The sequence below is a fragment of the Oncorhynchus mykiss genome, chromosome 9 (genome assembly GCF_057628025.1).
Source record: "Oncorhynchus mykiss isolate SJ-2025 chromosome 9, ASM5762802v1, whole genome shotgun sequence".
NCBI classification, from domain to species: Eukaryota; Metazoa; Chordata; class Actinopteri; order Salmoniformes; family Salmonidae; genus Oncorhynchus; species Oncorhynchus mykiss.
In genome coordinates, this window is record NC_143030.1 from 47,458,537 (window position 1) to 47,530,625 (window position 72,089).

At 42.7% G+C, this 72,089-nt stretch overlaps 1 protein-coding gene, 1 long non-coding RNA gene and 1 pseudogene across 15 annotated transcripts in view; 2 read left to right on the forward strand and 1 right to left on the reverse strand.

The window, feature by feature from the left end:
- Nucleotides 1-1,082: 1,082 nt before the first annotated feature.
- Nucleotides 1,083-37,017, reverse strand: myt1a (myelin transcription factor 1a). 13 transcript variants are annotated; one of them, XM_021615769.3, is made up of 23 exons: nt 36,918-37,017; nt 28,074-28,168; nt 27,454-27,508; nt 27,300-27,330; nt 26,979-27,044; nt 26,544-26,791; nt 25,317-26,369; nt 25,096-25,215; nt 24,858-24,948; nt 24,556-24,681; nt 24,145-24,359; nt 16,726-16,934; nt 15,719-15,943; nt 14,285-14,439; nt 14,011-14,073; nt 13,576-13,644; nt 13,029-13,091; nt 12,823-12,906; nt 12,424-12,648; nt 6,464-6,555; nt 2,820-2,923; nt 2,500-2,643; nt 1,083-2,317 (listed from the first exon to the last, which is right to left on the reverse strand). In XM_021615769.3, the coding sequence occupies exons 1-23, from the start codon at nt 36,940-36,942 to the stop codon at nt 2,174-2,176; spliced, it is 3,702 nt and encodes a 1,233-aa protein (XP_021471444.3). In that variant the 5' UTR covers nt 36,943-37,017; the 3' UTR covers nt 1,083-2,173. The 13 variants fall into 13 exon arrangements, with proteins under 13 accessions (XP_021471444.3, XP_090040478.1, XP_021471443.3 ...); XM_090184352.1 differs by having other exon boundaries at nt 26,979-27,041; nt 36,918-37,016; XM_021615768.3 differs by lacking the exon at nt 36,918-37,017 and adding an exon at nt 33,642-33,743 and having other exon boundaries at nt 1,083-2,314.
- On the forward strand, nt 35,337-44,212 carry LOC149981233 (uncharacterized). The gene is made up of 3 exons (XR_016483285.1): nt 35,337-35,476; nt 43,568-43,672; nt 44,091-44,212. It is a non-coding gene; the product is annotated as an uncharacterized LOC149981233 (long non-coding RNA).
- A 12,077-nt stretch (nt 44,213-56,289) lies between these two features.
- The window catches only part of LOC110533013 (protein-serine O-palmitoleoyltransferase porcupine-like), an 18,376-nt pseudogene continuing 2,576 nt past the window's right edge, over nt 56,290-72,089 (forward strand). The window contains exons 1-10 of the transcript XR_016483555.1: nt 56,290-56,370; nt 57,240-57,535; nt 57,637-57,680; nt 57,928-58,109; nt 58,350-58,480; nt 58,805-58,930; nt 59,139-59,238; nt 70,510-70,586; nt 70,786-70,849; nt 70,938-71,023. The product of XR_016483555.1 is annotated as a protein-serine O-palmitoleoyltransferase porcupine-like (transcript). The remainder of the gene's footprint in view (nt 56,371-57,239; nt 57,536-57,636; nt 57,681-57,927; nt 58,110-58,349; nt 58,481-58,804; nt 58,931-59,138; nt 59,239-70,509; nt 70,587-70,785; nt 70,850-70,937; nt 71,024-72,089) is intronic.

Here is a 72,089-nt window from a genome sequence, read left to right on the forward strand (position 1 = left end):
CTGATTAAACAACATAATCATTACACAGTTGCATCTTGTGCCGGGGACAATAAAAGGCCACTATAAAATATGCAGTTTTGTCAGACAACACAATGCCACAGCTCTGGTTGCAAGAATGTCCACCAGAGCTGTTGCCAGAGAATTGAATGTGCATTTCTCTACCATAAGCTGCCTCCAACGTCGTTTTAGAGAATTTGGCAGTATGTCCAATTGACCTCACAACCACAGACCACGTATAACCATGCCAGCCCAGGACCTCTCCATCCGGCTTCTTCACCTGCGGGATCGTCTGAGACCAGCCACCCAGACAGCTGATAAAACAACCAAAGAATTTCTGCAGAAACTGTCTCAGGGAAGCTCATCTGCGTGCTTGTCGACCTCACCAGGGTCTTGACCGGACTGCAGTTTCAACTGTACCGGGATGGCGTGGTGTGGGCAAGCGGTTTGCTAATGTCAACATTGTCAACAGAGTGCCCCATGGTGGTGGTGGGGTTATGGTATGGGCAGGCATAAGCTACAGACAATGAACACAATGACAGTTTTCCGATGACAATTTGAATGCACAGAGATACCTTGACGAGATCCTGAGGCCCATTGTAGTGCCATTCGTCCACTGCCATCACTTCATGTTTCAGCATGATAATGCACGGCCCCATGTCATAAGGATCTGTACACAATTCCTGGAGGCTGAAAATGTCCCAGTTCTTCAATGGCATTCATACTCACCAGACATGTCACCCATTGAGTATGTTTGGGATACTCTGGACCGACTGCATGTTTCAGTTCCCATCAATATCCAGAAACTTCGAACACTGATTGGGAGTTGGACAACATTCACAGGATTTATTTCAGTTGACTTTTTTCCTTATATGAACTGGAACTCAGTAAAATCTTTGAAATTGTTGCATGTTGGGTTTATATTTTTGTTCAGCGTAGTATACCTGGCTCAGTCCTCATCCTTTCAATTGTTGTATCCCACAACCATTCCACAAAATATCTGTAGCCATAAACAATATTCATATACACTTTTACAATCATTACTCACAATCATAATTAATTGTGACATATTCCATGATGCTTAGTTAAATTAGCACAGGTTTTCTTTATTTCAATATCAACATATGGGCAAAGACTAATCCATACACAGCCATCATCACTAACACATAGACAATACAAAATAAATATACACCAACATCTCCATTCACTTTGTTCTTCATTATCAAATAAATATTAAATACATACACATTTCTCCCAGTTCATTGCAAGGTGTCTCAAAATACTTTATGGAATAAAATAAATAATATAAACAAAAGAAAAATCTTTAAAAAATTATCAAAACTTGTCGGTTATAAAATATTTGCACTTAAAAAAGATCCCAGTATTTCAAATAAATAATAAGATATATAAAACAATTTATAGTTGATATTTTAAAATATTTCCTATTTTTCAACAGTGCAGAGGAAAACTCCTCTCAATCGCTGTTTAAAAATGTCTTCAGTATAATTTTGTTTTGTAAAAATAAATAAATAGGCCAATAAATAAATGCTGAATAAATAAGCTAAATTAACACAACATGAATAAATAATACATTAAACAGACATTTTTAAGACTCAAATTCATACACAACAATAGTAATGAAACTAAAAACTATCCCCTGGAAGTGCAACATCTACGCTCATAAATACTATCAACATTACTCAATGGGGTTGGAATACATGTACACTATTTAGGAGAATATTGTATGATGGGGTATTGGAGCCAGTATACTGCATTCTTAGTCCGTTCTGAACCATTAAAGTGGCTTTTTTATTATACCCCTCAAAACGTTCCTAAACACCCACACCAACACAGTTTTACTCCAATGCACTCAAGAACACTCAAGACATAATTGAAACTTCCGTACTCATCCATACACAAGGGTGTCCATTGATCTTGATAACCTTCATGCAAGCAGGGAGGGGGAGCAATGTGAAATGGACACATTTTCTCCAAAACAAATACAAGAAAAATCAGGTCTACAGTATATTCCAAAAGCAATGGATTTATTTATAGTTGTTAGGTTTTGTATAGTTGTTGGGTTTTGTATACCCACACACCATGTCACCCTGCTCTCGTTCCTCTTTTCCCTCTCTTTCATATATTCCATTTAGCCTCTTCATCTCCCTTTGAGAGACTATACTTCGATGCCTTTTACTGCTTGGTTGATGGACTCCAACAGAGCACGGTTTTCCGGGTTTTGGTAGCAATCTTTATTGGAGAACATATGGGTCAAGGTGTCCACGTAGGTATCGAAGTTCTGCTCCGACATAGGCTCCTGCTGAAGTAAACACAAGTAACACGTTAGATAAAGTGTGTGTAATTAGAAAATGTGTGTTTTATGCATGTAGATGTGTAAAACTGAGGTTATGTCAACATTTTCTCTCTAAGAGAAAGTGTTTGTTTATGTGTGTGCGTGCGTGTGTGCATGCTCTGAGTGATCCATCCCTGGGTGTAACTCACAATGTGTGGCAGCCGGATGTTGGACAAGCTGCGGATCAGAGCTTGGCTCAGGCCAGACAGCTCCATGTACAGGGCATCGTTTCTCTCCTCGATCTGCTTGTTCTCCTCCTCCATACTCTTCAGGTTATTCTCCATGGATGAGATCTGGAGCAGAGAACCACAAACCAATCAACTACGGTTCTTCAGTTAGCCACAAACAAGTCAATAACAGCTTATCAGTCCACCACAAACTCTCTATACAATCATTGTTTTTATTTCTAATTGAATTAGGAACGTCAAGACAGTATTTAGTGGTTATTGTTAAGAAGTGGCAGACCAACCTGTGTGTGCAGGTTCATCATGTCATCCTCCATCTCTGAATTGGACTCGCTGAGTTCCCTGATCTCATTGTTCAGTTGCTTGATATCTTCATCATTATCCAGAACTGAATAATTAATAGCAAACCAGTTAGAAACAATAAAACAACTAGCAACAGTCAAACATAATTGAAGATCATCCAGTTTTACTGGACAAGACTTGACCCACTTTTCATGTTGGGACAAATGCTAACTTCTACTTAAGTGGAATTTTCACTTAGTCTCCAATTGACATCAATGGAAATGTTACTTAAATGGAAATTAGGATTTGTGCCGATATGCACAAACTGTCAGAAATTATTATTATTTAAAACACTACATATAATGTATACCAGAGTAAAATCAAATGTGTATGTATGTACACAACATGACCAAAAGTATGTGGACACCGGCTCGTCGAACATCTCATTCCAAAAGCATGGGCATTAATATGGAGTTGGTCCCCCCTTTGCTGCTATAACATACTCCACTCTTCTGGCAAGGCTTTCTACTAGATCTTGGAACATTGCTGTGGGGACTTGCTTCCATTCAGCCATAAGAGCACTAGCTCGCAGTCGGAGTTCCAATTCATCCCAAAGGTGTTCGATGGAGTTGAGGTCAGGATCTTGCTTTGTGCATGGGGACATTGTCATGCTGAAACAGGAAAGGGCCTTCCCCAAACTTTTGCCAAAAAGTTGGGAAGCACAGAATTGTTTGAATGTTATTGTATGCTGTAGCGTTAAGATTTCCTTTCACTGGAACTAAGGGGCCTAGCCCGAACCATGAAAAACAGCCCCAGACCATTATTCCTCCTCTACAAAACTTTACAGTTGGCACTATGCATTGGGGCAGGTAGCGTTCTCCTGGTATCCGCCAAACCCAGATTCGTTGATCAGACTGCCAGATGGTGAAGCGTGATACATCACTCCAGAGAACGTGTTTCCACTGTTCCAGAGTCCAATGGAATAGATCTTTACACCACTCCAACCGACGCTTGCCACTACGCATGGTGATCTTTGTTCTTGTGTGGGGCTGCTCGGCCATGGAAACCCATTTCATGAAGCTCCCGACTAACAGTTTTTATACTGACGTTGCTTCCAGAGGCAGTTTGGAACTCATTAGTGAGTGTTGCAACCGAGGACAGATGATTTTTACGCACTTCAGGACTCGGCGATCCCGTTCTGTGAACTTGTATTGCCTATCACTTCACAGCTGAGCCATTGTTGCTCCTAGACGTTTCCACTTCACAATAACGCACTTACACTTCACCGTTGCAGTGTAAGTGCTTAAGAAGGAAAGAAATTCCACAATTTAACTTTTAACAAGGCACACCTGTTAATTGAAATACATTCCAGGTGACTACCTCAATGAAGCTGGTTGAGAGAATGCCAAGAGTGTGCAAAGCTGTCATCAAAGCAAAGGGTGGCAAATTCAAATATAAAATAAGTTTTGATTTGTTTACCACTTTTTTGGTTCCTACGTGATTCCATATGTGTTATTTTATAGTTTTGATGTCTTCATTATTATTCTACAATGTATAAAATAGTAAAATTTTTAAAAAAACTTTATTTTTTACAATTATTTTATTTAACTAGGCAAGTCAGTTAAGAACAAATTCTTATTTACAATGATGGCCTAGGAACAGTGGGTTAACTGCCTTGTTCAGGGGCAGACCGACAGATTTTTACCTTGTCAGGACAGTGCTTCGATCCACCATCCTTTCGGTTACTGGCCCAACGCTCTAACCACTAGGCTATCTGCCTTCCCCTGAATGAGCAGGTGTCCAATATGATGTGTATATATATATATATATATATATATATATATGTGTGTGTGTATATACATACATACATACATACATAAATACATACACAACATTCACCTGACAAAGATATACAGTTGAAGTCGGAAGTTTACATACACCGTAGCCAAATACATTTAAACTCAGTTTTTCACAATTCCTGACATTTAATCAGAGTAAAAATTCCCTGTCTTAGGTCAGTTAGGATCACAACTTTATTTTAAGAATGTGAAATGTCAGAATAATAGTAAAGAGAATGATTTATTTCAGCTGTTATTTCTTTAATCACATTCCCAGTGCGTCAGAAGTTTACACATACCCAATTAGTATTTGGTAGCATTGCCTTTAAATTGGTTAACTTGGGTCAAACGTTTCAGGTAGCCTTCCATAAGCTTCCCACACAATAAGTTGGGTGAATTTTGGCCCATTCCTCCTGACAGAGCTGGTGTAACTGAGTCAGGTTTTTAGGCCTCCTTGCTCGCACAAGCTTTTTCAGTTCTGCCCACAAATTTTCAATAGGATTGAGGTCAGGGCTTTGTGATGACCACTCCAATACCTTGACTTTGTTGTCCTTAAGCCATTTTACCACAACTTTGGAAGTATGCTTGGGGTCATTGTCCATTTGGAAGACCCATTTGCGACCAAGCTTTAACTTGTCTTGAGATGTTGCTTCAATATATCCACATAATTTTCCTCCCTCATGATGCCATCTATTTTGTGAAGTGCACCAGTCCCTCCTGCAGCAAAGCACCCCCACAACATGATGCTGCCACCCCCGTGCTTCAAGGTTGGCATGGTGTTCTTCGGCTTGCAAGCATCCCCCTTTTTCCTCCAAACATAACAATGGTCATTATGGCCAAACAGTTCTATTTTTGTTTCATCAGACCAGAGGACATTTCTACAAAGAATACGATCTTTGTCCTCGTGTGCAGTTACAAACCGTAGTCAGGCCTTTTTATGGCGGTTTAAGAGCAGTGGCTTCTTCCTTGCTGAGTGGCCTTTCAGGTTATGTCGATATAGGACTAGTTTTACTGTGGATATAGATACTTTTGTACCTGTTTCATCCTGCATCTTCACAAGGTCCTTTGCTGTTGTCCTGGGATTGATTTGCACTTTTTGCACCAAAGTACGTTCATCTCTAGGAGACAGAACGCGTCTCCTTCCTGAGCGGTATTACGGCTGCGTGGTCCCACGGTGTTTTTCTTGCGTACTATTGTTTGAACAGATGAACGTGGTACCTTCAGGCGTTTGGAAATTGCTCACAAGGATGACCCAGACTTGGCTGATTTCTTTTGATTTTCCCATGATGTCAAGCAAAAAGTGGCACTGTGTTTGAAGGTAGGCCTTAAAATACATCCACAGGTACACCTCCAATTGACTCAAATGATGTCAATTAGCCTATCAGAAGCTGGAATTTTCCAGGCTGTTTAAAGGCACAGTCAACTTAGTGTATGTAAACTTCTGACCCCCTGGAATTGTGATACAGTGAGTTGTAAGTGAAATAATCTCTGTAAACAATTGTTGGAAAAATGACTTGCCAAAACTATAGTTTGTTAATTGCTTAAAAGACGAGTTTTAATGACTCCAACCTAAGTGTATGTAAACTTCAGACTTCAACTGTATATCTTTCTATAAATATCTTTGTCAGGTAAATGCTTTGTTAGGTGAATGCTGTATATAAAAGTATGTAGTATGTAAAATGTAATATCTAAAATGTATATGTAACTAAAAAAAGCAATATTTGTCCTCTGAAGACAATGGGTTGATTTTTTTTATATATTTTTTTTTTTACTGTCAGATGAAGCTTTGAAGTTATGTCCAGACTTACCATCACTGGCCCTGAACTTTGCTGTAATGTACTCGTCTCCAGGAAACCTGCTTCTCTTCTTATTAGCAGAGGCTCTGGGACAACCAGAGAGACTAGGAGCAACAGAAGAGGAAAAGAGAAGTGAGGCTCGTGATGCGAGCGCTGCTAGAATAGGGCCAATGTGACTAACTACTAGTTAGTTTATTTTATTTGAATATGCTATCAGTTCTCTTTACACAATATGTTTTGCCATGCTTTAAAAACCTGTCGAGATGTTAAACTCGGCCTAGAGCTGTCCGTCTGATCAAACTGAGCACCCGGGCAAGAAGGACCTTAGTCAGGGAGGTGACCAAGAACCCAGTGACCACTCTGACATAACTTCAGAGTCCCTTGGCTGAGATGGGAGAACCTGCCAGAAGGACAACAGTCTCTACAGCACTTTACCAGTCTGGGCTTTATGGGAAAGTGGCCAAACGGAGAAAAATGCTCATGACCACATGCCTGGAGTTTGCAAAAAGACACGTGAAAGACTGAAAGCATAAGGATAAATATGATGTAATAGAACTCTTTGGCCTGAATGCAAAGCACTGGAAGAAAAAAACAGGCACAGCTCATCACCCGTCTAACACCATCCCTACTGGTGGTGATATCATACTATGGGGATGCTTTTCATTGGCAGGGAGTTGGAGACAGGTAAGGATAAAGGAAAAAATGAATGGAGCCAAATACATGCAAATCCTTGATGAGAACCTGCTTCAGAGTGCAAATGATTTTCTGGGGGCAAAGATTTACATTCCAACAGGACAATGACCCCAAGTATACAGCCAAAGCAACGCTGGAATGGCTTCAGAACAAGAATGTGTAAGTTCTTGAATGGCCCAGCCAAAGCCCAGACTTGAATCTCATTGAAAATCAGTGGAAAGACTTGAAGATTGCTGTTCACCACCTCTCCCCATACATTTTAACAGAGGTTGAGAAAATTTGCAAGGAAGAGTGGGAGAAAATCCCCAAATCCAGATGTGCAAAGCTGATACAGACAAGTCAAGGGGTATGAATACTTGAAGGCACTGTAGATTACTAATATTTAATGTTTAGGCCCAGCTGTTTGTATTGTGTATGTAAGTGTCACGACTTCCGCCGAAGTCGGCTCCTCTCCTTGTTCGGGCAGCGTTCGGAGATCGACGTCACCGGCTTTCTAGCCATTGCCACTCCATTTGTCATATTTCCATTTGTTTTGTCTTGTTCCATGCACACCTGGTTTTCATTCCCTAATCACACTGCATGTATTAGTCCTCTGTTCCCCTCCATGTCTTTGTGTGAATTTGTATTTATGTTATGTGGGTATTGTTACGCGCCATACCTTTTGTCTATTGTTCCGTGTTTGGGCACATTTATGTACTTTTGTGCTTTCGTTGGATTGGAATAAAAATTGCGCCTGTTCACTGCACTCTGCTCTCCTGCACCTGACTTCGCCTCCAATATACACCCATAACAGAATTTCACACCACCATGGAGACAGCAGGTACCCCGGTTAGAAGAGTTAAGGAGCGCGTCCAGGAACACTCTGCAATGTTACATCATCTTGGTGCCATGACGGATTGCGTTGTTCAGACCATGGACCGCTGGGAGAGACAGGAAGTCTCTCCAGTGCCTCGACCAGCGCAACCGGAGTTACCTCTACCTGTCCCGTCCGGAGCCATTCCCAGTGGGATGCGTCTCTCCCTTCCCAGGGAGTATGATGGGACGGCAGCACAGTGCCAGACCTCTACATGGCCACCGTTCACCCAGCTCCCTCGGAAAGGGAGAGAGTGTCCGCCCTTGTCTCACGCCTCTCGGGGAGAGCTCTGGAGTGGTCAAACGCTGTGTAGGGGGAAGGAGACCACTTCGAGGAGTTCACCCGAACGGCTCTTCCATTTGAGGCAGGGGACGAGGAGTGCCCAGGAGTTCACCCTGGAATTCCAGATCTTGGCAGCCGGAGCGGGCTGGAACAACAGGGCCCTCATCTACCACTACCGATGCAGCCTGCGCGAGAACGTCCGACGTGAGCTGGCCTGCAGGGATGCCACCATCCCCTTTGACCAACTGGTGGATTTGTGCATCCGGTTGGATAACCAGCTGGTCTGGTCACCAGCGGATGTCCAGAGGGGGCTCTGTCGGTTCCATCTTCCAGCACCCCCGCTCCGGTGCCCATGGAGTTGGGAGGGGCTGCACGTAGGAAGGCTGGAGGAGGGGCCATCACGTGCACCATCTGTGGCCGCAGAGGGCACACTTCCAGTCGGTGCCGTGTCGGTCCCTCTGAGAGTCGAGGCAGCAGGCAGGGCACTCTGGCGTCACCCCAGGTGAGTTTGCACCACACTCAACCAGAGTCCTCTGTTGACCACCTGTTTGTACCTGTTTATTTCCCTGAGTTTCCCCCACATTCCCAGCATAAGGGGCTCGTCAATTCAGGCGCAGCTGGGAATTTTATCGATAGAGCGTTAGCCATTAGTTTAGGGATCCACATTATTCCTGTAGTTAGACCTTTCCCGGTACATGCTCTGGATAGTCGACCATTAGGGTCCGGGTTAATCAGGGAGGCCACCATCTCCCTGGCAATGGAGACGCAGGGGGGTCACGAGGAGAAAATCAGTCTCTTCCTCATTGACTGTCCTGCGTTTCCCGTGGTACTAGGCCTTCCCTGGTTGGCTCATCATAACCCCACCATTTCCTGGCAACAGAGGGCTCTCACAGGGTGGTCGCGAGAGTACTCGGGGAGGTGTGTAGGGGTTTCCATTGGTGCTACCACGGTGGAAAGTCCAGACCAGGTCTCTACCGTGTGCATCCCCCCAGAATATGCCGATTTGGCTCTCGCCTTCTGTAAAAAGAAGGTGACTCAATTACTACCTCATCGACAGGGGGATTGTGCGATAAATCTCCTGGCAGACGCTGCGCTTTCCAGGAGTCACGTGTATCCCCTGTTGCAAGTGGCTATGGAGACATATGTCTCTGAATTCCTGCGTCAGGGGTACATTCGGTCCTCCACTTCACCTGCCTCCTCGAGTTTCTTTTTAGTGAAGAAGAAGGATGGAGGTCTGCGCCCGTGCATTGACTATCGAGGTCTCAATCAAATCATGGTGAGGTACAGTTACCCGCTACCTCTTATCGCCACGGCGATTGAGTCAATGCATGGGGTGTGCTTCTTCACTAAACTGGATCTCAGGAGTGCGTATAACCTGGTGTGTATCCGGGAGGGAGACGAGTGGAAGACAGCGTTTAGTACCACCTCAGGGCATTATGAGTACCTCGTTATGCCGTACGGGTTGATGAATGCTCCATCAGTTTTCCAATCCTTTGTAGACAAGATTTTCAGGGGCCTGCACAGGCAGGGTGTAGTGGTGTACATCAATGACATTCTGATATACTCCGTTACACACGCCGAGCATGTGTCCTTGGTGCGCAGGGTACTTGGACGACTGTTGGAGCATGACCTGTAAGTCAAGGCCGAGAAATGCCTGTTCTTTCAGCAGGCCGTCTCCATCCTAGGGTATCACATTTCCACATCAGGGGTGGAGATGGAGAGTGACCGCATTGCAGCCATGTGTAATTGGCCGACTCCCACCACGGTAAAGGAGGTGCAGCGATTTTTAGGGTTTGCCAATTACTACCGGAGATTTTGGCCAGGTGGCTGCTCCCATTACCTTTACTGCTGAAGGGGGGTCCTGTATGGTTGCAGTGGTCGGCTGAGGCGGACAGGGCTTTTGGGCACCTGAGAGCTCTGTTTACCTCGGCTCCCGTGCTGGCCCATCCGGATCCCTCTTTGGCTTTCATAGTGGAGGTGGACGCGCCCGAGGCTGTTATAGGAGCCATGCTCTCACAGCGCTCGGGTACGCCACCAAAACTCCGCCCCTGTGCTTTCTTCTCGAAGAGCCTCAGCCCGGCGGAGAGTAACTATGATGTGGGGGACCGGGAGCTGTTGGCTGTGGGTAAAGCGTTGAAGGCGTGGAGACATTGGCTTGAGGGGGCTAAACACCCTTTCCTCATCTGGACTGACCACCGCAACCTGGAGTACATCCGGGCAGCGAGGAGACTGAATCCTTGTCAGGCAAGGTGGGCCATGTTCTTTACCCGTTTTGAGTTTACCCTATCCTACAGACCAGGTTCCCAGAATATGAAGGCAGATGCACTGTCCCGGCTCTATGACACAGAGGAGCGGCCCATGGATCCCACTCCCATACTCCCGGCCTCCTGCCTGGTAGCGCCGGTCATGTGGGAGCTAGACGCGGACATTGAGCAGGCGTTACGTACAGAGCCCGCTCCCCTCCAGTGTCCCGTCGGGCGTATGTACGTTCCGTCTGCTGTCTGTGACCAGTTAATCTATTGGGCCCACACGTCACCCTCCTCTGGTCATCCGGGGATCGGTCGGACTGTGCGCTGTCTGACTGGGAAGTACTGGTGGCCCACCTTGGCAAAGGACGTGAGGGTTTATGTTTCCTCCTGCTCGGTGTGCGCCCAGTGTAAGGCTCCGAGACACCTGCCCAGAGGTAAGCTACATCCCTTACCCATTCCACAACGACCTTGGTCACACCTGTCAGTGGATTTTCTAACCGATCTTCCTCTTTCACAGGGAAACACTACGATCCTGGTCGTTGTGGATCGTTTCTCTAAGTCCTGTCGTCTCCTCCCTCTGCCCGGTCTTCCTATGGCCCTACAGACTGTGGAAGTCTGGCACAACGGGGTGCCTGAGGATATAGTGTCTGATCGGGGTCCCCAGTTCACGTCGAGAGTCTGAAAGACGTTCATGGAACGTCTGGGGGTCTCGATCAGCCTCACCTCGGATTTTCACCCCGAGAGTAACGAGCAGGTAGAGAGAGTCAACCAGGATGTCGGCAGGTTTCTGCAGTCCTATTGCCAGGACCAGCCGGGGGAGTGGGCGGCGTTTGTGCCCTGGGCCGAGATGGCGCAGAACTCGCTTCGCCACTCCTCCACTAACCTCTCCCCTTTTCAGTGCATATTGGGGTACCAGCCGGTTCTGGCGCCATGGCATCAGGGTCAGACCGAGGCTCCTGCGGTGGACGACTGGTTCAGGCGCGCGGATGAGACAAGGGAGGCCACCCATGTTCACCTCCAGCGAGCCGTGAAATTACTAGCGTGGAACATCACCGCAGTGAGGCCCCGGTGTTCGCACCCGAAACCTGCCCCTCCGCCTGCCCTGCCGGAAGCTGGGTCCGCGGTTTGTGGGGCCATTCAAAGTCCTGAGGAGGGTGAACGAGGTGTGTCACAGGTTACAGCTTCCCTCCGATTACCTTATTAACCCCTCGTTCCATGTGTCTCTCCTCAGGCCGGTGGTGGCTGGTCCTCTCCAGGAATCTGAGGTGCGAGAGGTTCCTCTGCCCCCTCTGGACATCGAGGGGGTCCCGGCGTACTCCGTTCGTTCCATCCTGGATTCGAGGCGTCGGGTGGGGGGCCTTCAGTACCTTGTGGAGTGGGAGTAGTACGGTCCCGAGGAAAGGTGCTGGGTCCCGATTGCGGATGTTTTGGACCCCGAACTGCTGCGAGAGTTTCACCGCTGGAGCCGCGCGTCAAGGGGGGGTACTGTCACGACTTCCGCCGAAGTCGGCTCCTCTCCTTGTTCGGGCGGCATTCAGCGATCGACGTCACCGGCTTTCTAGCCATCGCCGCTCCATTTTTGATATTTCCAATGGTTTTGTCTTGTTCCATACACACCTGGTTTTCATTCCCTAATCACACTGCATGTATTAGTCCTCTGTTCCCCTCCATGTCTTTGTGTGAAATTGTATTTATGTTATATGGGTATTATTACGCGCCATACTTTTTGTCTATTGTTCCGTGTTTGGGCACATTTATGTACTTTTGTGCTTTCGTTGGACCGGAATAAAAAGTGTGCCTGTTCACTACACTCTGCTGACTTCGCCTCCCGTACAAACCCTTAACAGTAAGAACACAAACAAAAACCTTTATTTGAATTTGATTGAGTGTAATACCTGCGGTGTGTGAGGAAGCTGCCATTGGCGTGTCCTGATCCGTCACAGCCGGGGGTGGGACAGGTGGGTCCCTCAGTCTTAAAGGCCTTCCAGGAGAAAGGAGAGCCGTTGAGGAGCCCCTCCTTCTGACGCCGCGCTGCCAGGGGGCACCCATAGGCACTGCGGTGGGTGGCATACTTCCCACTGATGTGGCCCAGGCTGTCACAGCCGGGCACCGGGCATCTACTAATGGAGGGGGGGAAGCCAGGGTCGACAGTGAAGGAGAGGAGAAAGAAGAGCGAGAGAGAGAGAGAGAGGAAAGCAATCAACATTTCGTTTGAGAGCTAGAGGGCCAAATAAAGGGCAATCCATTGTGTGGATCGTAAAGAAAAGAAAACAAATGGTTTGTCGTGGACTAACCTTAAAAGCTCAGAGTCTTCCTTGTCGTCCTTGGTGGGTGTTGTCTTGACAGCACCTTTCTTTGCACGAGGGCATCCAGACAAACTGACAGAGACATAGAGAGAAAAATAAGGATTAAAATACAGTCCTTTTTAGGCTATCTTGCAGTAGGATTGTCTAGGATGAAATAAAAATAGAAACAAAAACAATAAACTATCTGTGTGTACCTTCTATGGGAGGCATAGTTTCCAGTGATGTGACCTGATCCATCGCATCCAGGGGTCGGACACCTGGGGGTCAACCAGACAGAGGTCAGCACAAGTCATGTGAGCATAGCATAGCAAATGTAAAGAACATACGAAAGCATTTCTCATAAAAGTAGCTAACACACTTTCTCTATAGGATAGCAATTTGTTTGATACAGGAGATCGCAACAGAGGAAGACACATCCCTGCACATTGTCGTGACAATACAAAGATCAGTAGGGTTCAGTCATGTCAGCATAAAGTAGAGTTAGAACAGGGATAGGGATCTCTGGTCCAGGAGGGCCAAAGCGTGTGCAGACTTTTATTTCAGCCCAGCACTAACACCTAATTCAAATCCTTGACTAACCATGATCTTCAAGTCAGACAACAGTTAGGTTTGCAGATGTGTTGGAGCTGAACTGCAACCAATACACGCACACACATGCAACACTCCATGAGCAGAGTTACCCCTGGGTTGGAAGGAAGGAAGGAAGGAAGGACGGAAGGGGGAATACAAGCACAGACATACTTAAGTTCAGCAGAGTGGGCCGCCATGAGGGTCCGAAGAGACTTATCAGCAAGAGGACAGCCTGACAGACTGGAAGATATGGAAAATATAGAGAGAGAGAAGGAGGGGGAGCGAGAGAGAGAGGGAAGGAGAGCGATGGAGAGGATATTGTGAAGTCATTTAATAAGGGGCAGAACAAAGGAAAGGGCTCGATCCCAATCATAACAATGAATATTGTTTACAGGATTCATTGTAGCACAGGATAAGAGAGTAATAGAGTATAGTCATTATTGAAGGTTCTGGATTTGTAATGCAGAAGTGCAGATTAGTTGACATTCAGAATCAGTGCCTGAAAAACACTATAAATGCAGTTGTATGTAGTTGTAAGACGGAAAATGTGAAACAGCGCTACCGACTGCATTGGTTGAAATGCAGGGGAGTGGGGCTGTGTCATACCTCCGATGTGAAGCGTAGTTTCCAGTGATGTGCCCACTGCCATCACAACCTGGGGTGGGACATCTGGAGATAATTGGAAATTAATTAATTAATTGAAAACATAGTGAGGGTGGATGGCAGTACTACTTTGAACTATGTCCTTTATAATAGTTATGTGTCAGCCTTGAGATTAGAGTACTCCATAGATAGAAATTTTAAGATTAAAATTGGGATGCTTTTTCTCTTATAATGTTGTTATGAATGCTGGATTTAAGTTATTTTAGAGCAGACTTACAGTAGAACCTCTTTCTTGCAGTCTTTGGGCGAGAACTGGACCTTGAAGCTGGACGTGGTGACCTCGCCTGGGTACTTCCTGTCCTCCATGCTCTCCTGAGCGATGTCATCGTCCTCTGCATCAGAAGAGGTGTAGGAGTGGGCCACAAAGTCCACCTGGGGGAAGGTCAAACAAACACAGGTAAGGATGGAGAGAGATTATAGTTTATAATTTCATCCATCCCTGATTCATTGCCAGGATGTTCCATTGAGACAAAAAGGCAATCTTACAATTTTGATTTGGAATAATTACGTAAATGTGATATTTCAGTTTTTTTTTTTTTATGTTTTTACCTGTTTTTGCTTTGTTATTATGGGCATTGTGTGTAGCTTGATGAGGGGAAAATATTTAATACATTTTAGAATAAGGCTGTAAAGTAACAAAAGGTGGAAAAGGTCAATGGGTCTGAATATTTTTTCAGAATCCATCTGTGCCACTGAGTCTGGCTTAATTCCAGTTTGTCTACATATTAATAATTTACATGTTGGATTCAGGTCTCCATTTCAACCAACAATCTAAGTTAAAGAATAGGACTAAAACAAATCAAACTTTAAATGCAGTTTGATTTGATTCAATCAAATTCTTTAACTTTTGTTTTTGGTTGAGAAGGAGATGTGAATACAACATATTTATTATCAACTTGTAGATTCCATTTGAAATTAACCAAACTCTAGGCCTATATGTATTTGAATCATGTGCTGAATAGCTGTTGATTACTTCCCAAATACTATACAGGCCTCAAAAGCAGCATACCACCCTGCATCCTGATGCTGGCTTTCCTCTGAAGCTAAGCAGGGTTGGTCCTGGTCAGTCCCTGGATGGGAGACCAGATGCTGCTGGAAGTGGTGTTGGAGGGCAAGTAGGAGGCACTCTTTCTTCTGGTCGAAATAAAATATCCCTTTTCCCCAGGGCAGTGATTGGGGACATTGCCCTGTGTAGGGTGCCGTCTTTTGGATGGGAAGTTAAACGGGTGTCTTCTCTGTGTTCACTAAAGATCCCACAGCACTTATCGTAAGAGATGGGGTGTTAACCCTGGTGTACTGGCTAAATTCCCAATCTGGCCCTCATACCATCATGGCTGTCTAATCATCCCCAACTTCCAAATGACTCATTCATCCCCCTTCCTCTCCCCTGTAACTATTGCCCAGGTCGTTGCTGTAAATGAGAATGTCTTCTCAGTCAACTTACCTTGTAAAATAAGGGTAAAAAAAAAAAGGTTGATAACTTTTTTCAAATCCAATATGTATTTTCCACATCACAATACGTAGACAGATTACGTTGAAACAACGTTGATTTAACCAGTTTGTGCCCAGCGGGTAACCTCTCTCAAGACTATAACATTATCATAATTCCAATGGTTTGGTGTTATTTGCAGACTTGGCGTTATGTGGTTACCTCATCTTGCTCCTCCTCCTCTTTGGGACAGTTTGGCTTGGTGAAGTCCAGAGGCCCTTCCCACTCCTCTTGCAGGTGGGCCTGGGACAAGGGAACACCTCCCAGGTGCTGCGAGGAAGAGGAGGAGGATAAAGATGGGTCTGGTGATTGCATCCCTTCCCTCTTGATGGGCTTCTTCATGCTCAGGTCCAGTGTACCATTCTCATCCACTTCAATATCAATTTCCTGAAGGTACAAGGACTATGTTAGCATGTGTGTGAGTGTGTGTGTGTGTGTGTGTGTGTGTGTGTGTGTGTGTGTGTGTGTGTGTGTGTGTGTGTGTGTGTGTGTGTGTGTGTGTGTGTGTGTGTGTACCAGTGGAGACTGTTGAGGGGAGGACGGCTCCTAATAATGTCTGGACTGGAGTAAATGGAATGGCATCAAACACATGGAATCCACGTGTTTGATGCATTTGATACCATTCCACTGATTCCACCCCAGCCATTACCATGAGCCCATCCTCCCCAATTAAGGTGCCACCAACCTCCTCTAGTGTGTATAGATGTAGGATCCTAATTTGATCATTATTTTGTTAATGAGACTTTTTCCGGGCTTCTTGCAGAAGCTCAGGAAAATTCCTGCAGATGAGCTTCTGATTTACATAAATTCACACAAAAGAAACACTAATACATGGTTATATTAACAGTATTGAACTTTTCATGTAGCCTACTTTTGGCCAGCTAATAGCCTAACCACAGATCAAGCAACATTATGGACTAAATGTTCAAATCTTGTTGCTGCAGGATAATTTTGCTGTGACAATATAGGTCAAATTTAGTTCCTACACCTGTATATTTATGTACATTGATGACAAAAGTTAGAAGATCACAAGATCAGGTTGATTCGCCAGAAAGTGCATGGTCAAGTAATGCAGTGTGTCCAATAAATATTTTCAAGAGGGAAAGACTTTGTAAAGTCAACTACCAACAACAATAGGATAGGATGGGCTGGGTAGCAAAGAGGCCTACCTTGCCGGCTGCGTCCTGCTGTTTGGTGCTAAGGTTCTCGGGCCTTTCCCAGCAGCGCGTGGACAGGTTCAGGATGGCAGTGGCAGCCATGTGAGCAGCCTCAGCATCATGGGAGTAATCGTAGCCGCTGGAGGACGAGGAGGAGCTGCTCTTTGCATATCCTCCTGACAAGCTATGGCTCGGGGACGAGGCCTTAGGGAATGGTTTAGCTGTGGAGGAGAGAGAGGGTGGGAGTCCAAATGAGAATTCATCCTCCCAGTTGAACATGCACCAAGCCACCATTACAGTTCTCCCTATAACCATCCAATTGCTCTCATGAGCACTGACATAACAAATTAAAGTTATGTTTTGGTATTTAAGGAATGGTTTCCAACAGAAATTCAACAAATGCCAAGATCATCTTTTTTATATAGGGGATAGATCACCTATGAAATTAGCAGATATAACATATCGAATCCCCTGGTTGTTGGACATGGTGGAAAACAAAACAATTCTGTATATACAGTGCCTTCGGACTTTTTCCACATTTTGTTAAATTACAGCCTTATTCTAAAATTGATTAGAACATTTTTTCCCTCAGCAATCTACACACAATACCCCATTACAAAGAAAAAAAACAGGTTTTAATTATTTTTTGCAAATTTTTTTTTTTTAAATAACAGAAATACCTTATTTACATAAGTATTGAGACCCTTTGCTATGAGACTCGAAATTGAGCTCAGGTGCATCCTGTTTCCATTGGTTTCCATTGATCATCCTTGAGATGTTTCTACAACTTGATTGGAGTCCACCTGTGGTAAATTCAATTGATTGGCCATGATTTGGTTTCTTTGCAGAAATTCTGTCAGAGTGATGATCTGTCACTCTGACAGAGCTCTAGAGTTCCTCTGTGGAGATGGGAGAACCTTCCAGTAGGACAACTATCTCTGCAGCACTCCACCAATCAGGCCTTTATGGTAGTATGGCCAGACGGAAGCCACTGCCTTTGCCAAAAGGCACCTAAAGACTCTCAGACCATGAGAAACAAAATTCTTTGGTCTGATGAAACCAAGATTGAACTCTTTGGCCTGAATGCCAAGCATCACGTCTGGAGGAAACCTGGCAACATCCCTACAGTGAAGCATGGTGGTGGCAGCATCATGCTGTGGGAATGTTTACAGCTGCAGGGACTGGGAGACTAGTCAGGATCGAGGCAAAGATGAACGGAGCAAAGTACAGAGAGATCCTTGATGAAAACCTGCTCCAGAGCACTCAGGACCCCTGACTGGGGCGAAGGTTCCCCTTCCAACAGGACAACAACCCCTAAGCACACAGCTAAGACAACGCAGGAGTGGCTTCAGGACAAGTCTCAGAATGTCCTTGAGTGGCCCAGCCAGAGCCCGGATTTTAACCCGAATGAACATCTCTGGAGAGACCTGAAAATAGCTGTGCAGCATTACTTCCCATCTACCCTGACAGAGCATGAGAGGATCTGCAGAGAATGGGAGAAACTCCCCAAATACAGGTGTGCAAAGCTTGTAGCGTCATACTCAAGCAGAATTTAGGCTGTAATCACTGCCATAGGTGCTTCAACAAAGTACTGAGTAAAGAGTCTGAATGATTATGTAAACGTAATATTTCCGGTTTTAATTTTCTATAAAAATAAACATTTCTAAAAATCTGTTTTTGCTTTGTCGGTATGGGGTATTGTGTATAGATTGATGAGGGGGGAGAAACAATGTAATACATTTAGAATTAGGCTGTAACGTAACAAAATGTGGAAAAAGTCAAGTGGTCTGAATACTTTCCGAAAGTATTCATACACCTTGCTTTATAGCCTGAATTCAAAATGGATTAGATTGGGATTTTTTGTCACCCATCTACACACAATACCTCATAATGACAAAGTGAAAACCTGTATATAGACATTTTTGTAAATGTACATACAGTACCAGTCAAAAGTTTGGACACACCTACTCATTCTAGGGTTTTTCTTTATTTTACTATTTTCTACATCGTAGAATAATAGTAAAGACATCTCAACTATGAAATAACACATATGGAATCATATGTAACCAAAAAAGTGTTAAACAAATCGAAATATATTTTATATTTGAGATTTTTCAAAGTAGCCACCCTTTGCCTCGATGACAGATTTGCAGACTCTTGGCATTCTCTCAACAAGATTCATGAGGTATGGAATGTATTTCAATTAACAAGTCTGCCTCGTTAAAAGTTCATTTGTGGCAAGAAGGTGAGACATGAAGGTCAGTCAATGGTGAAAATGTCAAGAACTTTGAACGTTTCTTCAAGTGCAGTCACAAAAACCATCAAGTGCTATGATGGAAATGGCTCTCATGAGGACCGCCACAGGAAAGGAGACCCAGAGTTACCTCTGCTGGAAAGGATAAGTTCATTAGAGTTACCAGTCTCAGAAATTGCAGCCCAAATAAATGCTTCACAGAGGTCAAGAAACAGACACATCTCAACATCAACTGTTCAAAAGAGACTGTGTGAATCAGGCCTTCATGATCGAATTTCTGCAAACCACTACTAAAGGACACCAATAAGAAGAAGAGACTTGCTTGGGCCCAGAAACATGAGCAATGGACATTAGACCGGTGGAAATCTGTCCTTTGGTCTGATGAGTCCAAATTTTAGATTTTTGGTTCCAACTGTTGTGTCTTTGTGAGAGGCAGAGTAGGTGAACGGATGATCTCTGCATGTGTAGTTTCCACCATGAAGCATAGAGGAGGAGATGTGATGGTGTTGGGGTGCTTTGCTGGTGACACTGTCTGTGTGATTTATTTAGAATTCAAGGCATACTTAACCAGCACGGCTACCACAGCATTCTGCAGCGATACGCCATCCCATCTGGTTCGCGCTTAGTGGGACTATCAATTGCTTTTCAACAGGACAATGACCCAACAAATCGAATAAAAAAATAAAAAGATGATCACATATTTAGCAGATGTTATTGCGGCTGTAGCGAAATGCTTGTGTACCTAGCTCCAACAGTGCAGTAATATCTAACAATTCACAACAATACACAAATCTAAAAGTAAAATAATGGAATTAAGAAATATATAAATATTAGGACGAACAATGTCGGAGTGGCACTGACTAAAATACAGTAGAATAGAATACAGAATATACATATGAAATGAATAAAGCAATATGTAAACATTATTAAAATGACTAGTGTTATATTATTAAAGTGACCAGTGACTCCATGTTTATGTATATAGGGCAGCAGCCTCTAAGGTGCAGGGTTGAGTAACTGGGTGGTAGCCGGGTAGTGATGGCTATTTAACAGTCTGATGTCCTTGATATAGAAGCTGTTTTTCATTCTCTTGGTCCCAGCTTTGATGCACCTGTACTGACCTTGCCGTCTGGATGATAGCGGGGTGAACAGGTTGTGGCTCGGATGGTTGATGTCCTTGATGATCTTTTTGGCCTTCATGTGACATCGGGTGCTGTAGGTGTCCTGTAGGGCAGACAGTGTGCCCCCAGTGATGTGTTGGGCAGACCGCACCACCATCTAGAGAGCCCTGTGGTTGCGGGCAGTGCAGTTGCCATACCAGGCAGTGATACAGCCTGACAGGATGCTCTTAATTGTACATCTGTAAAAGTTTGTGAGGGTCTTAGGGACCAAGCCAAATTTATTCTGCCTCCTGAGGTTGAAGAGGTGCTATTGCGCCTTCTTCACCACACTGTCTCTGTGGGTGGACCATTTCAGATTGTCAGTGTATTGTATGCCGAGGAACTTGAAGCTTTCCACTTTCTCCACTGCGGTCCCGTCAATGTGGATATGGGCGTGCTCCCTCTGCTTTTTCCTGAATCCCACAATCAGCTCCTTTGTTTTGTTGATGTTGAGGGAGAGGTTATTTTCCTGGCACCACTCCGCCAGGGCCCTCACCTCCTCCCTAGTCAGTGTTGGTAATCAGGCCTGGTTGTGGTTGTGTCGTCTGCAAACTTGATGATTGAGTTGGAGTGTGTGGCCACGCAGTCATGGGTGAACAGAGAGTACAGGAGGGGGCTGAGCACGCATCCTTCTGGGGGCCCATGTGTTGAGGATCAGTGAAGTGGAGGTATTGTTTCCTAACTTCACTACCTGGAGGCGGCCCTTCAGGAAGTTCAGGACACAGTTGCACAGGGCGGGGTTCAGACCCAGGTCCCCGAGCTTAATGATGAGCTTGGAGGGTACTATGGTGTTGAAGGCTAAGATATAGTCAATGAACAGCATTCTTACATAGGCATTCGTCTTGTCCAGATGGGATAGGGTGGTGTGCAGTGCAATGGCGATTGCATCGTCTGTGGATATATTGGGGTAGTAAGCAAATTGAAGTGGGTCTAGGGTGTCCGGTAAGGTAGAGGTGATATGATCCTTAACTAGCCTCTCAAAGCACTTCATGATGACAGAAGTGAGTGCTATGGGGCGATAGTCATTTAGTTCAGTTACCTTTGCTTTCTTGGGTACAGGAACAATGGTGGACATCTTGAAGCAAGTGGGGACAGCAGACTGGGATAGGGAGAGATTGAATGTCTCCATAAACACTCCAGCCAGCTGGTCTGCACATGCTCTGAGGACCGTCAGCCTTGTGAGGATTAACACGCTTAAATGTCTTACTCATGTCGGCCACGGAGAACAAGAGCCCACAGTCCTTGGTAAGGGGTCTATGGAGAGGTTACAACAGCGGAGTCTGGGACCAGTCCTGCTATTACTCTGACTGTTGGTGAGGAAACAGTTAAAACTGACCAATTCCAGGAAGGTGGCAGGACCTATGAATTCAGACTAGAGGTTGAAATGGCCGATTAATTAGGGCCCATTTCAAGTTTTCATAACAATCTGAAATCGGTATTTTTGGACACTGATTTGGGCAATTTAAAAAAAGTTTTTTTTACACCTTTATGTAACTAGGCAAGTCAGTTAATGTTAATGTTGTCGATGTGTTCCTGGTTCGAGCCCAGGTAGGGGCGAGGAGAGGGACAGAAACTATACTGTTACACTGGCAATACTAAAGTGCCTATAATAACATCCAATAGTCAAAGGTATATGAAATACAAATGGTATAGAGAGAAATAGTCCTTTAAATACTATATTAACTACAACCTAAAACCTATTACCTTGGAATATTGAAGTCTCATGTTAAAAGGAACCACCAGCTTTCATATGTTCTCATGTTCTGAGCAAGGAACATAAATGTTAGCTTTTTTATATGGCACATATTGCACTTTTACTTTCTTCTCCAACACTTTGTTTTTGCATTATTTAAACCAAATTGAACATGTTTCATTATTTATTTGAGGCTAAATTTATTTTTATTGATGTATTATATTAAGTTAAAATAAGTGTTCATTCAGTATTGTTGTAATTGTCATTATTACAAATACGTTTTAAAAATCGGACGATTAATCGGTATCTGCTTTTTTTGGTCCTCTAATAATCGGCATCGGCGTTGAAAAATCATAATCGGTCGACCTCTAATTCAGACTTCGGGTGCTCAAGGACTGTGCAACAACATCCAGTCCCATCTTCTAGCCCGCCAACTCCAGGTCATGCAGTTACATCCTTCCACCATCACCTGGGTCATGGACTACCTCACTGACAGGCCGCAGTGGGTCAGACTACAGAACCACTCTGTCTCAGACAACATCCTCACTAACACAGATGCCCCACAAGGGACGGTTTTGTAACCATTCCTCTTCACCCTCTACACAGCAGACTGCTGGCACGCCCAAGCCTCCTGTCGCCTACAAATGTTTTCAGACGATTCAGCCATTGTAGGCTGCATTACAAAGGATGATGATTCCCAATACAGGGAGGAAATATCTTCATTTGTAATATGGTGCAGCTGAAACCGCCTGGAGCTGAATGGGTCTAAAACCAATAAGCTGGTGATAGACTTCAGGAGGAAGGAGAGTGCGTTTGCTGTGGTCATCAATGCGGTCACTGTGGCAAGGGTGGGCTCGTACAAATACCTGGGGTTGGTGATTGACGCAGTGGAAAGAGAACAATCTAGATCCCACCCTAGATAAGCGGAACCTCAAGAAGCTCAGGAGTATAGAGGGCATCACTAGCCACGCCCTCCACAGTACCTGGCTGGAGCATTGCAGTGCGATGGCAGACAGATTTATTTTTCCTAAAACAGAGCGTTTCCAGGGCCTCCCAGGTGGCGCTGCTGTGCCATCAGAGTCCCTGGGTTCGCGCCCAGGCTCTGTCGTAACTGGCCGCGACCGGGAGGTCCGTGGGGCGACGCACAATTGGCCTAGTGTCGTCCGGGTTAGGGAGGGCTTGGTCGGTAGGGATGTCCTTGTCTCATCGCGCACCAGCAACTCCTGTGGCAGGCTGGGCGCAGTGCGTGCGTGCTAACCAAGGTTGCCATGTGCACGGTGTTTCCTCCGACACATTGGTGCGGCTGGCTTCCGGGTTGGATGCGCGCTGTGTTAAGAAGCAGTGCGGCTTGGTTGGGTTGTGTATCGGAGGACGCATGACTTTCAACCGAGCCCGTACGGGAGTTGTAGCAATGAGACAAGATAGTAGCTACTACAACAATTGGATACCGGCCTCCCGGGTGGCGCAGTGGTTAAGGGCGCTGTACTGCAGCTCCAGCTGTGCCATCAGAGTCCCTGGGTTCGCGCCCAGGCTCTGTCGTAACTGGCCGCGACCGGGAGGTCCGTGGGGTGACGCACAATTGGCCTAGCGTTGTCCGGGTTAGGGAGGGATTGGTCGGTAGGGATCTCCTTGTCTCAGCGCGCCAACGACTCCTGTGGCGGGCCGGGCGCAGTGCGCGCTAGCCAAGGTTGCCAGGTGCACGGTGTAGCCTCCGGGTTGGATGCACGCTGTGTTAAGAAGCAGTACGGCTGGTTGGGTTGTGTATCGGAGGACGCATGACATTCAACCTTCGTCTCTCCCGAGCCCGTACGGGAGTTGTAGCAATGAGACAAGATGGTAGCTACTACAACAATTGGATACCACGAAATTGGGGAGAAAAAGGGGTAAAAAAATAAATAAAAATTGGATACCACAAAATTGGGGAGAAAAAGGGGTAAAATAAAAATACATATGCTATGAGGCTTTTAACATGAACATATCCATTGATATCCATTGATGATGTGCTGCTTTTAATGTCTGTTGTCTGTTGTGTTTTTATGGCATATTTAGTGGTAATGTATGTATTGGCTGGTGCAATCAAATTTCTCCTCTGGGGGATGAATAAACGACTATCTTGTCTTATCTTAAGGCCCTTCAAGGTTGAAGATTGAGGACTCGAGAACCTTTGTCTCTAATCCATACATTTTTAGCCCCTTACTGTTATCAGATCTGATGACCGTTCAATTACCATAATACACAACCTTGTTATTAATGTGCTATAAAGATTATAGCTGCTTTCCCTGCATTCTCATAGTTTTTAATTCTTTCTGCCAAGATCATCTTACATTTGATGGCTTTGGGTGAGGATTGACTGGTGGCGGGCATCTTTGGAACCAGCATAGGCTTCCCAAACACCTGGACGTCGAAGCTTGCATAGTCGAAGGAAACCTTGGAGTATTTCTCCAGCTCTTTGGCCAAGTTGGCGCGGGGTGTAGCAGGCACCATGTTGGGTCTGTAGCCGTACTGAGGGATCTCCAGCTGCTTCACAAAACACATTGGTCTGTTGGAGAGAGAGAGAGAGAGAGAGAGAGAGAGAGAGAGCGAGAGAGCGAGAGAGAGAGAGAGAGAGAGAGAGAGAGAGAGAGAGAGAGAGAGAACATTGTGTGCAAGAGAAGGGGTCAAATATGAGTAAAAATGCACCAGAGACGGACAGCTATTTAAGTAAGGGGAGAAAGGGAGGAGGAGAAAGAGCTCACCTGAGAACTCTGTCTGAGTGGGGGCTCCCAGTTTGGGGCTCGCTGACTGAAGGCTGGGGGTGACTGAGGGTGACTTGGCCCCCCTTGGCAAGCTTCTCTGCAGCTGCGATGGGACAACCGGACAGACTGAGACAGACAAAGAGAGATAGTGATAATTCATCAATTGTTTCACTTTTGATTGACTAACTTTGTGACTAGAACTACAGCTCATCAACAGCTCATTTAGCATACACTCAATGATAGTCTTTAAGTGTAGGGATAAAAGGTAAATATGAGGTTATAATCACTGGACAGTATAATACCTGCGGTGTGTGTTGCGATTGCTGTTGACATGACCTTGGCCTGTGCATCCTGGAGTTGGACACTTCAGCACATTCTCATGCATGGCCAGGACTAGGGAAATGGAGGCAAAGAGACATAGGCAGAGAGATATATGTATGTGTTACAAGTCTGCATATTGTTCAAAGCAGTAGTTTCCCTGTTAGCACTTTGGTAGTACTGTATTACTACTCTGCTAGTACTACAAACAAAAGTACTCACTCTCAGGTGGGATCCTGTCTTTGTGAGGGCACCCAGAGAGGCTGCGGTGGTGGGGGTACAGCCCAGTCACATGGCCCGTCCCATCACACCCAGGGGTGGGGCATTTCACCTCTTTCTTGTCTGGATGGAAAGGGGAGAGAAGTTGAGTGAGCAGGATAATAATTGGAAGATTAACCTACGGTGGGATAAAAGACATCCTGATAAACCATAAACTGTCCTACCTTTGCTGTGGTGTCCTCTGTGTCGCATGGCTGGGTCCATGGGTTTGCTGGCCCTGTCGTCGGGGCTGTGGTAGCGCTGGTCCTCGGTAGATTGTTGGTCGTCGTTCGGCCCTCTCACCTGCTCGGCCTTCAGGGCGATGGCTTGCTCCAGCAGCCCCAAGTTCCCCCGGGTCATATCCCAGGTCTCAGAGTCATCTGTCACGCCTGAACCCTGTGAGAGACAGTCATCTTCCTCCTCCTCTTCCTCCTCCTCAGATCGTATCTCGATGACCACTGTGGTAGGTGAGGCTTTGTGAGAGTCTTGGTCTTCTTCTTCCACCTCCCCTGCTTCTGTTTCCTCCTCTCCTTCCTCCTCCTCTTCCTCCTCTTCTGTCAACGGGGTACCAATCTTTACCTCCTCCGGTGCCACTTCTGTATCCTCACATCCCTGAGCAAGCGTACTAGAGGCAAGAGGCTCCACGTGGACCACCTCCTCCTCCTCTTCCTCCTCCTTTCCTTCTATTACCTTCTTCTCAGTCTCCTCTCCCTCCTTCTCTTCCCCTTCTTCTTCATCATCTCCTTCCACTTTTGCCTGATGCCTGCTGTAGTCACCACTGGAGTACTGATGATCTGAGTTCTCCTGACCCACACATTGCCTCTCCTCCTCTTTCTCTTCCTCCACCCCCTCTTCTTCCTCTTCTTCCTCGTATCCTACCTCCTCCTTTTGCTTCTCCTCAATCTCTGCTCTCCCTGTTTCATCGTTGCCTTTGGGCTGCTCTGTTGTTCTGTATTCATCAACTGTCCCCTCATCCTCCTCCTCCTCCTCCTCCTCCTCCTCCTCCTCCTCCTCCTCTGTGGCCTGTATCTCTGCCACTACTTGCACCTCCTCTTCATGCCTGTATGTTGCTGTCTCTGCCTCTGTTTCTGCTTCTGCCTCTGTGGAAACCTGCTGTTGGGTTGTGGTGGCTGCCTCTGTGTCCTCCTGCAGAGCCTCTGCTTCAGGTGCAGCTATGGTGTCGAACTTGACAGATGTCTCTTTTTCTGTGTCTTCGGGTAACACCTGAGCGCAATTGGCTGTGTACAGTGCAGAGTTGATAGGTTATTGCTAAAGAGAAAGCTGTTCCCTATATTTGTCTTTCCATCATTACTTACTTTAGTATCATTATCAATATATACCACTGTAATAGCTAATAACAATCCATGATAAATGTGATATTTTCCTTGGATCCTGGTCTTCTCTTGACTCACCTTTCAAGGATTCCAGTGGGTTTGGCGTTTTGTTATTTTCTTTCTCTTTCTGTTCCTCATCCTCTGACTCCTCCTCCTCCTCCTCATGCTCCGCCTCACTGCCAGTATCACTGTCTGCTGCGTTGAAACCCTCGTCCATGGCCAACTTCAGGGACGGGGACTTTTTCTTAGAGGCGGGCTGATTCTCTTCTGCCTCTGCCTCCGCCTCCGCAAGTTTCCTCTTCTTCACTATTGGGCATCCGAGAACGCTGTGGGTGCGGAGATGGTAAGAGACTATTGAATTCCCCTTCAAGTGTATATTTTACACTATACGTTGAATTTGTTATGGCACTTCTTATCAATGACCCAAAGTTGAGATGTATTTAAAAAACTGTGTTAGCATAGGAACTTGAGTGCTAAGAGTTAGTGGTAGTTAGTACAGTTAGTATATCATACCTTTTGTGTCGTGAATATCTCCCACTGACATGGCCTGAACCATCACATCCAGGGGTGGGGCAGCTACTTAGTGATACAAACAGGAAACAAACGTTTGTTTTCTTCATGTTGCGCAATGGATACGTTCAAACTCTGTATGTGCTTTCCAGTTCATCACCAGCCCAGTTTATTTGCTCTGAATATCTGCATGCTCTGGTTTAAGTGCACTGGGCCGGCCTAAACCAATATTACATTTATCAGGACTGGGCTACATGTATACAGTAATAGGAAACGTGTGTCTGTGAATTTAATACTGTAGCATAAAACATCGTCCTCTCTCACCTTAACTCTGTTCCCACGAGTTCACTGGGTACTGGAGAGTAAAAAGACAAACAGTGAACATCAAAATACACACTTTACGCTAAATGCACTCCAAACGAAGCTGTTTCCATTAGTATCATGCGTTTGAACGTGCATGTGTGTGGCCCCAGCTCACCTCTGATGCCTTTTGAGCGGGTCCGTGTTCTTGTTTCTGCTGCCTCCTGACTCATCTGAAAAACAAAGTGTTATGACAGTGCACTCACTACCTCTCTTTCTCTCTTTCTCTCTTTCACTCACTCACTCACTCACTCACTCACTCACTCACTCACTCACACACATACATACATACTACATAGGCACACAGGTACACATATTGATGCTCATACACACACACACATACACAGCTTCACTTTTTGAGTGACTTCTCTACAATTATTCTCCATCATCAATCCATATAGTACCTCATTGCAAGTACCATAGCAGTATCATTTTATCCCCCCCCCCCCCCCCCCGTCTTCCTCTTCCCACACACACGTATTTTAAAGCACAGATACATCCATAACCAAACACATACACATAACATTCATACTGATTTCAAAGTGAGGTGGAACCTCCCCTCATCCTCAATGGAGCAAGATCTGGTTACAGAAGCAGAGTCCTTATCAACTCTAATAAAAGCTTTTAAAAGGAAAAATGTATGACCTCCTTAAGTTTAGGGAGGGAAGGAAGAGAGCGGGAGAGAGGAGCAGAGTGACACACATGCACGCACACCAACACACACACACAGCTTCTCACTTTGATTCGCAGGCTCCTCTTGGTCTCACAGAATCTGCTTATTCTGTCCCCTCGTGTCCACCTCTGGTTCAGCAGCTGGCCTCTGAACTCATTTTCTATTGGAGAGGAGAGACATTGTACACAAAGTCATGGTTATACATCACCAGCATAAAGCATAAATACTTAGTCAGGCCTACATCCTAACCCGTTACGTACTATATTTTTTCCATGTATGGCAAGTTAATTTCATTACATAATGTAAATTTCATTGGCGGTGTTGTTTGTTGTTGATCTTATTTGAGTACAAAATTTGTTTAAAAAAAAAACGTGTACACAAAATGATCATTGTAAAGCACCCCAGAAATCATCTCATGTTCAATCTGGACAGAGCTATAGGTAAAAAAAAAAAAAAAGGTGGATGGTTCATAAGAGGGTGATAAATAGCTATGACTCTTATTAAATTATTATTATTGTTATTGCACCCACTAGACTGTTGCACCCACTAGGCTATAGAACGATATTCTAATTATACGATGACACAGCGTTACACCCGTGAACAATGACCAAAAACCAGTCAAAAGTTTGGACACACCTACTCATTCAAGGGTTTTTCTTTATTTTACATTGTAGAATAATAGGGAAGACATCAAAACTATGAAATAACATAGTAACCAAAAAGTTACCAAAATCAAAATATATTGTATATTTGAGATTCCTCAAAGTAGCCACCCTTTGCCTTGATGACATCTTTGCACACTCTTGACATTCTCTCAACCAGATTCACCTGGAATGCTTTTTCCCAACCGTCTTGAAGGAGTTCCCACACATGCTGAGCACTTGTTGGCTGCTTTTTCTTCACTCTGCGGTCCAACTCGTCCCAAACCATCTCAATGTGGTTGAGGTCAGGTGATTGTGGAGGCCAGGTCATCTGATGCAACACTCCATCACTCTCCTTCTTGGTCAAATAGTCCTTACACAGCCTGGAGGTGTGTTTTTGGTCATTGTCCTGTTGAAAAACAAATGATAGTCCCACCAAGCGCAAACTAGATGGGATGGTGAATCACTGCAGAATGCTGTGATAGCCATGCTGGTTAAGTGTGCCTTGAATTCTAAACAAATCACTGACAGTGTCACCAGCAAAGCACCCCCACACCATCACACCTTCTCTTCCATGCTTCACGGTGGGAACCACACATGCGGACAGATTTCCACTGATCTAATGTCCATTGCTTGTGGTTCTTGGAGCAAGCAAGTCTCTTCTTATACTTGGTGTCCTTTTGTAGTGGTTTCTTTGCAAGGCCTGATTCATGCAGTCTCCTATGAACAGTTGATGTTGAGATGTGTCTGTTACTTGACCTCCGAGAAGCATTTATTTGGGCTGCAATTTCTGAGCCTGGTAAATCTAATGAACTTATCCTCTGCAGCAGAGGTAACTCTGGGTCTTCTTTTCCTGTGGTGGTCCTCATGAGAGCCAGTTTCATCATAGCGCTTGATGGTTTTTGCGACTACACTTGAAGAAACCTTAAAAGTTCTTGAAATTTTCCAGATTGACTGACCTTCATGTCTTCAAGTAATGATGGACTGTCGTTTCTCTTTGCTTATTTGAGCTGTTCTTGCCATAATAAGGACTTGGTCTTTTTCCAAATAGGGCTATCTTCTGTATACCACCACTGCCTTGTCACAACACAACTGATTGGCTCAAACGCATTAAGAAGGAAAGAAATTCCTCAAATGAACTTTCAACAAGGCATACCTGTTAATTGAAATGCATTCTGAGTGACTGCCTCATGAAGCTGGTTGAGAGAATGCCAAGAGTGTGCAAAGCTGTCATCAAGGCAAAGGGCTACTTTGAAGAATCACAAAAATAAAATATATTTTGATTTGTTTAAAACTTTTTTGGTTACTACATGATGACATATGTGTTATTTCATAGTTTTGATGTCTTCACTATAATTCTACAATGTAGAAAATAGTAAAAATGTAAGAAAAACCCTGGAATGAGTACTTGTGTCCAAACTTTTGACTGGTGCTGTATAGCATGGGCACTCGACCCAGCTGTTTCATTTTAGGCATACTATACATTACGAACTACATCCACACAGCTATTGTCTCATGTGGGCACCTGGTACCTTGGAGCTCCTCATACATTAGGACTCTTCAACCCTATGCCTGGAGAGCTACCATTCTGTAGGTTTTCGCTCCAACCCTAATCTAGCGCACCTGTTTCTAATAATTAGCTGGTTGATAAACGGAATCACGTTTGTTTAATCTGTTATTTACAATCGTGTGGCTCAGTTGGTAGAGCATGCAGCTTGCAACGCCAGGGTTGTGGTTTGGACTCCCACCGGAGACCAGTACGTGAAAGTACGAAAATGTATGCATTTACTACTGTAAATCGCGTCTGATAAATGAAAAAATGTCTAACCTACAGGAGGGTAGCTCTCCACGAACAGGATTGGGCTGTGTGTGAGATTCTCCCAGAAAAATATGAGAACAATACAGAAGGCCTTCACATGTGTTATCACTAGAGCTCTCAGTTAATCACTGATACTGAGGGATAGCCTACAGTGTTCTAAGATCATGTTGCGTAAAACATGCAGCAATGTGCAAAAAAATATGTATAATTTTACACCATATTAGGCCTACCTATGATTACGCCTGCTATGTGGATGGACAGCTAGCCCAGTAACTGGTGTAATTGTGTTATTTGAGGAATAGGCTTTAATAAACCAGTCATGAAGCATATATGCTAAAATATTTAACTGTACAACGGAAATGCATATCCGCTTACCAGAGCAGCTAGCCTACCAAAAGCATAGCCCTCGAACATGCTATTTTTCTTCTGTATTGCACATAATGGAATTAGACCTAAAAGCATACTGTAGGACACATTTGAATAGATTCAACAAAAAAATATATGATTGTGGGTTTAAAGAGAACGGGGCTTCGTGTCTTTGTTTATCGTTATTGCACAAAAACACAACGGCGCTCGCTGTCCATGGTGCTAACACGACCTAACACACTCACTCTGTATGAGATGCTATGCCACCACGCCTTCGATTTAATCAGTCCTTGCAGTAGAGAGAGAGAGAGTGAGCCTTCAAATATCAAGCTTGGGTGGGTTTTTCTAGTGCTACTATATTAATAAACTCGTTATAAATGGCACTCTGAGCGCACTTAGCCCCGGGAGATGGTGACATTTGAGGGGCGCATCGGCTCTCGGAAATGTAGCTCCACCTCCCCCGTCTCCTACCGACACACTTTACAGTCATCGACACACAACCTCCTGCGAGCCGAGTAGCAAAGCACTAGGCAAATTATACAGTAACGCAGCAAGTAGGCCCATTGCAAAGCCACTTTGTCACAAAATAACATGCAGGTTTGGGCCTTAATTAGTCACCGAGTGAACATCCACATACAACTGAACTACAAAGACAAAAAACTGAAGAGATAGGAACAAGAAAAGTAGGCAACATTGCGTTTATTAAAGGCCTATGCCTCTCTGGGTTGCAAAAACATAAAGGACTTTCACAATAGCACCCTAAATCGAAACAAATATGCCTGGCTTCAAATATGATTTGATATCTCCTACTTTTTCTATAGGCTCTTCATAATGTAAAGGGAAGGGTAAACCACAAAATACAATGGCATAGGCTACTGCACAAGGCCTACAGCTTTCAAACTTATCAACATTATGATTTTCTCCAAGTTTCTGTAACCCTAAGCAACACTCAATCGGCTACAAGTCACACATTAATGTTTTTACAAACTGTGAACATTATAGCTTATTCTGAAACTCATATCAAAACGATAAGCGTTTTTTTTCAAGGGGAATATCCAAAAGAGTTCAGTTATTTGTCCGAATTGACATTCTCTGGTCGTTTGGATTACCTTTGGATTACCTTTGGATTAACAGAACTGTGTATTCTGCTTTTTCAGTCCATAATGTATATGATACTGAAGGTTATGTGAAATAAGATTAGTGTTTTATATAAATGAGCAGCCTAAAGAGACTGCATCTTTAAGAATTAGGACCGGGACGTCCATTTCAGAAACCAAAATATATTCGCGAAAGGATAGGCTTACAATCTGATTTCAAACGAATTTGGGGAACATAATAATGTAACTATATACTGCAGAATTGTAAACGTAATATGATTTATAAATAGCCTACCATTTTTGAATGGTTCTGGTTGCTTCGTTGTTTTCAAGTAGGCAAAACGGGCTTTCTGATCCCTATTTCAACAACTTCTGCTCAGCATTGGATACAACGTCCACAACATCCCCGCACCGCCCTCATTGACCGTTAGAGACATCAAACATAATCCGGAGCTGGGTGCTCTTCCGACAGTCTCCAGTTTACAAATGCGGCATTACTCCAACTTTAAATGTAGAATAGCCTACACCAAAATATATAAGCAAAAAAACATGGCTTCATTTGCCTTTGTCAGCGAGAATACGTAATTTTGCCTTACCTTTCGCTCATGGTCCCTTGTTCACCCCTCCCCCATACTCTGACATCACCATAGCAAACCCCACAACATAGGCTAAGAGGGGCAGGGCTTCGGGTACTCCAGTTAATTTTTGATATCACTTATCATGGTGCATCAATCATACATTATCTTTAGACTCGACACCCTCAATCAACATCAGTATTGAGGCAAATCTAAGCACCGTGCAAGGATCTTGAACAGTTCAGTGTCCCGGACAGCGCTTGGGTGGCGCGTGCCTTAGTTTCAGCACCATGGACAGTAGCTAGACCACTCTGCTAAAACTGCCTTCCATAAACATGACATTTGGTCTTATAAGTTTGATAATTACTCTTACAGCACAATATAAAACAATTTCCAATGCACACCGATAGAAAACCCTACAAAGTTACATTTAAAAAAACATCGGCTTTTGACGTTATCATTTATTTAACTAGGCAAGTCAGTAAAGAACAAATTCGTATTTACAATGACGGCCTACCCCAGCTAAACCCGGGGCAATTGTGTGCCGCCCAATGGGACTCCTAATCACGGCCGGATGTGATGCAACCTGGATTCGAACCAGGGACTGCAGTGATGCCTCTTGCATTGAGATGCAGTGCCTTAGACCGCTGTGCCACTTCGAATTGCATGGGGTCTGTTATAGACAACGTCTTCGTAGCACGTTGTGTAGGCATCCAAAGTATCAACCGAAAAACGTTTGTTTTGATGAAAATAATATAATGTAACAGCAAAAAAAACATACACTTAAGAAGTAGGTTTAAATATATGTTAATAAATGCTAACATAGCCACGAATATAAGACAGTAATCGAGGTCTAATCATCGAGGTATAATCATCAAATCACGCAGCCTATACAAGTTTAGAAACCCAATTAATAATTTAGGGATAGGAATGGGCTAAAATGAATTAGTAGTTTACACTTTGGAGTGCATGTAACTAAATGTTTTTACTTATTGGGCATAGGTCTATAGCCTAGCAGGCCTAGTCTATATCCATCAGACCTCCGGTTGCAAAACTAGAAAAAAATCATCCACATTTTGGCACCGATAAAAATGAAGTAACTTCGAAAGAGTTTTGCATATTTAAAGAGACTCACCTCCTCTTCGGTTACCAGCTGGGGCCTTTTTCTCCCCCATCTAATCTCAGGCACTTCTTAAAGCCCCAGTGCAGATGGACAGCCCTGCTCTGGAATACAATCAGCGTTGGATCTGCTGTGACTAGGACCGGCTGTATAAATATTACATAGGGGGCGACCAACGAGAGGGTAGGCTACACTTTCGACTCCCCACCAACAGATGGACCAATCTGACAGACTCCCCCACCCCGCACAAAACTTTTTTAATACGCCTGCAGCCTGACGTCCCCTATACAGAGTTAAGAGCCACTAATCCCTGAAGGGACACAACTTTCCTTTGTCTAACAAAGTGTCTGGACGGAATGTGAGTTCAGGAAATCTTTGGTCAGCACAAAGGGCCTTGTGTGGTTAGGAGTCACAACATTTTTCTGTTTATATAATTTCGGTCATGTAGGCTACAGAAACACTTTTCATAAACAGCTGAAAATCAGCAACTGTGCAATTAAAAAATATATATTTAATTGACCTTGTCTGCTAGTTTTATAGAGTGGTGAGGAGACGGAGGAGCTCCGCTGACCCCTTGTGTCCGGAAGTAATTTAGCCATTCATTGTCGTCAATGCACTCTGTCGAGTTGCTATTTTCTCATGTCGATTAACTCGTGCCATTCCTCGATTACTCGTAATATTAATACAGTCCGATTTAATCAACAAATATGATAGCCAGTTGAAAAAAAGGTTAAGGTTACAAGCAGTGGTGTAGTGCAATTTGTATTTATTTATTACATCATAATTTCTCAATCAAAGTTTGTACTGACAGATGTAGCATTGCATATTATTAGCCTATAGAATATGATTAAAATGCATCCTCCATTTGCAATGTCTGCCTATACTCACATATATTGTCTCAATAAATTTTATATGTTTAAAACCCCTAAACAGCAAGTTCGGCATAGGTCTACTTAATTTCAAAATAGGCCATCATCACTGTCAATGACAATTCTTCACATTTTACCAGTGAATGCCCAAACTGCGTCTGCATGCCAATCATTTGATCTCAATCAGTTTCATTGGAATATACATTTAGATTACTGTTTCCTGAGCAAGTTAGACCAGATGGTGTTAACAAACTAATCGAAGCACGTATATTGTCTAGTGGCGCGCGCTGTTGAGCTTTGAGCCGCATGAGAAAATAAATGCGACTATTCAGCTTCAGTTTACTGTCCTAAAATCTCACTAGAAACGATGAGATGTTATGCTATGTTATTATATTCGGTTCTGTTATGTAAAATACTCATTCATCGTTAACCTATGTGATCTTGCGGGACATTTATTTAGCTTCAGAAATAGGCTAATTTTCCAGAAATATTTTTTACCAGCTCCGTGTATTCTCATATTGAAAAATGTGAAGGTCGCGCTCTGGCAGCACTTCATTCCTCGGTACAAGACTGTGTAGGCCCACATTTCAAGCTGTGTTGGCAAAATCACTACATATCCCGTCGAGCCAAGCGGGGAGAGGCTGCCCGTTCCCACAGTTCCAAGAACAGTCAGAAACGTCCAGCAAACCCTAAGCCAATGGAGCTCAAATCTGAACTTGGATCCGATGATATTTATTCGTTTTATTTAATCTTTATATAACTAGTCAAGTCAGTTAAGAACGAATTCTTATTTACAATGACGACCTAGGAACAGTGGGTTAACTGCCTTGTTCAGGGGCAGAACGACAGATTTTTACCTTGTCACTCGGGGATTCGATCTAGCAACCTTTCGGTTACTGGCCTAACCACTAGGCTACCTTTGCCACTGTCGTTCTCCAACCAATCATGACGCTTCATCAAAACAATACAACAATAAATAATGTAAGTTTATTTCCAGCGATTTTTTTGTTACATGATTGTATAAGTTTATGAAGTTTGGAAATGAGGACGAAAACTAGCACAGTTCAGCTAGCCAGCTAGTTTAGTCAGGGAAAACGGTCGTCATTAGTTACCACAACCATAAAGTCATAACCCCCATTTACAATGTATCTTCTTAATATTATTTCAAACCTAACCCAAACTTTAACGCTGACCTCACTGCGTGTTAACCTTATACATAACCTTAACCTTAAATTAAGACCAAAAAGCAAATGTTTTGTTTCCCTGAATGTTTACGATAGAGCCAATTTGATTTTGTAGATGTGGTAAATATTGTAAACGAGGGAAAAGCAGAGAAAAATAGTTCGGGTTTAGTGCACAATTCAGGAGACAGATTGTGGTTGTCATGACCGGAGCTGGAGGCGAAAACTTTGATTAAACGATTCAGACAACAAAGCTTAAAACATGTTTGAGTGAACCCTGAATAGAGAAAATGATTGGTGAAGTCACTTCCTGACATGGTAGACTCCTCCTCCTCACTACTCTATAGCTACCGTACATTTTGGGTTAAAATTACATTGTGTAAGTAGAGTTCATGAGTTATTGTAAATGAAATACAAAGCAGCCACCTTGACATAATTAGACTGTTTAAATAAAGTGGACGCCACCTGTTTGTGTCTAGTAGGCCTAGTGGCTGGAAGATGTTAGCCAATAGATGGGTTAGCTGACATTTCACGAAATTGATGTGCGCGCATCCACGGGGCAGAAGCCAGCTTGTTGTGATTCTTGGATGGCCAGTTTGCTAGCAGGAATTACAAACTGCCATGTGAGGAATTGGATCGTTTAATCTTGTTCTTGATACCATCATGTCTTGTTTTGAGGTGTTTTGAATTAAATTCGCTAGCTAGCTAAAAAACAGCTGTAACCATGTATTCGCGAGACTACAAGTGCCCATTGTGCAAATGTATTTATGTTTTCAATAAACAGTGGAGACTAAATATTCACTAGTTTACATGTTGGCAACATTCTAAGCCAACCCTGTCTGTTTTCTCCCATTGTTCCGCACGCGTCGGTTTTGTTGCTAAACAACCAACCCGTTTATCCATCCTAGTGATAAACCAATGCAAATACTGACACTTTCCTTACAACCAATAGGCTACTGTGTCTTTAAATGATTCACTTGGCTATACAGCCTACGAAATTAACAAGTAAGTATTGGATTAAACATCTATAGGCTATATCAAATAATGCAGCATAAACAGACTATAACATAATTCAAATGATTGAATAAAAAACATGCAAGTTAGGCTACAACAAAAGAGCAAGACCTATACTAACATATAAATTAGTGAACGACCGTCACTTGCTCCTAACCTGAGTTCAATTAGCCATCAACACTTATCTTACTGAAGAGAGAAAAACAGATAATACATAGGCTACTCACCTAAAAACGTTTTACACAGCTTCATCTTCTTTGCGGTGAAATTTCCCTTTGCTCACTTCTTCAAAACACAAGCAACTTGACTTCATACTAAATAAAGTTGGTTAGAGAAACTTATCAGTCGGAGAGGGGGTATTGGGCAGCTGTCGGGTTGAACCAATCAGAAGCCACCGGTCCTGTTATTGTTTCCTAAAACAGCCAATGAGAGCGGCGCACACTGTCAGCGTTCCAAAACAATGCTCATTGAAAAGGAACACAAAGGGGTCGTGGACCCCAGCAAGTCACAAGTCTAATCCGACTTCTTCCCTTTCTCTCATTGCAACTCCTTAAATATGCTTTAGCTTTCAAAGTGTTACTGAAAACAGTGGTGTAAAGTACTGAAGTGAAAATACTTTAAAGTACTACTTAAGTTTCTATTTATACTTTTGGCAACTTTTACTTTTACTTCACTACATACCAAAAGAAAATGACATACATTTTACCTGACACCCAAAAGTACTTGTTACTATTTGAATGCTTAGCAGGACAGGAAAATGGTCAAATTCACACACTTATCAAGAGAACATCCCTCCCTGGTCATCCCTACTGCCTCTGATCTGGCGGAGTTACTAAACACACATGCTTTGTTTGTAAATTATGTCTGAGTTTTGGCTACCCGTAAGTAAATTAAAAAAGCTACAAAAATGGTGCCGTCTGGTTTGCTTAATATAAGGAATTTGAAATGATTTATACATTTACTTATGACACTTAAGTATATTTTAGCAATTACATTTACTTTTGATGCTTAAGTATATTTAAAGCTAAATACTTTTAGACTTTTATTCAAGTATTATTTTACTGGGTGACTTTCACTTTTACTTGAGTCATTTTCTATTAAGGTGTCTTTACTTTTACTCAAGTTTGACAATTGGGTACTTTTTCCACCACTGACTGAAAGGAAGCTTTCATTTCTCAGAATAACTCCCTCAGAATCGTGTCTGCAGGTGAAAGGTAGGCACCCTTTTGCTGCAGTATGTAATGAAACTGATTATAATACTGAAGTAGTGTGCAAAAATGCACAATCAGATTAATTTAGTCAATAAAATAAGGTTGGTAGCACTTGTGGTTATAACATGGCAATAGTGTGTCACTCCAGTGTAATATCAGTCTAGTCTATCTAAATGTATAGGTCTAGTAGGCCCACTTATAGGCTAATACAAAATCTGTTCGCCTGCCCTATACCCTTAAATTCAGTGTAGTTATGTTCTTCTTTCAATGTAATACACCACATAATGTTGTACTATAGCACTGCAACATGCTACAGAAAGGTGTGGAAATTCACTCAAATAGGGGTGAATATGTCCTTCTGTGAGTTGAGACTGAGTGCCCCCCCCTCCCCCCATAGACCCCTATGACAGATGGCCTGCAGATATTGATGACTGCAGGCTGCAGCCCCCCTTCCCCCACCTCCTTTCTGACAGGGCTTCTGGGTTGTCCTCAAGGCATTCTGCAAGCTCAAACTTTTGAGAGTTGAGACATGTATTGCTGAGACCTGATTGTGAATACCCTGAAATGAACTTGTTTTTATTTTGTAGTAAATAAACTGTATTTATGTTTTTCATCAATATACTTTAAAAAAATCTGATGTTGTATGGGCCTATGGATGGGAGCTGTGAGGAGGCTTGATGACTGATGGCCAAGTCCTGTTATACTGCACGCACATGCACCCCCTGCCCCCTGCACACACACTCAAGTAAGAGTCTGATTACCATAACAAAGGCCGCTCACACTTTGGGGTGGAGCCAGCAGGATGATTTCCAGGCCATTGAGCATGAGGCTGCCTAATGAGCGTGTGTGCCGCGCATGTGCTTGTGTATGTGAATAGTGCTAAAAAGGCCCTTTGCCACAGCTGTCACTCCAGTGTAATATCAGTCTAGTCTATCTAAATGTAATGTAAAAATAAGGACTGCATCAATATCCCTGCAACAATTAAATTATTATTTGAAGATCACATACCCAAAAATAAAATGTCTGTTTTTGGATTTTGTGCGTAGGGATCTATGAAGTGACTCAAAGTCGGAAGACTGTTCTAAAAGCTATAGGTTAAAAAGGTACCATGTGGTAAACAGAAACCTAAATTCGGATAAGAATACAACAAGAATGACAAATGTTCTGTTCATAAAAAATAAGTCACACTTAAAATGACAAAATATTGATGACATATTTGGTTTTGCTCTCAAAGCTTTAGTAGTGGGTGGATAGTATTCTGCCAAGCCCTGCCAAATAAGCTTAGCAGATGTCCCAAAGTTTACTTTTGGGGGGGGGGGGTGAATACGGTTGCAAGGGTTCGGAATGGAATTGCAACCCTCTGCATCCACAGTGCATTCTTCCATCACATGTACAGCTGATTCTCAAGATCTTGCACACTAATGAGATGCTATTGAGGCCACGCTACTACACTGTCTGAGCCAAGGACTACATGCTTTCTGGTAAGTTTTGATTACAAAACTGGGTGGGGTGAATATATTTTACATGACATACATGATTTTGTGTTAACTAGTAAAAAGTAGCCTACAGAAAGGTGTGTTTAAATCATTTTTACTTAACAATTTCTCCTAGTTAGTTTTTGCTATCATGTGGGTTTTAGCTTGATTGAGCCTGCTAACTGAGGAGTGTTAATTCATGTATCTTACAAAGGAGTTGTTTAATCTAACTGCTTAACTATTTATCTGTACATGGAATTGTATTTGGGTTTTTTTAACTCATATTTTTCTCATCTTTACAGGAAAATGCCACGGGCACTATCTGATGTGTGAATACATTTCACTGCAGCTAATGTAGAAGGAAAAGCTGTGTACATTTGCAAATACTGTGCCAAATCATACGTGAAGAATGCAACAAAGATGCAGAATAATCTGACCAAGTGCATATAGTTCCTTCAGCGCTCACAACAAGCAACCTCTGACAAAAGTCCCTCTACTTCTATTCGAGGTGAAAATTATGAATCAGACACCTTATCGATAGCAACAGCTCCTGGAACCAGACGTTTTTTGATTCAATGGAGGAACGTAGTCAGGGAAATGCTGATAAATGTCTTGCTTGAGCTGTGTATGCAACTGGTTCACCTCTGATGCTCACAGGCAATGCGTATTGGAAGAGATTTCTGAATGTTCTTCGCACAGCATACACCCCTCCAACCAGGCATGCTTTATCTACTCATTTGCTGGATGCAGTTCAACAGAGTTCAAGTGAAGGTCAAGAAAATCATAGAGAAAGCAATCATCAATCATCTCTGATGGGTGGTCGAATGTTTGTGGGCAAGGAATAATAAACTGCATCATCTCCAACCCGCAACCAGTATTCTACAAGAGCACAGACACAAGGGACAACCGACACACCGGTCTCTACATTACAGATGAGCTGGAGGCAGTCATCAATGACCTTGGACCACAGAAGGTATTTGCACTGGTGATAGACAATGCTGCGAACATGAAGGCTGCTTGGTCTAAAGTGAAGGAGTCCTACCCTCACATCACACCCATTGGCTGTGCGGCTCATGATTTGAATCTGCTCCTCAAGGACATCATGGCACTGAAAGCAATGGATACACTCTACAAGAGAGCCAAGGAAATGGTTAGGCATGTGAAGGGGTCATCAAGTTATAGCAACAATCTACCTCACCAAGTAAACAGAAGAATAAGAGCACCACATTGAAGCTGCCCAGAAACACCCATTGGGGTGGTGTTGTCATCATGTTTGACAGTCCCCTGGAGGGGAAGGAGTCTCCAAGAAATGGTCAAATCACAGTCTGCTTATATGGACAGACCCATCAAGAGGATCCTCCTGGATGATGTATTTTGGAAGAGAGTGGTAAGCAGCCTGAAACTCCTGAAACCTATAGCAGTAGCCATTGCAGGGATTGAGGGAGACAGTGCCATCCTGTCTGATGTTCAGACTCTGTTTGTAGATGTAAGAGTAGAAATCCATACTGCCCTGCCCACTTCACTGTTGCTCCAAGCAGAGGAAACTGCAGTTCTGAAATACATCAAAAAGCGTGAAGACTTCTGCCTGAAGCCCATACATGCTGCAGCATACATGTCAGACCCCAAGTATGCTGGCAAGAGCATCCTGTCTGGTGCAGAGATCAACAAGGCCAATGGTGTCATCACTACCATGTCTCGCCACCTTTGCCTGGATGAGGGCAAGGTTCTTGACAGTCTGGCGAAGTACACTTCCCAGCAAGGGCTTTGGGATGGAAATGCAATATGGCAGCCGTGCCAACATATCTCATCAGCCACCTGCTGGAAGGGGCTTGTGATCTGAGGCTCTTTCCCCTGTTGCCTCCACCATCCTCCAAATCCCACCAACATCAGCCCCCTCAGAGCGCAACTGGTCCTTGTTTGGGAACACACGCACCAAAGCACGCAACAGGCTGACCAATATAAGGGTTGAAAAATGGTTGGCCATCTGGTAAAATTTGAGGATTTTTGAGGCTGACAGCGAGACATCCATCAACAAGGTTAGAAAGTGACAGTGAAGATGAGGCCCCGGAGTCTGATGTTCAAGAGGTGGACATTGAGGAGGTCCAGGCAGAAAACATGGAAGCCTGAAGGGAAGACAACCAAAGCTTTAGTTTCTAGACTATCATTTTACAGATGTATGTTGAAAAGTTTTTGGGAGATGCGATGGATCTTTGGGGATCATTCAATATTCTCTTTCTTTTGTTGTTCAGTGAAATCATCCCATGTGAAGAGTCAACTCATTTAATTAAAGTTCATTCGTAACTAAATTGTTTTTTATTTCTATTGGAAGGATTTAATCATTTGCAATTATGTCTACTTATGATGAGGTAAAAGGTTTATGTTTCTGTCTCCATATGATATGGTAAATATATCCAATGCAAAAAACATCTACATTTAAATGGTATTAATATTAATTTGCATATATTTCTGTTAATACCCATATATTCCTGTTAATTCCCATATATTCCCGTTAATTCCCGCGGAAAATTTTCACCTCTGAATATTCTCCAAAATATGAATATGACAATGTGCCAACAGTCTTCTGTTTTTATTAATCCCGCGGCTTCCCAATGAGACAATTTGCCTTCTTCTAGATGTTCATGCCACCTGCCCTCATACACCCTTCCATACAGCTCAGTGCCCCCCTTCCCCGACCTCACTTTGCACCCCTATTCATACCTCCCTATTTAAGCACACTCACTTCCTGTTCTGATCATTTTTGTTTCTTTCCCCCAGCAATACAGCTGCCCCCATTCCCCCTCCTTAAAAAATAAAGCCCCTGGAAAAATATCAAATCTACTTGCAGACTGCTCAAGCCCAGACATTATCACTGTTGGACCTGACATCCTCAAAGATTGAGTGACACCAGCCCACGTTCCGAAGTATCCATGGTCATTTGAAATATACATTCCTGTCGCCATGCCACAGGGCCAAAGGACTGGGTGTATAGGCCATCAGGCACCCGTAGATCGGTAACCAGGGGTGCTGATCCCCCCCTCCCCCTTCTCATCCAACTAGCTGGGCTGAGTTGGCATCTGTATCCAAACGACTTTAATGGTATATAGATCATGTATGGAGGGTGAGGTGATGTACGGACTCCCCCATACTTATGCACTAAGAGTTCAATTGTGTGAGATTATAACCAGCTTTCTATGGTTATCATCCTTGCAATTGACATTTTTAAGATATCGATTATGAAATTGTTACAAATGAAAAAAATACTTAAAATTAGTAAATATGTGTACGTATTTTGAACAGTAGTTCAAAACTGTCATTTCTATTTATACATTTAGTTTTTATTCCTTTTTCTCCCAAATTTCACGGTATCTTGTCCCATCGCTGCAACTCCCATATGGACTCGGGAGAGGAGAAGGTCGAGAGCCGTGCGTCCTCCGAAACACAACCCAGCCGAGCCGCACTGCTTCTTGACACAACGGCCGCTTAACCCGGAAGCCAGCCGCACCAATGTGTCGGTGGAAACACTGTACACCTGGCGACCGTGTCAGCGTGCATTGCGCATGGCCTGCCACAGGAGTCGCTAGTGCGCGATGGGACAAGAACATCCCTGCCTGGACTCAAACCAGGAGCTCTAGTAGCACAGCCAGCACTGCCTTAGACCGCTGCACTACTCGTGAGGCCCAAAATGGGCATTTCTGTGTGTTTGTTATTACTGTTTCGGCAGAAGGTAGCCTAGCGGTTAAGAGCATCCGGCCAGTAACTGAAAGGTTGCTGGTTTAAATCCCCAAGTCGACTAAGTGAAAAATCTGACGATGTGCCCTTGAGCAAGGCACTTAATCCTAATTGCTCCTGTAAATCGCTCTGGATAAAAACGTCTGCTAAATGACTAAAATATAAATGTTTCCCCATGCATGCTCCAACATTTAATTTTTACACACAAATCTAACCCCTCAAATAACACAATAAACAACACAATATTGCATACAATGTTTTCATATACAGTATTAGAATGGGTGGATAAATGTTTATGTATAGATCGCACAGATTGAGAAAATGTATTAATGCTTTCAAAAATGTTTAACGTTATACAATAATGAAAGATTTGAAACACCGTAGCCTGTCTTCTGATCATAACTCACTTTCCACCATTTGCTGATACAGATTTTCCTCTGGTTTCACCCCTTGAAATCACAGGGAAACAGTACACCTCTGCCAGAGTGCTGGGGGCACTGGTCAGCACTTCCAGGTCATGCTCTGGTCGAGTAGAGAGAAGCAGTTTCACGATGGGCATTCGCACGGGTATTTCGTTGACCCTTGCATGTCCACACAGAGGTGCATGATAACAGAGGTGGGGCTTCCCGGGGGGCTTCTCTTTCTCCTCCAGTGGGAGCTCAGGTGTTGGAACAGGGCTAACCTCTCGAAGAGAATGAAAGGGCTGCTTGATTATTTACTGGAGTTGAATGTGCCACTTGTGCCTCTCTCCCAAAGGGTGAGGGGAGACACTGCCAACATAGAACAACTCAATTAAACAACCCTAATAATCACACATCACCTGCTTATAATTTATTACATATTGCATGAGCAACAGGCTTAAACATACATTATCTCAGTATATATTGAATGTATACATGTGTATCTGTGTGAATTTGAAGTATTCTTGACAGGGTTACATGTCCATGTTCCCTCTTACCGCTCACTGACAAACTTCTCTCACCAGGAAAGAGGAGGTGAAAGGTGAAACGTGGACCTCTTCAGAGCCTGACTGTTCTAAACACAGAACAAACAAACATGTGCAAAGGAGTGGGTCTATAGGGCCGACCACCTGGATGTGAACTCACTAAGAGTACTATAAAAACCTTCTGCCAGCACAGCAAGCCTTGCACTGTTCCCCCACCAACACAATTATAACAAACACTACTACCGCAGTGAAAAGAGAAACCTGCCACAATAGGAGCCTCTAATTAGTAGAGCACTGCCTAATCTCAGTGACATATGCTCCTAGAATAAGAAGAGATGGAAGAAGAGGATCGGCCCTGGGCATTAAGACAGAAGGTCTGGTGAATTACTCCTGAGACAGAAAAACGACAAAACAAAAGAAGGGGAAAACAAACCAATACTGCCCAGGGCTCAAAGAAGGAAAGAGGAGATGAAGGGGGAAATTATATTCCCTCCACTTCTGTATCAGTTTCAATCTCATTTCTCTATGACAAAAACATTGAAGTCTGAAGCTTACACTGGTGAACACTGGTATAGAAATTATGCATTTACAGTAATTTTTGTTAACATACTAACAATATTGTTTTTCATTGTTTCTTAGGTTGGTAGTGCAGTGCACAATTGAGTAGAACATTTCATGCAAAGACATTTCATAATCTGTCGTGAAGGGAAAAGTTCAGTTTTATTTCAATAAGGGGACATGACATAGTTTTAATAGCATCTAAGACTGAATTATTTGAAACAAATGAAAAATGTTCACTAAAACACAACACACGAGAATTATCCAACAACAAAATGATATCTACACATTTAAAATCATTATTTTATGGTAAGACCACCAGTGCTGTCAGTATGGTACACACAGGTAAAATGGTACACACAGGTGACGGTAACATTAGTTTGAAAAAAGTGGCAGTCCATAACTCACAGGTTGAGCAGCCTTGTCATGTAGGGCAGGGATGGGGAACTGGCGGCGCGGCCCAACTTTTGTTGGCCTGTGGACCAATTCCCAGAGACTCAGTCTGGGTCTCAACTTACTGTTGTGAGTTAAAGAAATAGAGTACACAAGGGGCAATTTGGAAATTTGGTTGTGCATCAGCAGTTTTTATTTTGTTATGTCAGTCACTGACAGTCACTCACACATGTCAGCAAAAAAACATGGGATTTGTAAATTAGCCTAGTCAGCTATCTAAACTTGAAGTAATCGTGGTCGAATTACCGACCAGGGGCAGCACATTGATTTTTGTTAGTCACTCTTACTTAGATATCATTAAAAACTGCAAACATTTCTCTCCACCCTATGGCAAAATGTGTTAGAATTGCAGGAAATGAACTCTTTAACTTCCATTTTTGTTTAGGGCCCCCAAAAGGCTAGGGCTGGCTCTGATTGCATGTGTGGGTATCAATGCACAGTACCAGTCAAAAGTTTGGACACAAGGAATTATTTTTACTATTTTGTAGAATAATAGTGAATATATCAAAACTAGGAAATAACACATATGAAATCATGTAGTAACCAAAAAAGTGTTGAACAAATCAAAATATATTTTAGATTCCTCAAAGTAGCCACCCTTTGCCTTGATGACAGCTTTGCACACTCTTGGCATTCTCTCAACCAGCTTCATGAGGAATACTTTTCCAACAGTCTTGAAGGAGTTCCCACATATGCTGAGCACTTGTTGGCTGCATTTCCTTTACGCTGCGGTCCAACTCATCCCAAACCATCTCAGTTAGGTTGAGGTCGAGTGATTGTAGAGGCCAGGTCATCTGATGCAGCATTCCATCACTCTCCTTCGTGGTCAAATAGCAACTGCACTTGAACGTTGAAGTGCAGTCGCAAAACCATCAACGCTATGATAAAACTAGCTAGGACCACTACAGGAAAGGAAGACCCAGAGTTACCTCTGCTGCAGAGGATGAGTTCATTAGAGTTAACTGCACCTCAGATTGCAGCCAAAATAAATGCTTCATAGAGTTCAAGTAACAGACACATCTCAACATCAACTGTTCAGAAGAAACTGCGTGAATCAGGCCTTCGTGGTCGAATTTCTGCAAAGAAACCACTACTAAAGGACACCAATGAGAAGAAGAGATTTTTGGTTCCAACCGCCGTGTCTTCGTGAGACGCAGAGTAGGTGAACAGATTATCTCCGCATGTGTGGTTCCAACCGTGAGGCATGGAGGAGGAGGTGGGGTGGTGCTTTGCTGGTCACACTGTCAGTGATTCATTTAGAATTCAAGGCACACTTTACCAGCATGGCTACCACAGCATTATTTGTTTTTCAACAGGACAATGTAAAGTCACCTTGTCCTAGAGAGATTTACACAGCCTACATGAAACAGCCTTTCTTTTAAGTGTTTCTACTATCCCCAAAGGAAAAATGAATGGTGGACAAACGATTGGAACCATTTCCCTGTTTGACCGCTAGGTTTTATTGGTATAAACCCCTCGACCACGCCCACAAAACAAAACAAAAACCTATTGCCCCCCTGTGTAAAAGAGCCAACTTCCTCTGGATGGTTTGTTATACAGATAACAAAAGATGCCGAAAAGCTGCAGTGTTGTTCAATGTGAAAAATCCTGACCTATGGTTCACAATGCTCCCACATAGGGAAATAGAGCCTGCGTGAAGGGCCCTGTGGCTTCAGGCCATTCGGCATGGGAGAATGGGGACCTGGTGTCCAAGTATGCTACAAGTAGCTATGTGTGTGAAAAACATTTGATCACAGGTAGGACATTTAACTTGTTTAGTCTGTTTGTAACTCCACTCACTACTTGTAGCTGTAGAGTCTGTTTGTGTTGTTGGTCTTGGCTAACTTAATGTTCAGGTCAGTAGCCAGTTGGTAGCACTCACTCATGTGGCTGATAGCACCATCACGAAAAGGGGCATGAGGGAAGCCTTATAATAAACATTTTCTAGTAGTGAGAATGCTCGGGAGCAAGCAATGTTGAAAAGTGAACTTTTGTTGTACTGTTGTTGTAAAATGTTGTTTTGTAATTGACTAAAACAAGCAGATGACAAGAAAATTGCACTTGAAAAAGGTAAAGTTTATGCTGTGAGCCAATGGGGTAACCTATCTAGGTAACCACAGTTTGTTTTCCCCATAGGCAGGCAGGGCCGCCACGTTCTATCTACACTGAACAAAAATATGAACGCAACATGTAAAGTCAGCTGAAATAAAAGATCCCAGAAATGTTCCATACACACAAAAAGCTTATTTCTCTACAAATTCTGTGCACAAATTTGTTTACATCCCTGTTAGTGAGCATTTCTCCTTTGCCAAGATAATCTCTCTACTTGACAGGTGTGGCATACCAAGAAGCTGATTAAACAGCATGATCATTACACAGGTGCATCTTGTGCTGGGGACAATAAAAGGCCACTCTAAAATGTACATTTTTGTTACACAAAACAATGCCACAGCACAGATGTCTCAAGTTGAGGGAGTGTGCAATTGGCATGCTGCCTGCAGGAATGTCGACCAGAGCTGTTGCCAGAGAATGCAATGTTTATTTCTCTACCATAAGCCGCCTCCTATGTAATTTTAGAGATTTTGGCAGTACATCCAACCAGCCTCACAACTGCAGACCAGGTGTATGGCATCGTGTGGGCGAGCGGTTTCAACGCTGTGAACAGAGTGCCCCATTGTGGCAAGGGTGTTATGGTATGGGAAGGCATACGCTATGGACAAAGAACACAATTGCATTTTATCAAGGGTAATTTGAATGCACAAAAATATCATGAGGACATCCTGAGGCCCTTTGTGAGGCCCATTTGTTTTTAAAGGTATCTGTGACCAACAGATGCATATCTGTATTCCTGTCATGTGAAATCCATATATTAGGGCATAATGAATTTATTTCAATTGACTGATTTCCTCATATGAACTGTAACTCAGTAAAATAAACAAAATTGTTGCATGTTGTGTTTATATTTTTGTTCAGTTTAATACCGACTGGGATGGGCAGATCTCTAATACCGACTGGGATGGGAAGATCAACAGGTGCAGCCAATGGACAGGTGAGGGTGGCGAACTTGACGACTTGTGGGCAATGGGTTCCGAACAACAATAACAAAAAATGTTTATAAAACCTTTTTTGGGGGGGAAATTTAACGGCCACCCAACAGGGCACTTTGGAGACTGGAAGGGCAATGGGGCATGTGCTCTGCACAGGTAGAGCCCTATCTGTGCAAGTGCCAGTCTCCTAACCTGCTATGAAAAGTCACTTCTGTTGGTCAAAGTTGGAAAACCTGCCCTGAGAACAGTCTTGGTTTCAACAAATGCAGTGGCTTGTATTCATGGATGTCAAGGGAATCCAGGATTCCCCCCAAAAAATTGACCAATAAAAAAACATAAATAATTTATCTTTCATTGCTCTCTTTCATAATTCTCCTTCGATTCGCAAGAGGCTGAATGTATCTCACAGGAGAAAGCATCCGAGCAAAACAGTGCCCCTCTGTCTCTCTACTGTCGGCCATCTACTGTATCTGATGCTGTCTGGTCCAAACGAGTATAACATTGTTGCCGGTGGTAAAATTGAAGGCAATAGAAGCCAGCGAGGATCTGGCCTCCCTTGACAAAACAAGTATTTAAAAAAGTATTTAAAAAAATGCTAAACTGAGCGAGCTCTTCTGTGAATTGTTCTGGAGCACCAAAAAAGCTTGAATTTGGCCTCACTCCTATCAAATCCCATTGAGAGCATACGTCATTGACAGAAAAACTTGAATTGTTACACCTCGTTGTGTTGTAGTCCTTCGGTGGCTAGCTAGCCAGCTAGCTAAAATGGGCCCTTTCCTAAATTAGCCATGAATGGCGATGGGGATTTGGACTTGTGGTTTTACTTAATTCTCTGTACTGACCAATGATTATAAAAGCGATTCTGATCCAACCATTAATTCATACATTGTTGTGCCCCTGGCCTGAGAGGATGGAAGTTCAATATGTAGCTAGATGTAGAAGGCTAATGTTAACTAGCTAATGTTGATCATGAATGGAAGTTAAGCTAGCGAGCAAGCAATTTAGCCAGATAGTCTAGGACAACAAAAAATAATAGCGTGTACTGTATGAGAGTGATAGACCATTGTCAACATGAAAGAGAGGGGGGTGGCATTGGTGTTTCTCTACAAGTAATCTAAATGTTTTTCTACTTGCACCAACGCGCACACAGAAGTCAGAACCATGGACAGCAACATCATATTTAGTTTACGTTGATTGGACTACATTGTTTTTGGTACCGATCATTTATTGCAATATTTGTATTATTCTTATGATTATGAGGAATAGTTACGAGCCTAAATGAGTCAAGGATGATTCCTATTGACTTCTTATTGAACTGAATTGCTGAATTACCTAATTATGTTAATAATGAATGATTGTTATGATTTTATCTTTGTGATTATGAATTTGATTGGATACATGTTACTCTGTTTCATTTGTCACGGTATTAGACTAAAAAGAGGTGATTTGGTGAAGTTGAAATGGTGCTGGAATAGTGGAGGCAGCTCCTGTTTTCTTTGCTACTTGCAGTAACTCTCCGTGGTTCTAAATCATTAGTTGTCCTAAAATGTCAGAAACATTAACTTGCTTGACCATGCTGTTGGTCATGTAACTGTCGGTGTTACTGTAGAAAAGGCCCATGGAGTTGGCGGAAGAATACTTTAATTCATGGCTACTTGCTCAGCTGGGCCAGGGGCGCATTAATTAGGTCAGGTGGAAATGTCCGAAAGATCTCAACTCATTAAAAGGAGGAAATCGCCATCGTCCGATCTCGCTGCTTTCTCTTCCTTAACTCCGTCTAATCCATAAATTCTGTGCATCCATGAATGCACATAAGTTCACCGACTCTGTTACCTTTCATCTGAACTATCTGTTGCGATCGGGAGAGCGGGCCATCAGTTATTGTTCATAGTTATTACCGCGTAGCGCGGCTTGGAGCGCACGCATCAAAACTATTGTGTAATGTAAATGGTCAATGATCACGGCCCTACAGATCATCGCAGGCCAATTATGCCATCGATATATGAAATATGTAATGAAATGACATGTACAGTTGAAGTCGGAAGTTTACATACACTTTAGCCAACTACATTTAAACTCAGTTTTTCACAATTCCTGACATTTAATTATAGTAAAAATTCCCTGTCTTAGGTTGGTTAGGATCACCACTTTATTTTAAGAATGTGAAATGTCAGAATAATAGCAGAGAGAATGATTTATTTCAGCTTTTATTTCTTTCATCACATTCCCAGTGGGTCAGAAGTTTACATGCACTCAATTAGTATTTGGTAACATTGCCTTTAAATTGTTTAACTTGGGTCAAATGTTTCAGGTAGCCTTCCACAAACTTCCCACAATAAGTTGTGTGCATTTTGGCCCTTTCCTCCTGACAGAGTGTAATGTGTGTAATGTGTTATCTTTGACACTGTTATGCAAGCAGATAGTACATCAACCACACAACATGTGCACCCAAGATGAACTGAAGTCTTATCAGAAATGTGTTTCCTGGTCTTCTCAGCTTTTCATTTCCTTAATGGTCAAACTAATGACATTTGGACATTTGCATCGGACCAATCTTTCTGCATTTTATCCCCGGTCCCTAAACAAAACAGACAACTTTACCAGTGTTAACTAGATTACTAATGCATTTATTCTATAGATTTAAGACATTATTCTGTTGACCGCTACTTTATTTAGTCTTCTGGAGCAACAAGTTATGACAGAATAGAAGCTGCATGTATTAAACTATAGTTGACAAGCAAATGGCCTACCAAATGTTGGAAATTACAAGCCGAAACTTCATTTAAGTGATAGTAAATTAATTATAGTAGGCTGAATTATTATGGTGAATCGAACTGCACAGGTAAACTACTTATTGAAGTGATTTGTTTGACAATCAGATGACAACATCATCACACAAGATCCATATGCAAAACTGAGCCTGTGCAGACTGCAAAAACAGTAAACAGGATAAGATGTTAACATGCCACAGTATCCCGTCTTAGATCATTATATGCCAGGCATCTTATCAGAGTTTCTCATAACCGAGATACAAGCTTTTCTGGTTATTGTAAAAGGGATATGACGTTTAAGTGCCTCAACTCAAAAACAGAATAAGCCACTTAAGTATCCCAAATAATATTGGTGTGCATGTAAACGTGGTCAGTGTGGAAAGAATAGGGTGTTGGTATAAACACAAAACATGAGGTCTGGGGTTAACACAGGTTTAGGAGATCTTACACATTTTGTTCCATGAGATAATATCAGTCAGTTCACATTACCTTTGTGAATTAGGGCCTTTATTCACTTTTTTTTTGTTTACAGTCGTGGCCAAAAGTTTTGAGAATGACACAAATATTAATTTCCCCAAAGTTTTCTGCTTCAGTGTCTTCAGATATTTCTGTCAGATGTTACTGTGGAATACTGAAGTATAATTACAAGCATTTCATAAGTGTCAAAGGCTTTTATTGACAATTACATGAAGTTGATGCAAAGAGTCAATATTTGCAGTGTTGACCCTTCTTTTTCAAGACATCTGCAATCCGCCCTGGCATGCTGTCAATTAACTTCTGGGCCACATCCTGACTGATGGCAGCCCATTCTTGCATTATCAATGCTTGGAGTTTGTCAGAATTTGTGGGTTTTTGTTTGTCCACCCGTCTCTTGAGGATTGACCACAAGTTCTCAATGGGATTAAGGTCTGGGGAGTTTCCTGGCCACGGACCCAAAATATCGATGTTTTGTTCCCCGAGCCACTTTTGCCTTATGGCAAGGTGCTCCGTCATGCTGGAAAAGGCGTTGTTCATCACCAAACTGTTCCTGGATGGTTGGGAGAAGTTGCTCTCGGAGGATGTGTTGGTTTTATTCTTTATTCATGGCTGTGTTCTTAGGCAAAATTGTGAGTGAGCCCACTCCCTTGGCTGAGAAGCAACCCCACATATGAATGATCTCAGGATGCTTTACTGTTGGCATGACACAGGACTGATGGTGCGCTCACCTTGTCTTCTCCGGACAAGCTTTTATTCGGATGCCCCAAACAATTGGAAAGGGGATTCATCAGAGAAAATTACTTTACCCCAGTCCTCAGCAGTCCAATCACTGTACCTTTTTCAGAATATCAGTCTGTCCCTGATGTTTTTCCTGGAGAGAAGTGGCTTCTTTGCTGCCCTTCTTGACACCAGGCCATCCTCAAAGTCTTCGCCTCACTGTGTGCAGATGCACTCACACATGCCTGCTGCCATTCCTGAGCAAGCTCTGTACTGATGGTGCCCCGATCCCGCAGCCGAATCAACTTTGGGAGATGGTCCTGGTGCTTGCTGGACTTTCTTGGGCACCCTGAAGCCTTCTTCACAACAATTGAACCGCTCTCCTTGAAGATCTTGATGATCCGATAAATGGTTGATTTAGGTGCAATCTTGCTGGCAGCAATATCCATGCCTGTGGAGCCCTTTTTGTGCAAAGCAATGATGACAGCACATTTTGCCTTGCAGGTAACAATGGTTGACAGAGGGAGAACAATGATTCCAAGCACCACCCTCCTTTTGAAGCTTCCAGTCTGTTATTTGAACTCAATCAGCATGACAGAGTGATCTCCAGCCTTGTCTTCATCAACACTCACGCCTGTGTTAACGAGAGAATCACCGACATGATGTCAGCTGGTCCTTTTTGTGGCAGAGCTGAAATGCAGTGGAAATGTTTTTTGGGGATTCAGTTCATTTACATGGCAAAGAGGGACTTTGCAATTAATTGGAATTCATCTGATCACTCGTCATAACATTCTGGAGTATATGCAAATTGCCATTATACAAACTCAGGAAAATTCATATTTGGGTCATTCTCAAAACATTTGGCCACGACTGTATATAAATGCTTCAAAATTCACAAAAAGTGAAGTTAGCTGATTAAGATTCTCATAGAACAAAATGTTTCCGATCTCCTAAGCCTGTGTTAACCAAAAACCTTATTTTCAGAGTTCAATAAAACTAGTGATGCACTGATATTACATTTTTGGCCGATACCGATATCCGTTATTTTCCTTTCCCCCCCCCCCAAAAAACGATACTGACCATCGATATTTAACATTTTAGCAGCCTTTTAAGCATTCTAGTACAGTTAAATAGTTAACACACACACACATGGATGTAGCGGTCTAAGGCACTGCATCTCAGTGCAGGAGGCATCACTACAGTCCCAGGTTCGAATCCAGGCTGTATCACATCTGACCGTGATTGGGAGTCCCATAGGGTGGCGCACAATTGGCCCAGCGTCGTCCGGGTTTGACCCGAGGTCGGCTGTCATTGTAAATAAGAATGTTTTCTTAACTGACTTGCCTAGTTAAATAAATATTACAAACACGCACATACACAGCACACTGACCAAAAATGTATTTTGTTGGCATTTATGTATGTCCCCATTACCAGTAAAACTTAATCAAAACCTATTTCTTTCACTTACTTGCTGTGTTTCGTTGTTCACTTGTTCAGTCGTTTCATTCTCAACTAGGATTTCATCATACATGTCAAGCTGTGAAGTTTCAGCTCGGCCTGTCCGTGGCCTCTCTTCCTCGGTGCGCACTGTAACTGTGTCCGTTTCCATTTTGTCCAGCTGTGTATGTAACATTTCACGTATACCCTGTTTCTTGTCTGCATCGAAGTAGCGATCCTTGTACATAGCATCGAACATGGTGGCAATACAGTAAAGAGAGAATGCCACCGAAATGCTTGGTCACAGCCTGTGTCGGTAGTTTTGCTGAGCAGGCATTTCAATGCCATGACAGAGGGTAGGTATCATGTCTGCTGCAGGCGAAGTTTATGAGGTTATTTCTCGAGTCAGATGTTCGAATGGACCTAGCTAGCGTGTTCATGTTTCAAACATGTTCTCAAATGCCATGGAAATGGCAGCACATTCATGAGCATGCAATACGACTTTCCTCAATACAAAGTCCTTGACGACCCACTGTGCTGTCAGACTCAGCATGCCCATGGGGCTGATATCGCTGGTCCAAATGTCAGTCGGGAAGCTAATCGCAGCGATGCTATTACTGCGTAACTCCGGTAGGGCAACATCTGAAAAATAGCGCACTTGGTAGTGTATACCGGTGCTTGACCAGTCAGTGAAAGCCAACCTCACCCACGACAGAAAATGGTTGATTATCTTGCCGTTAATGGATTTTTGTCTTTGAGTTGTCTTGCTGAAATGTTCTTACTCTTTCAAATGACTGCTCGACTTGTTGACTGCTCGATCCACACAGCAGACATTGTGGGCTAGGTTAGGAATGCTGTGTTGCAAGTGTAGCGCTCATGTAGCACTCATGTACCTACGTTATGTAGGTATGCACGTCAGCTTTGACATGGGTTTTGCACATCTCTGTTAAACTAGACATCGGGCTGATATCAATGTTGGCATTTTCAGCCGATGTTGGCATTTTTAGCTAAAATCGTCCGATTCCGATATGTTCACAGATATATCATGCATCCCTAAATTAAACCCTACAAAACTTTGTCCAACTAACCATGGAGGAGTTAGTGCCTACAAAAATGGAGGTGTGCCTTTATTACAGTGCCTTGCGAAAGTATTCGGCCCCCTTGAACTTTGCGACCTTTTGCCACATTTCAGGCTTCAAACATAAATATATAAAACTGTATTTTTTTGTGAAGAATCAACAACAAGTGGGACACAATCATGAAGTGGAACGACATTTATTGGATATTTCAAACTTTTTTAACAAATCAAAAATGGAAAAATTGGGCGTGCAAAATTATTCAGCCCCCTTAAGTTAATACTTTGTAGCGCCACCTTTTGCTGCGATTACAGCTGTAAGTCGCTTGGGGTATTTCTCTATCAGTTTTGCACATCGAGAGACTGAAATTTTTTCCCATTCCTCCTTGCAAAACAGCTCGAGCTCAGTGAGGTTGGATGGAGAGCATTTGTGAACAGCAGTTTTCAGTTCTTTCCACAGATTCTCGATTGGATTCAGGTCTGGACTTTGACTTGGCCATTCTAACACCTGGATATGTTTATTTTTGAACCATTCCATTGTAGATTTTGCTTTATGTTTTGGATCATTGTCTTGTTGGAAGACAAATCTCCGTCCCAGTCTCAGGTCTTTTGCAGACTCCATCAGGTTTTCTTCCAGAATGGTCCTGAATTTGGCTCCATCCATCTTCCCATCAATTTTAACCATCTTCCCTGTCCCTGCTGAAGAAAAGCAGGCCCAAACCATGATGCTGCCACCACCATGTTTGACAGTGGGGATAGGGTGTGTTCAGGGTGATGAGCTGTGTTGCTTTTACGTCAAACATAACGTTTTGCACTGTTGCCAAAAAGTTCAATTTTGGTTTCATCTGACCAGAGCACCTTCTTCCACATGTTTGGTGTGTCTCCCAGGTGGCTTGTGGCAAACTTTAAACAACACTTTTTATGGACATTTTATAAGAAATGGCTTTCTTCTTGCCACTCTTCCATAAAGGCCAGATTTGTGCAATATACGACTGATTGTTGTCCTATGGACAGAGTCTCCCACCTCAGCTGTAGATCTCTGCAGTTCATCCAGAGTGATCATGGGAGTGATCAGAGTGATCACTGTATTTCAACTTTATTTAACCAGGTAGGCCAGTTGAGAACAAATTCTAATTTACAACTGCGACCTGGCAAGATAAAGCAAAGCAGTGCGACAAAAACAACACCGAGTTACACATAAACAAACGTACAGTCAATAACACAAAAATAAAAAAAATGTATGTACAGTGTCTGCAAATGTAGAAGAGTAGAGAGGTAGGCAATAAATAGGCCCTAGAGGCGAAAATAATTACAATTTAACATTAACACTGGAGTGATAGATGTACAAGTAGAGATACTGTGGTGCAAGAGGGTAAGTAATAATATGGGGATGAGGTATCTTGCCTAATGATGACCTACACCGGCCAAACCCTTACAATGATGATCTTACAATGATGACCTACACCGGCCAAACCCGGATGACGCTGGACCAATTGTGCGCCGCCCTATGGGACTCCAATCACGGCCAGTTGTGATACAGTCTGGATTTGAACCAGAGTGTCTGTAGTGACGCCTCTAGCACTGAGATGCAGTGCCTTAAACCGCTGTGCCATATTATGACTTTAACATTGATCACTCACTTACAGCTACATTGTTGCTACATTGTTTCTCCAGTGAGAGCCAGGCATAGTTGAGGCTACACCATGGAGTTCAACAGGATAGAGTTCTTCCAAGAGCTAGCGGAGAGCTGTGTTCTGCCTACGTCCCAGCAGGGAGTGCAACAGGTCTGGCAGCTTCTGCTCCTCTGCCTGTTCTGTCGACTCCTCTGTAGGTTGGGTGAGTTCCCTTGACCAATAACATGATACACTACATGACCAAAAGTATGTGGACAGCTGCATGTCGAACATCTAATTCTAAAATTATGGGCATTAATATGGAGTTGGTCCCCCCCTTGCTGCTATAACAGCCTCCACTCTTCTGGGAAGGCTTTCCCCTATATGTCGGAACATTTGCTTCCAGAGACAGTTTGAAACTCGGTAGTAAGCTCTGCAACCAAGGACAGAGGATTTTTACGCACTTCAGCATTTGGCAGTCCTGTTCTGCGAGCTGTGGCCTACCACTTCTCGGCTGAGCCATTGTTGCTCCTAGACGTTTCCACTTGACAATAACCACACTTACAGTTGACTAGGGCAGCTCTAGCATGGCAGAAATGAGATGAGCTGACTTGTTGGAAAGGTGGCATCCTATGACGGTGCCACATTGAAAGTCACTGAGCTCTTCAGTAAGGCCATTCTACTGACAATGTATATGGAGATTGTGCTCGATTTTATACACCCGTCAGAAACGCGTGTGGCTGAAATAGGGGGATAACACAGATGATGTGCCCAACTTTGGGGATACAGTTCCTCTGCCCAGGCATTGCTGACGCATGCCAGATTTTACAACGCCTGGATAGGATGTGTTTAGCTGATAAATAAAATACCTATGTTATAGCAGTCTGGTGCCCAACAGCACAGTAAATGAAGTGGCCCGCGACCATTGGTTGACGCATGCAACATCTGAGCAGGGGTAACACAACCAAAGACTGAGTCATGTAATTTATACTTTGCCATGAAGCCATCTGCTGTGTATGGGACACATGTAGTGATGACAGATAAATAAGTCCCATACCGAGACCTATAAGCAGCCCAATTCCTACAAAAACCTTTGGTGCCAGCCTGGTATACCTGTATTTAGTATTGCCTGTCCTCCAGTAGGTCTCTTGTCCTCTGTGAAAGACCTGGGCTCAGTGGCAGCGGGTCTATATGCCCTCTACCTGTTCTTTGAGCAGTCCATGGTGTGGGAGTTACTGCTCAGTCTGCTCTGCTACTCTGCCTTGTTCCTCAACCGCTACTTCAGCAGCCGAAGAATCTTCCTCTCCGCCACTATCCTCATCTATCTACTCATGGGGTAATGGATCATTAACTCCATCTATAGTTAATTCTCTATGATAGGCATTGGTGCTGGCACCATCCTCCACTTAACTGTTTTCTCATTTTGGTTTCTTACAGGGAGCTGCATATGATTGACACAGTGACCTGGCATAAAATTAGAGGTAAATGTCCTGCAAAGACCATATTTGTCACAAAATCTGAACTTTATTTTCCTGAATTTCTATGAAGCATTACATATGATAACATCATTTAATACATTGAACAATATTGAACGATTGGATGGCAAGGCAGTGTGAGACAAGTATGATTTTATAGTTTCAGCCACAGACATCCTCCTGTAGTATTGAATTCGAGGCCTTACTGATGGAACCACTGTGCATGCTTTGCCTGTCATCCGCAATTCCCCAGGTTCTCAGATGGTGTTGGCCATGAAGGGCATTTCTCTGGCCTTTGACCTGGACAGAGGCACCGTGCCTGCTGTTCCCAATTCTCTGGAGTTCACAGGCTACATTCTCTTTGTGGGCACTGTCATCTTTGTGCCCTGGGTCAGCTACTCAAGCTACAAAGAGGCCATTGAGAGGCACAAGCTGGTAAGCCACAGCTGAAGAGGCAAAGAAATGTGTTCTCAGTGAACTTGTTGAAAGAAAGCTAACTAGATGCCTGGATAGTACCTGAGTTTACGTTTCGCATATAGGCTTATAACATATTAGTCCATATTTACTAATTGTTTGCACTTGTGCAAAAAGTTGACACCACTTTTCACTATATTTGCTTAATTCAAAATGGCTGCTAAAATCTGTCATTTTTTACATGGTCTTTCTGTCCCCTAGACTTTGGCCTGGCTCCAGACGTTTTCAGTGAGCTGGGTAAAATGCCAGCTGTGCTTGGTGATATCCAACTGCATTGCCCCATACCTCTTCCCCTACTTCATTCCAATCCACGGGGGCGGAGGACTGAGCACGTGAGTGCACATTTCACTGAGCAATTCCTTGGTCATGCCATCTCTGTCAGGGCTGTTTCGACATGTGAATGTAGAACAACTTTGTTAGTGATTTCCATTTGATTTGACTTTCTCTGCTTCCAAGAGGCACAAAAACAAGATAAGGGTTATCGTGACGAAGAAAGTTCTTTAGACAAACACTGGTAGTAGCAGTAGTTAAGTCCTAGCCTAGTAGATCACACTTCAAGATGGCGTCAGTGCATAATGCTATTGCATTATTGCTGAAATGAGAAAAGGCAATACAGTATCTTAGAGCTATCTTGTCTGTTTTTCCCCTGTGTGCAGGTGGCTCCACGCCTATGAGAATGCCATATCCTTCCACTTCAGGAACTACTTTGTTGGCCACCTTAGAGAAAGTACAACTGTGCTAGCAGGAGTAGGTTTTACTGAAGACAAGGACAATGTTAAATGGTGAGTTCAATACATAAAATCTATGGTTCAGTCAGTATATTATCAATTTGCCCTTTTAAATAAGTGTATGTTTATAATTGCAATATTGTGATTGGATAGTAACGCAATGTGTATGTGCCTTTTGTAATATTAGTTTAGGTAGTTTAAGTAATGTGAAAATAATGTGTGTTTGCATGTGCATAGACTCATGCACAAAATGTGTCTTTAGGGATCTGAAAGTGGTTAAGCCTCTCAATGTGGAGTTGCCCAGGTCCATGGTGCTAGTGGTGACCTCCTGGAACATCCCATGTCTCGCTGGCTCAACATATGTAAGCATCATTACAACTCAATTTATTATAAACAGATTAGAGGTCGACCGATTTACTTTTCAACGCCGATACATGTCATTGGAGGACCCCCAAAAACAATATAATGAATCGGACGATTTTTATTTATGTATGTATGTGTGTGATAATGACAATTACAACAATACCGAATGAACACTTTTAATTTAACTTAATATAATACATAAATAAAGATCAATTTGGTCTCAAATAAATAATGAAACATTATCAATTTGGTTTAAATAATGCAAAAACGGTGTTGGAGAAGAAAGTAAAAGTGCAATATGCCATGTAAAAAAGCTAACGCTTAAGTTCCTTGCTCAGAACATGAGAACATATGAAAGCTGGTGGTTCCTTTTAACATGTCTTCAATATTAAGTAAATAAGTTTTAGGTTGTATTCCTATAATAACTATTTCTCTCTATACCATTTGTATTTCATGTACCTTTGACTATTGAATGTTCTTATAGGCACTATAATATTTCCAGCCTAAACTCGGGAGTTGATAGGTGTAACGGCTTTCTTCTGTGGACGAAGGAGAGGACCAAATCGCATCGTGGTTAGTGTTCATCATGTTTAATAAAGATGATAAACGTGAACACTACAAAATACAAAACAACAAATGTGAAAAAACCGAAACAGTTCTGTCTGGTGCAGACACACAAAGACAGAAGACAACCACCCACAAAACCCAACACAAAACAGGCTATCTAAATATGGTTCCCAATCAGAGACAATGACTAACACCTGCCTCTGATTGAGAACCGTATCAGGCCAAACATAGAAACGGGAAAACTAGACACACAACATAGAATGCCCACTCAGCTCACGTCCTGACCAACACTAAAACAAAGAAAACACAAAAGAACTATGGTCAGAACGTGACAATAGGCTTGAAATCATAAACAGCACTGTGCTTCAAGCATTATGAAGAGCTGCTGGCAAATGCAGGAAAGTGCTGTTTGAATGAATGCTTACGAGCCTGCTGCTGCCTACCACCGCTCAGTCAGACTGCTCTATAAAATATCAAATCATAGACTTAATTATAATATAATAAACACACAGAAATACAAGCCTTAGGTCATTAATATGGTATAATCCGGAAACTATAATTTCAAAAACAAAACGTTTATTCTTACAGTGAAATACGGAACAGTTCCATATTGTATCGAACGGGTGGCATCCATAAGTCTAAATATTGCTGTTACATTGCACAACCTTCAATGTTATGTAATAATCATGTAAAATTCTGGCAAATTTAATTACGGTCTTTGTTAGGAAGAAATGGTTTTCACACAGATTGCAATGAGCCAGGCGGCATAAACCCTGACTATGCTTGCACAGAACGCAAGAAAGGTGACACAATTTCCCTAGTTAATATTGCCTGTTAACATGAATTTATTTGAACTAAATATGCAGGTTTAAAAATATATACTTGTGTATTGATTTTAAGAAAGGCATTGATGTTTATGGTTAGGTACATCGGTGCAACGACAGTGCATTTTTCACTAATGCGCTTGGTAAATCATCACCCGTTTGGCGAAGTAGGCTGTGATTCGATGATAAATTAACAGGCACCGTATTGAGTATTTGCAACGCAGGACAAGCGTTGCGTGGCCAAACACGACTCCAAAGTCCTGGATGCGACAAACACGACTTTGTTGGTGTCCACATCACCAACAAACTATCATGATCCAAACATACCAAAACAGTCGTGAAGAGGGTACGACAAAACCTTTTACCTATACATAGTCACTTTGCCCCCACCTACATGTACAGATTACCTCAACTAGCCTGTACCCCTGCACACTGAATCCGTACCGGTGCCCCCTTATTATAGCCTCGTTATTGTTATTCCTATTGTATAACTTTTTATTATAGCCTTCTTGTACTGCACTGTTGGTTAAGGGCTTGTAAGTAAGCAAGCATTGTATATAGCGCATGTGGCAAATAAAGTTTGATTTGAATATGCAATTAACAATAGGGTCTCTTATGGAATGCACGGTCAAAATATGAAATGTAAACATGGGTGTTAAACAGTCCTGGATATGACAAGCATGTACCTTCTGGTGCTGATGGCAGCAATTGGTGGGACACTGTTTGGACAGGATACAGGCGCTAAAAATGGCTGCCAGCCTCTCCCTCAGAACTGACAGAAGATGGAAAGACAACTAAGGTGATGCCAATGCAAAACCAGTGAGCAGGTGAATGTGAAAAGCAGATAGAAGTAACTTTACCATGTTCCACATAAGTGATAAAGCCCAGAGACAGCAGCACGGCCCCAAGATGGAAACTCAGGCCCTAGAAGAAACTAAATGTCAGACTGGCTTCACAACAGAGGAAGCAACTCAACCAACACTTCACTTTGGCCTCAGCCAGAGGGATTAGGCAGGGACATTTTCAAAATCATACTAAAAACATAGAGCAGTATTCAAGTGCGATGGTGACATTTGAGTCATCACATAAGATGAATTCACTGAGTTGGTTGACTCATACTCACGTGTAGCAAGGCACTGGCTGTGTAAGTCACAATGATGTAAGGGAATACCCCCCTGATTTGGACAAAAATTAATGGCAGAATATTGGCATTGGACAAACCATATACACGATGGCCAATACCACCCAATTTGGCGTTGATTCATGCAAAGTATATTGCAAATGCCATATGGCAATTGCCAATTGTAACACTTCAAAATTCCAATAGGGGGCGTGTGCGTTCCACCGGGGCTTTTCATATTGCAAATGGCACCCAAGTCAACATCCAAAAGCCAAAATTTGAAAAAATAATAAAAAATAAAAAAAACTTAAAACCCCTTAAAAAAGTGCTTTCTGGACCTTTTTTCGAAATTCTTTCGATTTTTTTGTCAATTACACATGTGTAAGAACTGTATGAGTATACTTTTGTCATCATATATATATATTTTTTAAGTACATGCGCATAAGGCATATGTTTTGTCCATTTGCAATATGATTTCATAGGAAGTCAAAAGTCAAAAGTCAAAAATGTCAAAATTTGGTAAAAAACTTCACACATCCTTAATTAAAGTGCTTTCTGGACCGTTTTTCAAAATTCTTTCGATTTTTGTGTCAATGACACATGTATAAGAACTTTATCAACATACTTTAGTCATACTTTATTATCATATATATATATATTTTTTTACTTGTGCATAAGGCATATGTTTTCTCCATTTGGAATATGATTTCATCGGAAGTCAAAAGTCAAAAGTCAAAAATGTCAAAATTTGGTAAAAAACTTCACACATCCTTAAAAAAGTGCTTTCTGGACCTTTTTTCAAAATTCTTTCGATTTTTGTGTCAATTACACATGTATAAGAACTTTATCAACATACTTTAGTCATACTTTATTATCATTTTTTTTTATTTTTTTAACTTGTGCATAAGGCATATGTTTTCTCCATTTGCAATATGATGTCATAGGAAGTCAAAAGTCAAAGTCAAAAGTAACGATTTTCCTCCGTGCAACTGATGATCTAAAATGTGCAACAAATTTTTTTTGATTTTTTTTGTTTATGTTTCCTTACTTTTTCAAAGTCACTGTGCATTTGCAATATGTTTCAATGGGCAGGTACCATCACGAATTTGTCATGCTCAAAATTCAAACTTTACTTTGCTCAAACTATACCTTTGTCAACTTGTATTATCATATTTCTTTTTGTTTTACTTGTGCATAAGGCATATGTTTTCTCCATTTGCAATATGATGTCATAGGAAGTCAAAAGTCAAAGTCAAAAGTAAATATTTTCCTCCGTGCACCTGGTGATCTGAAATGTGCACCTGGTGATATAAAATATGAAACTGGTAACCCCCCAAAAAAATTTTGGGATGTTTTTTTGTTTATGTTTCCTTACTTTTTCAAAGTCACTGTGCATTTGCAATATGTTTTAATGGGCAGGTACCATCACGAATTTGTCATGCTCAAAATTCAAACTTTACTTTGCTCAAACTATACCTTTGTCATCTTGTGATCTAAAATATGCAACTGGTTACCCAAAAATGTTTTTGATGTTTTTTTGTTTATGTTTCCTTACTTTTTCAAAGTCACTGTGCATTTGCAATATGTTTTAATGGGCAGGTACCATCACGAATTTGTCATGCTCAAAATTCAAGCTTGGGATCTAAAATATGCAACTGCTTACCCAAAAATTTTTGGGATGTTTTTTTGTTTATGTTTCCTTACTTTTTCAAAGTCACTGTGCATTTGCAATATGTTTCAATGGGCAGGTACCATCACGAATTTGTCATGCTCAAAATTTTTTGGATGTTTTTTTGTTTATGTTTCCTTACTTTTTCAAAGTCACTGTGCATTTGCAATATGTTTTAATGGGCAGGTACCATCACGAATTTGTCATGCTCAAAATTCAAGCTTGTGATCTAAAATATGCAACTGGTTACCCAAAAATTTTTGGGATGTTTTTTTGTTTATGTTTCCTTACTTTTTCAAAGTCACTGTGCATTTGCAATATGTTTCAATGGGCAGGTACCATCACGAATTTGTCATGCTCAAAATTTTTTGGATGGTTTTTTTTCCTTACTTTTTCAAAGTCACTGTGCATTTGCAATATGTTTTAATGGGCAGGTACCATCACGAATTTGTCATGCTCAAAATTCAAGCTTGTGATCTAAAATATGCAACTGGTTACCCGAAAATTCTTTGGATGTTTTTTTGTTTATGTTTCCTTACTTTTTCAAAGTCACTGTGCATTTGCAATATGTTTCAATGGGCAGGTACCATCACGAATTTGTCATGCTCAAAATTCAAGCTTGTGATCTAAAATATGCAACTGGTTACCCAAAAAAATTTTGGATGTTTTTTTGTTTATGTTTCCTTACTTTTTCAAAGTCACTGTGCATTTGCAATATGTTTCAATGGGCAGGTACCATCACGAATTTGTCATGCTCAAAAAATTTTAGATGTATTTTTTTTTGTTTCCTTACTTTTTCAAAGTCACTGTGCATTTGCAATATGTTTTAATGGGCAGGTACCATCACGAATTTGTCATGCTCAAAATTCAAGCTTGTGATCTAAAATATGCAACTGGTTACCCAAAAATTTTTGGGATGTTTTTTTGTTTATGTTTCCTTACTTTTTCAAAGTCACTGTGCATTTGCAATATGTTTCAATGGGCAGGTACCATCACGAATTTGTCATGCTCAACATTTTTTGGATGTATTTTTGTTTGTTTCCTTACTTTTTCAAAGTCACTGTGCATTTGCAATATGTTTTAATGGGCAGGCACCATCACGAATTTGTCATGCTCAAAATTCAAGCTTTACTTTGCTCAAACTATACCTTTGTCATCTTGTGATCTAAAATATGCAACTGGTTACCCCCAAAAAATGTTGATGTTTTTTTGTTTATGTTTCCTTACTTTTTCAAAGTCACTGTGCATTTGCAATATGTTTCAATGGGCAGGTACCATCACGAATTTGTCATGCTCAAAAATTTTTGGATGTTTTTTTTTCCTTACTTTTTCAAAGTCACTGTGCATTTGCAATATGTTTTAATGGGCAGGTACCATCACGAATTTGTCATGCTCAAAATTCAAGCTTGTGATCTAAAATATGCAACTGGTTACCCAAAATTTTTTTGGATGTTTTTTTGTTTATGTTTCCTTACTTTTTCAAAGTCACTGTGCATTTGCAATATGTTTCAATGGGCAGGTACCATCACGAATTTGTCATGCTCAAAATTTTTTGGATGTTTTTTTGTTTATGTTTCCTTACTTTTTCAAAGTCACTGTGCATTTGCAATATGTTTTAATGGGCAGGTACCATCACGAATTTGTCATGCTATAAAAATCCTGCAGGAATGTGAAATTGACTGGCCCGATGAACTCGGGATGGCTTTGCAGTGATTCTGGGTCATCTCAATCGCTCGTTTGGGTTGATTTCAGAATGTCGCTTTTGGTGATGTTTTTTCACTATAGAATCATATTGCAAATGTACAAGAGTCAAGTGGACAAGAGTCCATCAGTCAATTAGATATCATTCTGACCACCAAACTGATACAAACTGACACCAAACCCACTTTTTCCAACTCGTTTAGTAGCCAACTATTACATGCTTCAGAGCTGGCCCAAAATTCACAACACCTTCGGTTCAAACCATAAAAAAAACATAAAACACGTAGTTACGTTCTAGCTGCGGGTCCATTTCTTATGTTATGTGTTGGCCTAGCTGAGGCGACCCCGAATCCCAAGTTTCGGCTCGATAGGTCATTTGGTGTCCGAGAAAAACCCTAATTGGTGCTGAAAATCCACTATTTTCCATGACTTGCTACGGGGTCCTTGAATGAGCTATCGGACAGAAACGTTGGGGTCTGTCTATATGGGCCGAGACGTTCGCAATGCACCTAGTCTTGCGACTCTGGGACATTTCTAAATGTCGTCATTTTCGTGATGCAAAAATGAATTGAAGTTATTGCAAATGTACGAGGCTGTTTCTCGGTCCGAGAACCGTCTAGAGCCACGTAACTCGCCACGCACCATCGACCGGAGGTCTAGAACAGGTTTCTAAAGTTTCGGAACTCTAGGTCCGACCGTTCATTTTTAGCTCCAACAAAGCTAACTATTGCAGCCACTGTCTGTCTCTACGCACCCCAATACGTCCCTCCATCCAAGTTGTGTTTTAGTGTGATTTTTTTTTCCTTTGATTTTTTGGGGGAAAAATGACTGATTTACAGTTCATGGGGGTTTCCTAATCACATATATGAAGTTTTGGACAGATCTGACTTTTTTTAACCCTTCGAAACAGCCCCTGAGACACCAATTATGGCACTTCCGGTTGGCACAGGAAGCTATAAATCAACACATGTCTTGATTGACATGGCCACTTACAGAATCCTGAGTTTTAAGTCTTTACGTTAAGAATTGACTGATTTACACAGGCTTGAATGCACTATGTCTATCAAACTGCAGGCAGGGTATGGACATACACTTTTAGGGGCATTTTAACCACTTCCGGTTGGTCCAGGAAGCTTAGATTCGACACAGGTAGACCTCATAGTGGCCTGATGGACTGGTACCGAAGACAGGTTCATACGGCATTCATAACCCATATAGGCTTCAGGTTGAATTTTGTGGTGCAGGCTATGTATTCCTATGGGGAGAGATGTCACTGTAATCTGTGAGATCAAAAAACCCTGTTTTACTGTGAATGGTTAATGCCACACGGTCAAGGTTAGGCTTGTTCAGATCAGGAGGACCTTAGGAACATTCATGTGGTGGAATTTTTCTTCTCACCCTAACGGTTCTCTCACTGTCACTCAAAAGCAAATGACATTGTGGGACAGGCTTCATTTTGGGCCTACTATTCTAATGGTCGCTGCGCCTAGACCGAGCGAGCTACGGTCAAGCGGGATAGCTCGTTGAACTCAGCACAGTCTGGAGACTATGGTGATGCCATTTTTTGTTGATTTCAGAATGCCATTTTGGTGATGGTCCCTCTCCGTTTAAACATATTGCAAATGTACAAAAGTCAACTAGCAAGTCAGTGTCTATCAGTCAATTAGATGTCATTATGACACCAAACCCACTTTTTCCTACTCATTTAGATGCCAACTATCATATATGTCAGAGCAGTCCCATAATTCACAGCGCCTCTAGTTTAAAACATAATAAAAAGGTAAAACACATAGTTACGTTCTAGCTGCGGGTCCAGTTCGGACATTATGTGAAGTCCTATGTGAGGCGACCCCGAATCCCGAGTTTCGGCTCGATAGGTCATTTGGTGTCCGAGAAAAACCCTAATTGGTGCTGAAAATCCACTTATTTCCATGCCTTGCTACGGGGTCCTTGAACGAGCTATCGGACAGAAACGTTGGGGTCCGTCTCTATGGGCCGAGCCGGTTTCAACGCACCTAGCCTTGCGTCTCTGAGACTTTTCTAAACGTCGTCATTTTCGTGATGCAAAAATGAATTGAAGTTATTGCAAATGTACGAGGCTGTTTCTCGGTCCGAGAACCGTGTAGAGCCACGTAACTCACCACGCACCATCGACCGGAGGTCTAGAACAGGTTTCTAAAGTTTCGGAACTCTAGGTCCGACCGTTCTTTTTTAGCTCCAACAAAGCTAACTATTGCAGCCACTGTCTGTCTCTACGCACCGCAATACGTCCCTCCTTCCAAGTTGTGTTTTAGTGTGATTTTTTTTTCCTTTGAATTTTTTTGGGAAAAATGACTGATTTACAGTTCATGGGGGTTGCCTAATCACACATATGAAGTTTTGGAAAGATCAGACTTTTTTAACCCTTCGAAACAGCCCCTGAGACACCAATTATGGCACTTCCGGTTGGCACAGGAAGCTATAAGTCACCACATATCCTCATTGGGGTATGCTTTTACAGAATCCTGAGTTTTAAGTCTTTACGTTAAGAATTGACTGATTTACACAGGCCTGAATGCACTTTGTCTGTCAAACTGCAGGCAGGGTATGGACATACACTTTTAGGGGCATTTTAACCACTTCCGGTTGGTCCAGGAAGCTTAGATTCGACACAGGTAGACCTCATAGTGGCCTGATGGACTGGTACCGAAGACAGGTTCATACGGCATTCATAACCCATATAGGCTTCAGGTTGAATTTTGTGGTGCAGGCTATGTATTCCTATGGGGAGAGATGTCACTGTAATCTGTGAGATCAAAAAACCCTGTTTTACTGTGAATGGTTAATGCCACACGGTCAAGGTTAGGCTTGTTCAGATCAGGAGGACCTTAGGAACATTCATGTGGTGGAATTTTTCTTCTCACCCTAACGGTTCTCTCACTGTCACTCAAAAGCAAATGACATTGTGGGGCAGGCTTCATTTTGGGCCTACTATTCTAATGGTCGCTGCGCCTAGACCGAGCGAGCTACGGTCAAGCGGGATATCTCATTGAACTCGGCACGGCCTAGGGATTATGGTAATGCATTGCATTGTCTGCTCTCTGTGTCTTTAAGCACCGCACTTTGTCACTCCATCCTTGCTGTGTGTGTGTGTGTGTGAGAGCTTTTCTTTGACATCTGTTGGGAGAAATGACTGACTTACAGTTTATGGGGGTTGCCTAATCACACATATGAAGTTTTGAAAAGATCTGACCTTTTTAACCCTTGGAAACAGCCACTATGACACCATTTAAGGCACTTCTGGTTGGCACAGGAAGCTATAAATAAACTCATATCCTGATTGGGGTATGCCTTTACATAATCCTGAGTTTTAAGTCTTTACGTTAAGAACTGAGTTATTGTGTTATTTCAGAAAATCATAGAAAATCACAGAAATGTCGCAGAGCTCCGCAGCACACTTTAAAAAGATTCGTATGAACACCCTGCAACTGGATCTGTAACCGTTGAAAAAAAAAAACGCCTATTTGTGACCATCACCAATTTGTCATTGTTCCGTTTCTCTTAAATGACGATAGATAAATGGCTGGTTCTTTTTTTATTGACACCGGAGGCTCCTTGGCTTTGACCTGAAGTGGAAAAATAATTTCTCTACTTCCATTTTAAGCCTTTAATCCCAGAAAAATGGCCGTAACTCAAAAACCGTCGAGGCCTAGACGCCATCCCGTTCGGGGCCAACTGCCCGTTACGCCAAACCTACGCTCACCAAGTTTCGGCTTCGAAATATTTTCAGTTTTTGAGATAAGGCCCCGTCGTGATTCGTGATGTTTTGCCAAATTGCCATATGATTCCGTATGCCATCTGGTGGGAATTTCCGGGACGGCGGAAAAACGGTCCAAAACTTGTTTTTCTTTTTTAAACGGAAACCGAACGTCCGACAAAGTTCATTCGATGACTTCCCGGTAGGTCCGGCCCTACCGCATGGCCCGACGCCGACCGCGAATTTTACAAACGATTTCGGACGTCTGGTAAGGGACCGTACATTTGCAATATGGACTTTCTCACTGATCATACACGAAATGCCGAAATGTTCCCTTAAGGTATGAGTAAACAGTTGACATTTTAATATCGCAAAAACATTCTAACCTGGTTTGGTTAAACAGGGCCTATAGTTTTAACATTTCTATCTAATCTAGAGGTCGGCCAATTAAATCGGCATGGTCGATTAATTAGGGACGATTTCAAGTTTTCATAACAATCGGTAATGGGCATTTTTGGACGCCGATTATGGCCGATTACATTGCACTCCACGAGGAGATTGCATGGCAGGCTGACTACCTGTTACGTGAGTGCAGCAAGGAGCCAAGGTAAGTTGCTAGCTAGCATTAAACTTAACTTAATCACTAGTTAACTACAGTGCCTTGCGAAAGTATTCGGCCCCCTTGAACTTTGCGACCTTTTGCCACATTTCAGGCTTCAAACATAAAGATATAAAACTGTATTTTTTTGTGAAGAATCAACAACAAGTGGGACACAATCATGAAGTGGAACGACATTTTCAAAAACTGAAAAATTGGGCGTGCAAAATTATTCAGCCCCCTTAAGTTAATACTTTGTAGCGCCACCTTTTGCTGCGATTACAGCTGTAAGTCGCTTGGGGTATGTCTCTATCAGTTTTGCACATCGAGAGACTGAATTTTTTTCCCATTCCTCCTTGCAAAACAGCTCGAGCTCAGTGAGGTTGGATGGAGAGCATTTGTGAACAGCAGTTTTCAGTTCTTTCCACAGATTCTCGATTGGATTCAGGTCTGGACTTTGACTTGGCCATTCTAACACCTGGATATGTTTATTTTTGAACCATTCCATTGTAGATTTTGCCATCATTTTCCATCTTCCCATCAATTTTAACCATCTTCCCTGTCCCTGCTGAAGAAAAGCAGGCCCAAACCATGATGCTGCCACCACTTGTTGTTGATTCTTCACAAAAAAATACAGTTTTATATCTTTATGTTTGAAGCCTGAAATGTGGCAAAAGGTCGCAAAGTTCAAGGGGGCCGAATACTTTCGCAAGGCACTGTAGTTAACTAGTGATTAAGTTAAGTTTAATGCTAGCTAGCAACTTACCTTGGCTCCTTGCTGCACTCACGTAACAGGTAGTCAGCCTGCCATGCAATCTCCTCGTGGAGTGCAATGTAATCGGCCATAATCGGCGTCCAAAAATGCCCATTACCGATTGTTATGAAAACTTGAAATCGTCCCTAATTAATCGACCATGCCGATTTAATTGGCCGACCTCTAGATTAGATAGAAATGTTAAAACTATAGGCCCTGTTTAACCAAACCAGGTTAGAATGTTTTTGCGATATTAAAATGTCAACTGTTTACTGTGTCTTTCCCCCATTTTGTTATGCAGATGTTTTAAAAAATGCGTTGAAACTTGGCACATTTCCTTACATCATTGTGACTTACACAGCCAGTGCCTTGCTACACGTGAGTATGAGTCAACCAACTCAGTGAATTCATCTTATGTGATGACTCAAATGTCACCATCGCACTTGAATACTGCTCTATGTTTTTAGTATGATTTTGAAAATGTCCCTGCCTAATCCCTCTGGCTGAGGCCAAAGTGAAGTGTTGGTTGAGTTGCTTCCTCTGTTGTGAAGCCAGTCTGACATTTAGTTTCTTCTAGGGCCTGAGTTTCCATCTTGGGGCCGTGCTGCTGTCTCTGGGCTTTATCACTTATGTGGAACATGGTAAAGTTACTTCTATCTGCTTTTCACATTCACCTGCTCACTGGTTTTGCATTGGCATCACCTTAGTTGTCTTTCCATCTTCTGTCAGTTCTGAGGGAGAGGCTGGCAGCCATTTTTAGCGCCTGTATCCTGTCCAAACAGTGTCCCACCAATTGCTGCCATCAGCACCAGAAGGTACATGCTTGTCATATCCAGGACTGTTTAACACCCATGTTTACATTTCATATTTTGACCGTGCATTCCATAAGAGACCCTATTGTTAATTGCATATTCAAATCAAACTTTATTTGCCACATGCGCTATATACAATGCTTGCTTACTTACAAGCCCTTAACCAACAGTGCAGTACAAGAAGGCTATAATAAAAAGTTATACAATAGGAATAACAATAACGAGGCTATAATAAGGGGGCACCGGTACGGATTCAGTGTGCAGGGGTACAGGCTAGTTGAGGTAATCTGTACATGTAGGTGGGGGCAAAGTGACTATGTATAGGTAAAAGGTTTTGTCGTACCCTCTTCACGACTGTTTTGGTATGTTTGGATCATGATAGTTTGTTGGTGATGTGGACACCAACAAAGTCGTGTTTGTCGCATCCAGGACTTTGGAGTCGTGTTTGGCCACGCAGTCGTGGGTGAACAGGGAATACAGGAGGGGACTAAGTACACACCCCTGAGGGGCTCCAGTGTTAAGGATCAGCATGGCAGACATGTTGTTGCCTACTCTTACCACCTGGGGTTGGCCCATCAGGAAGTCCAGGATCCAGTTGCAGAGGGAGGTGTTTAGTCTTAGAGTCCTTAGTTTACTGATGAGCTTTGTGGGCACTATGGTGTTGAACGCTGAGCTGTAGTCGATGAACAGCATTCTCACATGGGTGTTCCTTTTGTCCAGGTGAGAAAGGTCGGTGTGGAGTGCGATTGAGATTGCGTCATCTGTGGATCTGTTGGGGCGGTATGCGAATTGGAGTGGGTCTAGGGTTTCCGAAAGGATGCTGTTGATGTGAGCCATGACCATCTTTTCAAAGCACTTCATGGCTACCGACGTGAGTGCCACGGGGCGGTAATAATTTAGGCAGGTTACCTTCGCTTCCTTGGGCACAGGGACTATGGTGGTCTGCTTGAAACATGTAGGTATTACAGACTCGGTCAGGGAGAGGTTGAAAATGTCAGTGAAGACACTTGACAGTTGGTCCGCGCATGCTTTGAGTACACATCCTGGTAATCCGTTTGGCCCAGCGGCT

Excerpts from the sequence above, each read along its gene's own strand:
- myt1a (XM_090184350.1), bottom strand. The coding sequence starts at position 33,681 with ATGGGGGAGAAAAAGGCCCCAGCTGGTAACCGAAGAGGAG. Across the intron at positions 24,682-24,857 it reads AATCGCAACACACACCGCAG|TCTGTCCGGTTGTCCCATCG; the intron begins GTATTATACTGT and ends TGTCTGTCTCAG. Across the intron at positions 12,649-12,822 it reads GAAGACTCTGAGCTTTTAAG|TAGATGCCCGGTGCCCGGCT; the intron begins GTTAGTCCACGA and ends CCCCTCCATTAG.